General features: G+C 40.8%; 1 protein-coding gene across 6 annotated transcripts; it reads left to right on the top strand.

The window, feature by feature from the left end:
- The first annotated feature begins 1,383 nt into the window (after positions 1 to 1,383).
- MAPK9 (mitogen-activated protein kinase 9) lies at positions 1,384 to 59,733 on the top strand. Of its 6 annotated transcripts, none has more exons than XM_053566589.1 (12): positions 1,384 to 1,627; positions 13,060 to 13,229; positions 24,701 to 24,830; positions 27,352 to 27,410; positions 30,448 to 30,586; positions 48,322 to 48,487; positions 49,903 to 49,974; positions 53,349 to 53,531; positions 54,935 to 55,059; positions 56,073 to 56,136; positions 57,495 to 57,566; positions 58,981 to 59,733. In XM_053566589.1, exons 2-12 carry the CDS (start codon positions 13,108 to 13,110, stop codon positions 59,121 to 59,123), a joined length of 1,275 nt encoding a protein of 424 aa, XP_053422564.1. In that variant the 5' UTR covers positions 1,384 to 1,627; positions 13,060 to 13,107; the 3' UTR covers positions 59,124 to 59,733. The 6 variants fall into 6 exon arrangements, with proteins under 6 accessions (XP_053422564.1, XP_053422567.1, XP_053422563.1 ...); XM_053566592.1 differs by lacking the exon at positions 49,903 to 49,974 and adding an exon at positions 49,492 to 49,563 and having other exon boundaries at positions 1,411 to 1,627; positions 58,976 to 59,733; XM_053566588.1 differs by lacking the exon at positions 49,903 to 49,974 and adding an exon at positions 49,492 to 49,563 and having other exon boundaries at positions 1,411 to 1,627.
- The last annotated feature ends 2,868 nt before the right edge of the window (positions 59,734 to 62,601 follow it).

A 62,601-nucleotide genomic window follows, 5' to 3' on the forward strand; every position in this document is an offset into this window, starting at 1 on the left:
ACACTACAGCAGAAGGCAGATTTTTTGAGGTCCTGCATGTCTGGAAATCACTTACTACTATGGCTTATCCCTGCTTCAAATTATAGCTCCTGATTATGGCCTGTCTTGGGACCCTCACAACTCCTTCTGGTGTCATGGTGGGAGTGAGCTGAGGGGTATACCTTGGCTGGATTCCTTTCTCTGTCCTACCCCTCTTCTGCTGCACTACCAGCCTGACCCAAGTCCTCAGTGCCCTTGGAACCTGGGTCACAGGCTTGCTGCCCTCCTTCCCCCCTAGCCCATCAACCTCCCAGTCTGCAAGGTCCTGCTCTTCCCCTCACTCTGGCCCTGGCCCTGGCCCTTCCATAGACCCTGGTGAAGTGTAACTGCTGCTCTACCTCCACAGTTACCATTTGTCAACCACTGTCCCCCCACTCTTCCAGTCCCCAATGTCCTGGAGTCCTGAGCCCATCTGTTTCAGGGAGAGCAGGGCCACAAGGTTACCTCATCCCATCCACAGATCTCTGAGCTTTTCCTCCAAGTGGCCAGCCTCTTGGCCTCACATCCAGCTTCATTAGCCAAACGCAGATCTGGCAACACCCCAAACACTGGCTTGCCCACCATCTTTTATGCCTCCAAGACCTGCTGGAACCTGATCAAAGGCCACAGGAGTTGTCTCAAAAGAAGCTCAGCCCTAGGGTTCCTAGGGGACCTTCAGCACTGCACTCTTCCCCTCCCCTCCCCCACCCCCCGCCGGGCCGCTCTATTCCTCAGATACAGAGGTTTGATTCCTGCCACCAAGCAGACTCCTCCCCTGTCCCTGATCACTTATCTACACACGGCCATCTCTTCGCACCTCCCCTCCCCCACTACAACCTGACTTTTGCCTGCACCCTACAAACCCTTGTCTGTGGCGCCGCAATCAACAACAGACTCCAAGGTCCATGCCTCTGCACCCTCTTTCCTTGTCGCCTCCCGGGGTTACTGCACTTGGGGCTCTGGTCTCCCTCCAGGCCGCCTCGCCCTGCGAGCCTGCACCTGCACCTGCAGCCAGGAGGCCTGGCTCCCGCTTGGCGCCCCGCCCCCGCCGTTTCTGCCCCCAGTTCGGTTCCCCAGCCGGTAGGCCCACTCTCGCCGCCGCCTCCCAGCTCTGCGTTCGGCCGCTGGCGTCGGCCTCTTGCCGGGAAAGCTGACACAGCGAACGCGCCGCGCCGTGCACGCCGCAGCCCCAAGCTCAATGCAGGTCGGCCAGCGCAGCTCACCGGCCCGGGGTTAAGCCGCCAGCGGAATCTCGACCCAGCCCTTTCAGAACTGGATCGGCCTCTGCCCCGCCCGCACGCGGCAGGGCCCTCCCCCCTGGCGCGATTGGCCGCGCCTGCCCGGCTCTCTGTGCACGGATTGGTCGGCCCGCGGGTCGGTCAGGCCCGGCGCCGCGGCGGCGGCGGCGGCAGAGAAGGGAGCCCGACCGGAAGGGTCGAAGCGCTCCGGTGCCCCTCACACCCACTGCGGCGGCGGCGGCGGTGGGGCGGAGCGGAGCGAGGTGGGGCGGCCGGCCGAACCCGGGCAGTGGAGCCGGGAGCCATCAGCTTGCAGTGCCGCCAGTCAGCCCGCCCGCCCTCTCCCGCTGGCGCGGCGACGGGGAGGCGAGGTGAGCCCGGCGAGCGGGCTAGGCCCGGCCGGGGCTGCTGGGGCCGGGGCCCACCGGAGAGGGGCGGCGGGGCGGCTGCGCTGCGGTAGTCTGCAGGGTGGGCCTGGGGTCTGCGGGGCACTGGCGGCCGTAGCCTCCGCCCTTGTCCCCCGGGATGCGTCAGTCGCCTCCTTCCACCCGGCTGTCAACGTCCCCGGGCTGGGGGCCGGCTCCTCGGCCTGGCCCCGCAGACCTGTCTGGGAATCTGTGGGCGCCATCCCTCCTGATTGTAGGGCGCTCATCTGCTCTCCTGCTCTACATACCCAGGGACCCGGATTTGGTTCCTGCGACCTTGGCCAAGGCCCTGATCTTCGCTTTCCTTGGTTTTCCCCTCAGGAAAATGGGGGAAACAACCCCTCAGGTTGTATTACTGTGTGAAAGCTCCTGGGCGGGAACCTAGAGCAGATTTTTGGAAAATTGGGCGAGATACTGCCCCTTGCTGGTGTAAATATGATAGGAACCTATGATAGGAGCCCCCTTCTCATCTGCCCTCGGGTCCCCTTCCCCCCACACTCTTCTAGTGCCTTGTCATTGCACAAATGCCCAGCACCGCCAGAGAAGGTTCACCCTACCTTTCTTACCACCCCTCCCGATCCCAGAATGCTACTTCCCCACCCCCATTGTCTCACCTGCCTTAAATATGGCTACCCCCTGTTTGCCCCAGGACCTTTGCCCTTGCTGTTTCCCATGTTTAGTGTTGTCTCCTGGGTGTTTACACAATTGTTTCTTTCTGCTCCTTCTTCTGACCAGATGTCTCATTATTGGTGAGGCCTCCCTTTACCACCCTCTTTCTTCCCCAGTCATTCTATTTCTTTTTTTTTGTTTCATTTTCTTCCTAGCACTTACTCTCGTTTGAACCTATTCTGTTTATTTACCTGTTTGTTTTCTGTCTCCGCCACTACAGTGCAACTTTATGAAAACAGGTAGCTGTCTGATTTGTCCACTGCTTTAACCCCAGTGCTTAGAAAGCACACGATAAGTGTGTAGTAATACCAGTTCAATGAATGAGTGATCTAAGGAATGATTCTGCCTGCCCTTGGTCTCTGCCTTATGTGTTCATGTACTGACTTCTGACTAACTTGTGAAACTTGTAAACAGAGGGAAGCGTCTCCTATTTTGTGAAACAGTTTAATGTCCTTGACCCCTTTATTTGGTAACTGTCAGAACAAGCTGTGATATGAAAATACTGCGTTTTTATAATGGTTCAGCTCTAGCTTCCTTCTACACATTCAGGCTACATTTCCTGAATTCTGAATTTTCTAGGTCACACTTAATGCTAGGCCCTAGGGACAGAAAGGAATAGCAACAGGGTCCCTTTCCCCAGAGAGCCCAGGAGCCCTGTAGAGAAGGCAGGCATATAGTCAGCTATGCGGTACCCCTGCTGTAGTGGAGGACAGTGCGGTACCCCTGCTGTAGTGGAGGAACTATGCCATGTAAGTGTGAAGGAGGTGACAGGTGGTGCTGTTGGGCCTGGAGGATGATGAGAAATTTGCAAAGCAGTGAGAGGCACAAAAGTGTGAAAGGTCAGGGCCAAGGAAAGACCTTAGCTCAGTGTAGACCTGGGAACCAGCCTGCAGGGCCAGGAGTAAGGGCATAGAGTCATGGGGCCCCTGGAGAACCAGAAACTCACCCAGCAATTTTATAAAAGAAGATAGAACTCCAAATTTCTATCTATACTCTTCTGAATTTTAAATGTTGGCAGTAGCTAATTAAAATTCATTTAAAAGTGATTCAAGCCAAATATAGACCTCATTCAGCTTGGTTGCAGGATTGTCAGCCTCCAGGACAGGGTGTGTGGGAAATAGCTATAAGGAGCTAGAAAGGTAGCCTAAGGCCAGGGGAACCAGGTTCTCTTTGCCCAGGTACCAGCCCAGGTACTAATTTGATTGTCATTGGAGACCTGTTATTAGCACCTATAAAACCCACTTTTACCAAGGGAGAGACAGAGGCTCATGGAGTTTCAGCATGCTGCTACTGGTAAGCATAATTTGAACCCAGGTGCCCTCCCCAAGCATTCTTTCCCTGGGTTATTCTCTGTTGGCTTTTAATTTGTTCTGGAAGAACAACATCTAGTCTCTTTAATGTTTTCCTTCATTTAACCTTTTTTTTTTTTTTTTCTTTCAAAAGGATCCTACAGGGGCGGCACCTGTGGCTCAAAGGAGTAGGGTGCTGGCCCCTATTGTGGCATAATATTCTTTGGAGAGTTTTCTTTCATTTTCCTGATAATTTAATTTTGCATGATGCCGGGACTTTAAAATAATTTGACAGATGAAAATCTGTTTATTTAGTTTCCTAAATAAATTTTAGAAAGTATACTTGAATTTGCCTATTTATAATAAAAATCTCAATTTTTATGGATGAAGAAAATTACCAGACAATGCAGTTAATAGTGAGTAAACCAGTTGTTTTCATCATATAAAAGATAAAAAAGAAACCAGGGTTGTTGGTTTTTTGGGGTTTTTTTTGCAGTTTTTGGCCTGGGCCTGAGCCTGGGTTTGAACCCACCACTTCTGGCGTATGGGGCCGGCGCCCTACTCCTTGAGCCACAGGCGCTGCCCCAAGAATAGTTCATTTTTAATAATTTTTGTTTTGCCTTAATAATTTGTAATTGATTGTATGAACAATATTGGTCTTTTTATTTTAGCTGTTTATTTTGAGGACTTTTTTTTTTTGAGACAGTCTCACTTTGTCACCTGAGGTAGAGTGCTGTAGCATCACAGCAATCTCCAGCTCTTGGGCTTAGGCAATTCTCTTGCTTCAGCCTCCAGAGTAGCTGGGACCACAGGCACCCACCACAGCGCCCGGCTATTTTTTTGTTGCAGTTTGGCCAAGCAGGGTTCGAACCTGCCACCCTTGGTATATGGGACTGGCGCCCTATTCACTGAGCCACAGGCCCTGCCCTATTTTGAGGACTTTCAAACTTAAACACGAACAGAATTGTGTCCAGCTTCAACAATTATTAACTCCTTGCCAATCTTATTTCATCTCTAACATCCTCCACTTAACACACTTACCCCTATATTATTTTCAAGAAAATCCTGAATGTCATATTTTATCCATCTGGGTCTAAATGATAAGGACTCTTTTAAACTTAAAAAATCAATAATTCTTTAATATCATCACATAATTAGTAGTCAAATTTCTATCCCATGAATTTTACAGTTTCTTTAATAGTTTGAAGGTGAATCCATATAGGGTCCATGCTTTATAATTGGTTGATAATGTCTTAAGTTTCTTTTAATCTGTAGATTCTCCCTCTATTTCTTTTTTGATTTCCTTGTAGTTTTTTTGTCGAAGCAATTGGGTTGTTTGGAAACATTTCCATAGTTGGTAATTGGTTGCATCTCTGCAATGTAATTAACATATTTCTAGTTGCTGACAATTAGTAGTTGGATGTAGACAAGGTGTGGTCATATTTAGGGTGCAATCTCAGGTCAAGATGCCTTCTGGTGGGCTGTATGCTTCGATCTAGAGGTACCCTGAGGTTCTGTGCCTATCCCTGTTTTACAGATGAGAAAAATCACTTGCCCCAGGCTGCCTAGATAAGTGGCACAGAAACTCTGGATCTTAACCACTGTTCCACACTGCCCTGCTACATTTATTCTCCTGATTAGTTGTGCCTTTAACAAACATTTACTGGGCACGAACTGTGTAATTAGCATAAGACTGAGGAATAAGTCAGACACATCTTCAGCTCTTAAGGAACTTACAGAGTAGAAGTGGAGGTAGGCCTGCAATGTAATATAAATTAAATACAGCTTGAGTGGCAAAATAGAGGGCACACCCAGCATGGTTAGAAGGGAAAGAATGTAGAAGAAAACTTATAAGAGAAGCAGGTGCTGAACTAGATTTTGAAGGAGAATGAAGTTTGACCAGGAGAACAGAAGGGAGAAGGAAGTTGTTTTAGGCAGATGGAACAGCTTGGCAGAAGCCTGAAGGTGCACAGTAGCTGGTGTTTCTGCTGATCCAAGGTTGTTTGATAATTGCCAGAGACTGGGCCAGAGGGCCTGCCATCTTCTATGTTGTGTGAAGGCAGCAAATCTTAATCTCAATGCAGTCACATCCCTGTTCAAAGAATTCAAACATTCTTTGATCACTGCTATTTTCAACAAATCTCTCACTTTTTAAAATTCCTTATTTTGAAATAAGTATAAATTAACAAGGAGTTACAAAAAATAGTAAGAGAGATCCCATGTACCCTTTACCCAGTTTTCTCCAATAGTTGCATGTTTACATAACTCTGGTATAGTATCAAAACCAGGGCATTGTCTGTCTCGGTGCCTGTAGCTCAGCGCCTAGGGCGCCAGCCACATACACTGGAGCTGGGGGGTTCAAACCCAACCCAGGCCTGCCAAACAACAATAACAACTACAACCAAAAAATAGCTGGGCATTGTGGTGGGTGCTTGTAGTCCCAGCTACTTGGGAGGCTGCGGCAAGAGCATCACTTAATCCCAAGAGTTTGAGGTTACTGTGAGCTGTGATGCCACTGCACTGTACTGAGGGCAACATAGTGACACTCTGTCTCAAAAAAAAAAAAAGCCAGGAAATTGGCATTGATACAATGTATGTACTGTTCATTTTTATTTTTTATCACCTGGAGATTTGTATAACCACTACCACTGCGATCAAGATTCAGACTGTTTTATCATCCCAAAGATCTGCTTGTGCTACCCCATTGAAGACAAGCCATCCACCTGTCCCTTACCATTCATAACCCTGGCAACCACTAATCTGTTGTACATTGCCATAGTTTTGTCATTTCAAGAATATTGTATAAATGGAGTTATACAATATGTGACCTTTGATACTGGCTTTTGTTTTTTTTTTTTCACTGAATATGATGCCCTTGAGATCACCCAAGGTGTTATGAGTATCTGTATCAGTAGTTTGGTTCTTTTATTTGCTGAGTCGTAGTTCATGGTATGGATATGCAGCAGTTTGTTTAACCATTCACCCACTAAAGGACATTGGGATTGTTTCTGGTTTTTCACTGTGACAAATAAAGCTACTATGAACAGTTGAGTACAGGTTCTGGTGTGGACAGATCTCTCTTCCTAAAGTGGCATCTGTGCAGTGGTTTGCAAGTATCAGGAATGGAAACTTGGAGAGTGCTTCTGCTGCTGCCATCTTGGGAGTGATAAGAAGGCCTTACCCAGGGCACTGAAGATGTGGGCTGAAAAGAAGGGAGAACGGACAGGCCCAGGAGCCTGAGAAGGGGCTGGTGGAGAGGGTCCTTGCTGGGTCCTTAGGAACAAAGGTGGGTGAAGTGATAGCCAAATACTAGTTGTTACTTTGTATTGTAGCGTATACTGTAGCTTACGGCCCTGGGAGACTTTGTGTTCTTGACTTTCAAAGAAAAGTTAAGTGATATGAAGGTATTTTTCATAAGAATTAAAGAAGAAAAATAGAACAATTTCATGAAAAAATTTCAGCAGCAAGGATTGAGAGTGATGGTGAGAATCTGCCTTTAATCACAGTCAGTTGGGTATTTTGAAATTATTGTAATTAAAGGTTTAATTGAGTCTGTTGATCACTGAATCACCTTCATCTTCAGAAGGAAAAGTGTTTTGGTAGGGGGAAGCCAATAGAATGAAATGTGAAGACCTCTGTTCTTCTGACCTGGTCCTGACCAACCTTGTTTGCATTCTAAATAAAATTGGAGATTTTGCAGTAGTGTGTTGAGAGGAACATGAACTTTGTGGTCACACCACGTAGATTCAAATCTGGGTCATGCTGGGAATTTGGGCAACTCCCTTACTGTCTCCAAACCTCAGTTTTCTCATTTGCAGTGTGGGGATAGTATTATGCCCCTCGCAGTTTGTTAAGAGAATGTTTATGAACGTGCGCCTGGAGCCTGGCCCTCTCTGCTGCCTTCAGTTGCACCTGCCTCAGCCCGTGCTCCATGCATGTGTCAGAGTGATCATTCCACAGCTCTTCATTTAAATATTTTTGTTTAATCGACTTTTTAATGTGAAATGTGTGCATTTTTAAAAAAGAAATCAGGACAGAAAGTTAAAATGAGAAGAGTGAAACTTTCTTATTTTCCACTATTTTTCTGTACTTTCTGAGCATAGTGTGTGTATTTTTATGTACATTGACATTTATCATGTGCACTCTTCTTCAGGTTGCTCCTTAGACATCTTTCCATATCACGACATGAAGTCCCCACGTTCTGTTCAGTGGCCTTACTGTACTTTTATGCCATAATTTTTTTTTTTTTTTGTAGAGACAGAGTCTCACTTTATGGCCCTCGGTAGAGTGCCATGGCATCACACAGCTCACAGCAACCTCCAACTCCTGGGCTTAAGCGATTCTCTTGCCTCAGCCTCCCGGGTAGCTGGGACTACAGGCGCCCGCCACAACGCCCGGCTATTTTTTGGTTGCAGTTTGGCCGGGGCCGGGTTTGAACCCGCCACCCTCAGTATATGGGGCCGGCGCCCCACCGACTGAGCCACAGGCGCCGCCCTTTTTATGCCATAATTAATTCAGTCAGTCCACAGTATACATTTTAGGCTATTTTTAGTTTTTGCCTGTTATAAGAAAAGTGCTACAAATGTCCTTGCACAAATACCTTTGAATACTTGTACGCATATATTTGTTAAGATACATTTATAGAATTGTAGTTATCAGGTTAAGATACATTTGCATTTAAAACTTTCATTAGCTATCACCTATGTTCCTTCCAAAAAGTGTTTTACCAATTTACAGCTCTTACCAACATGTACGAAAGTACCCATTGGGTTGAGACTGTGAACAAACTTGAGTTTAGCTCTTGCCTTTTCCAGGAAGCCTTCTTATATCTATCCCTCTCTCCCTACACTTGTTCACTCCTTTCCCTCCAACTTTGGAAGAGCTCCTGGCCTGGGGGAAGGAGGCAGATCCGCAAAACTGTTGCAGCCCAGCGGTGGGCTCTGCACAGTGCAGAGGCAGCAGGAGGGAGCCGGAGCTGCAGTGACGGTGGCGCCTGAGCAGTAGAGCAGGCTGCTAACATGGTCGCATAAAGAATTCTTGTACTTCCCAATTTGTAAAACTGTTTTCTGAGCCCCGGTTGATGGTCTATTTTGTCGAAATATAATCTCAACAATTGCCTCATTATTAGCTAAATTACATGCTTTCTCGGGTTACCTTGAAGTTCTTTCTCTTGTTCTCATGGAGCCCAAGCTTGACAGAATATTCGACAGGTTCGTTCTTAGGTGATTTTTTTTCCTGCCTAATAAGGGCAATTATTTTAATTTTAGAATTATTTTAAATCTTGAGATGAAATTACCTTAGTAATTCTAGAACCCACTCTGGGAGGCTGAGGCGGGTGTGTTGTTGAGCTCACAGGTTCAAAACCAGCCTGAGCAAGAGCGACACCCGGTCTCTACTAAAAATAGAAAAAATTAACTGGGTGGCTTGGCAGGCACCTGTAGTCCCAGCTCCTCAGGAGGCTGAGGCAAGAGAATCGTTTGAGCCCGAGAGACTGAGGTTGCTTCGAGCTGTGATATCACAGCACTCTACCCAGGGTGAGAGAATGAGAGTCTGTCTTAAATAAATAAATAAATAAATAATTCTAGAACCTAATGTGATTGAATGTACTCCCAAAATTCAAAGATGCTAATCTAACCTTATACTTACTAATCTGTGTACAGGTTGCAAGCAACTGTAGCATAGACTTTCAGAGCTGCTCCACAGAGTTGAGGTTGATTTGTGTGGGCAGGTGGCCCAGAATGGGGGGCAGCTCTGTGTTGCAGGGTCACTCAGGAGCCCGACTGTAGGCAGCCCTACCATCAACAGTTAATCTCTCAGCCAGTAACCAGGGAGAAAGAGAGATAATAGAGCAAACAGCTTTATATAAAAACAAATGTGATCTGGAAGTGGCATACATTACTTCTGCTCACGTCTCACTGGGCCAAAAGTCAGACAATTGGCCATACCTGGGAAGGCTGCCAGGTATCATCTCTAGTTGGGCAGCCATTTGTCCTACCACAATGGGGAAGCTTCTGCTACTAAAGCAAGGAAGGGGGCAGTGGATCTTGCAATCTCTCAGGACCTGTGTGTCCCTCTTGTGGGTTGGTGGCTCCCACGGACCTTAGGACCAAGCCTAGATGGCTGTGAGGGGCTTCCAGGGCTCATGGTAATCTGACCTCATTTTTTTCTCTCCAGCTTCATTCTCCCTCTACCCAACAAAACTAAATCTCAAGAGACTTATTACATTCAGAGTGTGCCTCCGCCTCTCTATGTGCTACTTCTCCACCCCATAACCCCAAATCTTTTTCATCCTTCTGGGTTTAGGACCCTCCATGTATGGGGTCTCTTCCTGAGTGTGGGCTCACTGAGGGCAGGTGCTGTGTTTTGGCACAGGACCATGTCTACAGTGGTGCTCAGTAAATGTTTTGAAATAACCAGTGTCACTGGTGTATTTATAATCTGGCAGAGGAACAGTTGCCCCCAGTAGAACAGGATGTAGTGGGTTCCCGTGTTTTATCTAGTGTGTCTCTAATCCTTTGCACTTACATCTTCCTAGGCTAGCTGAGCAGTTCACTGTGTCTGGACGCAGTCAGTTGGAGCTCTGTGCCTCGGCTGTCCTTCTCTGACAAAGTAAACTATGGCCGATGCTCCCTCCTTCACGAAGCCTTCCTTGCCTTCCACACCCCTGCCAGTGTGTAGAATCTCTTTTGCCTTTTGATTTTGTTTACATTTTGTTTATGGCCCTTATCTTGTATTATATGGGTCACTATGAAAATTTTGAGATAGACTGTGCTATGGTCCATTATTTTACTTCCAAGAAACAGTCAACAGCATCTTTTCTGATTCACTCGTGTAAGTTTCAACTTGCTTGGCTTTTCAGTGTTGCTGGGAGAGCCTTAAGTTTTTTTTTCCTGCAGGGATTTGATATTTCCTGGGTTTTGTGTATCTCACAACTTTTGTAATGACTCATGTATCACGTAGATGATGGACTTGTTCCTCACACTTCTCCCTGCATTAGTTCCTGGCTGACCATGGTGTGTTGCCTATGATACCTACCACTATTTTTTTTTTTTTTTTTTTTTTTTTGAGACAGTCTCAGTCTGTCACCCTGGGGTTAGTGCCATGTGTCACAGCTCACAGCAACCTCAAACTCTTGGGCTCAAGCAATTCTCTTGTCTCAGCCTTTTGAGTAGCAGGGACTACAGCGCCCCCCACCCCCCGCCCCCAACAAGGATTGGCTGGTTTTTCTATTTTTAGTAGAGATAGGGCCTTTCTTTGTTCAGGCTGGTCTCAAACTCCTGAGCTCAGGCAGTCCACCCACCTCAGCCTCCCAGAGGTTAGGATTACAGGCGTGAGCTACCGCACCTGGCCCTTAACCAGGGGTGTACAAAGACAACCCCTAAATGTTGGGTTGAATTATTTCAGCCTCTTGTGAACAATAAATAACTTCATCTCTAGAAAATAACTTCATCTCTGTATTCCTTTAGATTTCAGGAAAATGGAGCAGCATTGTGGGGAATCACTAAATGCTGTCGTATGGGTCAAATCAGCAAAGGTTTATTGAATGGTCACACTACCCCAGGGAGCAGTTCTTCCTTGTCCTCTCTGTCCTTGGAATATGAAGTGCCATGGTGAAGGAGACGTAAACTTGCCCTGCCCTCCTGCAGCTCAGGGAGGCCCCTAAGTCCCCTCACAGCAGTGTGACTGGGGCGAATGTCTCAGCTCGCTCAACCTGGAGTTGCTCCAGTGTAACGTGAGTCTGATAGTCCTGCTTGTGTGGGTTTTTGTGAGCGTTTTGTTTGTCCAGCATCAAATGCAGTGTCGTGTCCCTGGCCAGTGCTAATGTCTCTCAGCAGGAGCGTCTGGTCAGACTAGAGACTGCAGCTGCAGCCACCGCCCTGAAAATGGTGAGAAAAACATGAGCATTTGTCCGCTAGAGCAATTATTAATTTGACTTCAGTTCTTTTTTATAGGCATTATTATTTTCCTATTTAAGGGAAATCCTTAGCATTATGTTTAAATACAAATCATCACTACAAAAAATTCATTGAGTAGACATTAAATATTAGATGGTAGAACAAAAAGGCAAGGGAGTTGATGGAGCTGTAGGATAAAATTTAAATTCTGTGTATTTAGATAATATGGAATGTTTTCATATATGATTTTATTGTTGGCTTTATAATTTTTACTTTGTTTTTCTTTTTTCATTTGGCTTTATCATTTTAAAAAAAGACCAAAATAAATAGCTTTCTGACTTTTATTTTATTTACTTTTTTGAGACAGAGTCTCATTCTGTATCCCTGGGTTGAGTGCTATGGTGTCCTAGCTCACAGCAACCTTAAGCGATACCCTTGCCTCAGCCTCCTGAGTATAGGCGCCTGCCACAATGTCTGGCTAGTTTTTCTATTTTTAGTAGAGACAGGTTTTGCTTTTGCTTAGGCTGGTCTTGAAGTCCTGAACTCAAGCCATCCACCTGCCTCAGCCTCCCAGAGTGCAAGGATTACAGGCGTGAACTACCATGCTCAGCCACTTATTGATTTAGATAAGTGTCATCCAACAGGAGCCAGGAAACCAAAACCACCTGCTGGTTTCTACATGCTTATTTTCTGTATAAAATTTTCCTGGCTCCTGTAGAATGGGAACCTTAGCTTGCCGCCTAAACCATGTGTCTTGGTGCTGCTTTCTGGGGGCTGCCAGTTTACACTCAGACACATGTGAATAAACTTCATAATGTTGATAGTGTTTACTGTGGGTCACAGGAGAGTTTTCTGTAATATAGGACGTGGGGGCTGCAGGCCAGCATTGGGCCCCCTCCTGCGGCAGGAGCACACCCCTGGATACCAGTGTCACCAGTCCTCGAACTGCTTGTTACTCGACGTACAAATCCTTAACCTGACTTAGCAGAAGACGGGTCCGTTTGCTTTTCTTTAGGAACTCTGTAAGTGATCATTTGGAACATTGCCCCCATCTCTTGTTGAGACTGCTAGGCATAAACTGGCCAGTGATGTAACAGCAGCTGTCTTCCTATGCAAGAGACTAAGGTTCAGGGTCAGACTAATAATTCTGACATCCTGGGCTGGACATATAGTTGAAGTGAGACACACTTCAGCTGTGCCTTCTTGGGAGGTATACAGTGATGTGATCTTTTCTTGGCGAATACTAATATGTAAGTTCTTTTTCCCAAAGATGGTTCTCTTCTAATCCAAGCCCTTTAAATGTGATCTTTCTAGGCTCAAAATTTCTTCCTTTCATAATAGCCTGGTACCACTGAAATGTCTTTGCATGTTTTTGTTTCTTGCTTAATTAAGTTCAGAACCTGGACAAACTGTTTATCAACTTAACAGCCACATTGTCTTATATACTGATAAGTTTGAAATACTATTAAGTAAGCTACATGACATACAACTTCAGTAAGAATGCACATTTTGTTTTTCTTTGAAGGAATTTGACAACTTACTGGCCCTTGGGAAGATTACATGACACTGCATCATGAGTGACAGTGAATGTGACAGTCAGTTTTATAGCGTACAAGTGGCAGACTCAACCTTCACCGTCCTGAAACGCTACCAGCAGCTGAAACCAATTGGCTCTGGGGCCCAAGGGATTGTTTGGTAAGTATGGTCTGTTTTAATAGTATAGATTAAGTTTTTGCAGTGCTAAAAAGTAAAACTAAATCATCAGAATTTAGAAATATTGATCATAAGAAATATTCTTTGTTACAGGTTTATGAGTTAAATTGAACCGACCTATTGCTCTAGTTACATGTAGTTAGGCTGTAGGATATAAACCCAAATTCTTAGAATGCTGCATAAATTTAAATAGGTAGCAATTTTTCTTTTTCTTTTCTTTCTTTCTTTTTTTTTTTTTTGGTCTGTTTCTCTATTTCTTTTTATTTTCATTTCACCAGTCATTACTATATCCAAGTAATAGGTATGACAGTGAGTTATAACGGAAAATTGGCGTTTTATTCATTTCTTCATCATGGCCACCTTTTCCCCCTTCCCCTTTTATTCCCAATCACTCCTGTTCATTTCTAGGCACCATCATTGCAGTGCCTGCCATTCATTGGCAGGATGAGGCAGTCAGTGTCATTATTACTCCATGGATTAACCAGGAAGGGATGCTGTATGAGGGGTTGGGCTGGCCGTCTCTCCCTTGGTGTCTCACTTCAACTGTGTGTCCAGCCCAGGACATCAGAACCGTTAGTCTGACACTGAACCTTAGTCTCTTGCATGGTAAGACAGTCAGCTGCCGCGACGTCACTGGCCGGCTAAAGGTAAAGTTTTTCACATGTTTTCTAGACTACAGTTATCACCACTTCCTAAACGTTTTTTCCAGGCAAAACTTACCTTTTTCCTTTTTGTGGTCAATAAAAACAAGATTATGTTTGTACCTAAAAGAAACTGATGAAGCTAAACATCTGATATTTATAGCTAGTGGGAAAAGGAGATTCAAGATAAAAGAGAGCTCTTTTGGGTATCTTGGTAGGAGAGTTTAAGTTCACATGTAGAAATGTTGAGCTTAGAGAATCTTTGTCAGTGTTTTTTAACTGATCCTCTGTTGCAGAGACATGTGATCAAGAAAACCATCTGTTTTTTATTTCTTTTTATTTCTAGGTAGTTGAGGGCCCTGGGAGCTAAGAGGAGATTGTAGTCCAGAGCTTTAGAGAAAAAGTAAGGTGTGAGAAGGAGCTGTTTGGAAGGAATGCCCAACCTGTATCTAAAATAGTGATGATCTTGCTGGATGTGGTGGCTCACATCTGTAATCCTAGCACTTTGGGAGGGTGAGCTGAGTGGATTGCTTGAGCTTAGGAGTTTGAGACCAGCCTGAGAAAAAGTGAGATATCCACCACCCCCCTCCCCCCAATCTCTACTAAAATTTTTAAAATTAGCTGGGCATTGTGGCAGGTACCTGTAGTCTAACCTACTCAGGAGACTGAGGCAAGAGAATCTCTTAAGCCCAAGAGTTTGCAGTTGCTGTGAGCTATGATGTCACGTCACTCTTCCCAGTGTGACAGAGTGAGGCTCTGTCTCAAAAAAAAGAAAAAAAAAATAGTGATGATGTTAACTTCCAGATGATAATGTACTATATTGGTACTTAAATCCCATGTGTCAGAAGAAGTTTTAAAGTTAATAGATAGTTCACATTAGGAACAACAAAGCCACAAAACATTCTTTTGGTTTATATTCCATCTCTTATTTGGAATTAGATGGTAATTTGACACATGAGCATGAGAGAGAGAAGAGAAAAGAGTAGCAAGAAGCAGGCAATATCAAAGGTCTCATTCAGGGCAGTCATGGAGACAGATAGCCATTTTAAATATGGGCTTTATCCCAACTGGCTTGTCATTCACTTGTTTCTAAAAGTTAGTGGTAATGCAAATCTTACCTAGTCACTATGCACTTCTCCCGTAAACCTCATTGTTTAAATGGTGAATAGGAGCAGGAAGGCTTGTTGACTTCTCTCCACCTCGCAGAGTGTTGTGATAGGCCTGAATTTAACACCTAACTGATGACCTTCTGGGACCAAAACCCCAAATGCTTGTACTGAGGAAAGGTTGGTGATGACTTTGAACCACTAATCCTTTTTGATATGACCAGAACTCTCACCTAACCTTTCTTTAGAATCTTAGTAATAATGAGTAAATATTCATTAAATGCTATTAGAAAATTCTCTGTTACTTACATTTATCTCTCTGTAAGACAACTGTTATATTCAAGAGCAGTTTTAATTTTTATAGCTATGCCTGACACTCAGTTTTATGGTGCCCTCCCAGCTTATGTTCTCATGGCGGAAGTGAACCCTGTGCTAGTGACTTTAGCTTCCTTTTCCCCCTTTGTCTTTTGTGTCCATTCTTCACCAGGCTCTAAGGCACCAGGGAGGATTGGGAAGTAGTTTAGCTGTGCAACATTCCTATTTCAAAAAAAAAAGAGAAAAACTTACTTTTCTTAAACTAAACTCAACAATAGGTTAGCTACTACTTTGGCAAGAGGAACTGGATTTTCTGTGGCTTTAATAAGGATTTTAATTCCTTATTAAAATATTGCCATTGTATAGTTAATTGATTTGATGTTCTGAAGCTTCCTTTTGTCTCTGTTGTACTTTAAATATCTGTCAATGATCTTTTAGGGGTGTGGTAGAATAATCACCCTGCCAGAGATGTTCACATCCCAATCCCTAGAATCTGTGAGTATGTTACTTTACATGGCAAAAAGAACCTCAGATGTGATTAAATTAACAGTCTTAAACTGGGAGGATCATCCTTGATTAAACAGTGGGTTCTTCATATAAAAGGGAGTTAGGACAGTCATCATCAGAGAAGATGTGATGACAGAGCAGAGTTTGGAGTGACACAGGGCACAGCCAAGGGACACAGGTGGCCTCTATAAGCTGGAGAAGGCAGGGAACAGATTCTCCCCTGGAACCTCCAGAGGGAACATAGTCCTGCTGACATCTTGATTTTAGCCCCATAAGACCCATTTTGGACCTCTGATCTCCAAACTGTAAGATAATAAATTTGTGTTGTTTTAAATCAGTAAATTTGTGGTAATTTGTTACAAAGAGAGAAGGAAATTAGTACAGGGGCATATGTGTTTTTACATTTTTGAGAAATATAATAGCAACAGTATATGGTTTATACAACTAGTTAGTCTTCTATGTAAATTAGAGGCTGATGAAGACATGGGGAAGGCGTGCAGATGGACCAAAGTACAGGGAGGGCGGGGACTTTAATAGGAGTAAATGGAAGAGCTAGAACCAGAATAAAGTATTCTAACTCCCAGTTTTGAATTGTTTTTATAGTTGTCCTTGATTTGCTTGTTTCTGGTTTTTGTTCCTTACAAACATTAGTAAAACTAATTAGGAAATAAGTTTTAAAATGTTTATGATTTTGAAATATTAATAAAGGCTCGACACCCACATCTCAGTGGTTAGGGCACTGGCCATATTCACCAGGGTTGGTGGGTTCGAACCCAGCCCAGGCCTGCTAACCAGCAATGACAACCACAACAAAACAGTAGCTGGGCGTTGTGGTGGGCGCCTGTAGTCCCAGCTACTTGGGAGGCTGAGGCAAGAGAATCGCTTAAGCCCAAGATTTGGAGGTTTGCTGTGAGCTGTGATGCCATAGCACTCTACCGAGGGTGACATAATGAGACTCTGTCTCCAAAAAAGAAAAAGAAAAAAGAAATATTAACTAAGTTATATAGCAAAATTAAGTAATTGCAAGATTGGGGAAAATGTATGTACATTTCTTTGATGTATACTCAGTTTTTGTTTCTCCTTCTAAAGTCTCAAGTTATGGGCTGGGTGGGGTGGCTCACGCCTGTAATCCTAGCACTCTGGGAAGCCAAGGTGAGTGGATTGCCTGAGCTCACGAGTTCGAGACTGACCTGAGCTAGAGTGAGACCCCCGTCTCTAAAAATAACCAGGTTTGTGGTGGGCACCTGTAGTCCCAGCTACTTGGGAGGCTGAGGCAAAAGAATCGCTTGAGCCTAAGAATCTGAGGTGCTGTGAGCTATGACGCCGTAGCACTCTACCAGGGGCGACAAAGTTAGACTGTGTCTCAAAAAATAAAAAAGTCTCAAGTTATTCAAGCCTACCTAGATGTGGGCACCCGTCGTCCCAGTTACTCAAGAGACTAAGGCAGGAGGATTGCTTGAGCCCAGGAGTCCCAAGCTGCAGTAAGCTATGATCATGCTACTGCACTGCAGCTGGGTGACAGAGCAAGAGCCTGTCTCTAAAAATTAAAAAATCATAATAAGTAATATTTTAAAAAAATTCAAGTTCAGCAAAAAGGTAAAAGGTTATTCAGTTATGAAACAGTTCTATGAAATGTTCAACCTTTAAAGAAAAAATTGAATAAGAAGTCTGGAAGTACTTAGAAATAATACGACCTTAACATGAAATAATTGTTTAGCTCTTATTCCTTTCTGTTTTCCTCTGGTTCCGTACAAGCATGAGCACTGGCCTGGTCCTAGTACTGCTTTATTTTCTCTCTATTAATATAAATAAATAAAAAATAATAATGTTTACAATAAAATTTATATGATAAAGGAGATACATGGCATAAGGCATAGGATGGCTGAGATCGAGGAGACTTGAGTTCTGAATCCAGCTCCGATCCTCATAGTAGTAGTTCACTGTGACTTGGGCAGATCTCTGTTTCTTTATGGGCCTAAATACCTGTAAAACGAGTGGTTTGGAACTTCTGATTGAAGATAGTGGATCAAGCACCTAAATAAAGAGAACAAGAATGATAATGAGTAGATGAGAGTTTTAACAAATTTGTGAAATATAGGAAGTAGTTGAAATCTTGATATAGATAAAACAGCAGAAGGAGCCAGGTGCAGTGGCTCATGCCTATAACCCTAGCACCCTGGGAGGCCAAAGCAGGTGGATTGCTTGAGCTCAGGAGTTGAAGACCAACTGAGCAAGAATGGGACCCCATCTCTACTAAAAATAGAAAAACTTCAGTTCTTTATACCCTCAATGAATCCCTAACAATAAAAAGAAAAAAAATAGCTGGGTGAGTGGTGGGCACCTGTAGTCCCAGCTACTCAAGAAACTGAGGCAAGAGGATCACTTGAGCCCAGCAGTTTGAGGTTGCTGTGAGCTGTCAGGCTAGTGCACTCTAGCTTGGGGCAACCGAGTGAGATTCTGTCTCAGAACCAGAAAACAAAACAAACAAACAAACAAAAAACAGAGGAAGTGAGGATAAGTAGAACAAGCATTTGCAACAAGAGAACCTATCTTTAGTAGAACCTAAAGAGGCCATGAGTATGGAGATGACAATATAGGAAATGAGTATGAAGTGAGGTGCTAAAACTAAGGCTATCAATTGAAAGTGCATTTAATAAAACAACTACACCAGTTTGCTCCCAACATTCCCACTCCCTCCGCCATACTCAGCATTTGCCCTTAGAGAGCTAGTAAGTTAGTGAAGAATTGTTAAGTTGGGATCCAAGGAAGGACAGAGGCCTAGTGAGGGGAGCTCAGCATTTGAGGCTAAACCAACCTAAACAAAATCCTGCAGAAACGACAGACAAAAGAAATAGATCCATAGGAGATAATGGCATTATTAGATCCAAACTTTTAAATAGCCGTGATGTTATGTTTAAGGTGATAAAAGGCAAGACAAAAAGTTTTGATGAAGAAATGAAAACTTGCAAAAAACTAAATGGAAATTCTAGAACCTGAAACTGTGGTAGTTGAATTATGAACTTAATGTGTTTAACAGCATTTTAGATATAACTGAAGAGAGAATAAATAACCTGGGAGATGGGTTGGCAAAACAAAAAAAATCCAGAATGAAGCCTGGAGAGACAAAGAACAGAAGAATACAGAAGAGAGAATAGGTTACTTTTTCTGTTGCTGCATAACAAATTGCCACAGACTTAGTTATCTGATATAATACCTATTTATTATTCCTGTAAGTCAGAAATTTAGGTGGGCTTGCCTAGGTTCTCTACTCAGTATCAACACAAAGCCAAAGTCAAGATGTTGGCTAGGCTGGCTGGGTGCAGTGGCTCACATCTATAATTCCAGCACTTTGGGAGGGCGAGACGGGAGAATCACTTGAGGCCAAGAGTTCAAGACCAGCCTAAACAACATAGCAAGACCCTGTCTCAACAAAAAAATATAAAAATGAGCCAGGTGTGGTGGCCAATGCCTGTAGTCCCGAGTATTGGGGAGACTGAGGCAGGAGGATTACTTGAGTCCAGGAGTTTGAGGTTGTAGGGAGCTATAATGACACCACTGCACTCTAGCCTCCGTGACAGCAACACCCTGTTTCAAGATAAAAAAGAAAGGAAAAAAGATGTCGGCTGAGCTGGGCTGGGCTCCTATAAGGAAGCTTTGGGAAGAAGCATCTGCTTCCAGAATCTAATTCCTTACCACTGGAGGTCTGAGGTACCTAACTCCTTGCTGTCTCTTTGCTTCTAGAGGCTGTTCACTTCCTTCTCAAGTGACCCCCTCCCTCCTTCTCCTCCTTAAAGGCAGCAGTAGCATACTCAGTTCTTGTGAGTCAGATCTCTCTGACTTCCCTTCCTTCCCATCAGCTAGAGAAAACGCTAAAGGGCTCTTGTGATTAGATTAGGCCCACCTAGATAATCTGCCTTTTGTTAAATTAGTGAGTGTGTATAAACCTTTTCGGGATACAGGGTCAATATACCCTACCCCACAAAAATCAATTGCATTTATATATACTAGCAACATAGAGAAAAGGAAAATTTGAAAAGTATACCATTTAAAATAGGATGAAAAAATTAATTATTGTATCTAGGGGAGGAAAATTAATAAAATGTGAAGGACCTGTGTGCAAAAAGCTGAAAGAATTAGGAAAAATAAAGAAAACTTAAATAATGTTAGGATATATCATGTTCATGAATTAGACAGAATACTTAAAACTTTTGAAAAGTGTCATTTTCAAATGTGTCTATAGATTGATTACAGTCTAAATCTCAGCACCCTTTTTTAAAAAAAATTAACAAGCTGATTCTGAGATTCACATGAAAGGAAGCAGAGTAGTGCAGCAGAAGCGTGGTTGGCCGTAAAATTCACATGTAAAAATAGCCAACAAGACCTTTAAGAAAACGGGAGGAGGCCTCCCTCTGCGGGATGTGAAGACATGATGGAAGACTGTAGTGGTGAGATGGTGTGGAGTGCAGGCAAGGAGATAAAGAGCCTGGGAGCTGGTCGCAGTGGGGGCCTTACAGAGCGGGGGAGAAGCCACAGTCTTTTCAGTAGATGGATATATGAATATTCATATGGGGAAAAAGTGAAATTTGACCCCAGCCTCACATTATACACAAAAATCAATCTTAGTTGAGTTGCTCTAAATGTTTAAGGCAAAATAATAAAGCTTTTTGAAGATACTATCGGAGAGTTTCTTCATGATCTTTGGGATAGAGGAGGACTCTTAAACAAAACATAAAAAGCATTTATCATAAAATATTGATAAATTTATTTAAAAGGCACAATAAAGAAACTGAAAAGATAAACACAGTGTGAGAAAATATATGACTGACAAGAGTCTCCTCTTCGCAATATATAAAGGACTCCAATAAGATAAAGACAGACAAACAGAAAATACATTTTCACAAAACAGGATATGCAAATAACCAGTAAACATACAAAAAAAAGTCATTGTTCCTCAGGGAAATGCATATAAAAACCACAATCAGAAAACTGCTTTATGCTCAGCAGAATGATTAAAAATTAAACTGTTGATAATATCAAGTGGTGGTAAAGATGTGTGACAGCTCACAGACAGCTCTCAGGGGCTGCTAGCGGGCCTAGAAGCACTTTGGCAAAGAGTTTGGGATTATCTACAAAAATATAATAGATGTGTTCTCACTCTTAGCTATCTGCTCATCAGAAATGCATGTATAAGGGGCCCAGGGCCATGTACAAGAATGTTTATTACTGCTTTTTGTAATCGCTTGCAGACTAAAAGCAACTGAAATAACCATCAACCTTATGTGATATAGTCCTTCAAAGTAGTTTTACAGCAATGACACAGAATCAATTATGGCTACATACAACGACAGATGAATCTCATAAATGCAATATTGAGTAAAAGATGCCAGACACAGAAGATTTTAAAAAACTGGCAAAAATAAACTGAGGATAGATGTTTAAGCTGGTAAAAGAACAGAAGTAGTTTTTATCTTTGGTGGGCAGGAAGGATAGTGATTAGTTGGGAGATGTGAAAGGGACTTTTAGGGATACTGACAGACATGACTCTTTTTAATGAATCATTGAGACAAGGAACAAAAATGAACAAAGGAATGAATGCAGGATAAGGCTAAACCTTTCACCAACAACACTCAGTGTTGGAAATCAGTAGAACATGCCTTTAAAGTTCTGAGAGAAAATTGATTTTGAACATGGAAGACAAATTATTGATCAAGGACGAGGGCTGAGTAGGATCATTTATCTTTCATGGACTTTTTCTGAGGAAATTCCTTGAGGATGTACTCCAACAGGAACATGTAAAACAAGGAACAGCCAAGGCCAGTAAAAAGAAATCCCAGGATAATAGCCATGTAGAGGCTTGGAAAGAAGCTCCAAGAAAAATGTTTTTTAAAAAAAGCAGAGTAGATTCCAAACAATCATAGATAATGTTAGATGCTAGAAAGAACTGGTGATAAGCTTAAAAAATGTATAGTTTTCTCTCTCTCTTTTTTTTTGAGACAGAGTCTCACTATATCACCCTTGGTAGAGTGCTATGGCGTCATAGCTCACAGCAACCTCAAACTCTTGGGTATAAGCGATTCTCTTGCCTCAGCCTCCCAAGTAGCTGGGACTACAGGTGCCTGCCACAACGTCCAGCTTTTTTTCTTTTTCTTTTCTTTTACTTTTTTATCTTTTCTTTCTTTCTTTCTTTTTTTTTTTTTTGCTGTTGTCATTGTTGTTTAACAGGCCCCAGCTGGGTGCAAACCCACCATCCCTGGTGGGTGTGGCTAACGCCCTAACCATTGAGCTACAGTGCCAAGCCTGTTTTTCTTCTCTTAATAAGAAAAATTTATTGTAAATGTGTGGAGGAAAAGCTAGAAAAAGTCAAAGTACATGATGCTTGAGCAAGTGATGGGATGTTAGAAAAGAGAATCTACTTGTTCTTAATGCTGGAAAAAATCTTATCCTCTTATAAGTGAGTGGCAGCAAGAGCCATCTGATCTTTGGAAATTGAAGTATAATCCCAGCTCTGCAGTTAGTTGTGTTTACTGTGCACATACACATGCACTCTGATTTTCAATTTTTAGGTACATCCTAAAGAAGAAACACAAAAGGTTTAATTATAAATATAAATGTGTTATCAGGCTTGGCCATTTAAGACAGAAGTTTGAGGGGAATAGGAGAAGGGTAGAGAGATGGAGAAGAAAGGAAAAGAATGGCGTAGTTTCTTGTCTTGCATACCTGGGAGGTAGGAGTCTCCCTGGAAAGCTGAGGAGACAGAAGTTTAGGCATGTTATTTAAAGTTAGAGGTAACCAAGGGAAAACCTAAGCATAACAGGAGAACAGAAAAATGGGAGGTATTGGGGATTTCAAGGAAGTGGCTAACTGCTCAGTTTTTGCAATGAGGATTAACATTTTTAAAGTTGATAAATGAAGAAGTAGTGATAAAAATGTATTCTTCTGAGTTAAGAAGTGGCCATAAGAACCAAACCAGAAATAATTAAAGGTAGTTGCTCCTAGAGCTAGAATTAGGAGCAGGGAAGCATGTGTCCACTCAAATGCTTAGAGTTGGTCTATTTGGTTCATTTTGGACAAAAACTTTTTTTTTTTATTATTGCAGTTTGGCCGGGGCTGGGTTTGAACCCACTACCCTTAGTATATGGGGTTGGCGCCCTACTGACTGAGCCACAGGCGCTGCCCCAAAAACATTTTTAAAATTGACGAATAATACATACTATCATGTATGTACAGCATGTTTTGAAATATGCATACATTATGAAATGGCTAAATTGAGCTAATTAACATACATGACCTCACATACTTATCATTTCTTTTGGTGGTGAGAATACTTAACAATCTACTTTCCCAGAAGTTTTCAGGAATACAATACATTGTTATTAATATAGTCACCATGTTGGATAATAGATCTCTTGAACTGTTCCTCCTAAGACTGAAATTTTGGGCAAAAACTTTTGAGGCCAAAAAGATGTATCCAGTTTCAAGTTCTTGAGTCTGAGAAATAGGTAGATACAAATACATATATGTGTACATGTATATTAATTGATGATTTGTTTCACAAATAGATTTACATTAATTCATATGAATAGTATATTTGCATATGAGTATGTGGATTTACATATGTACATATATACATACATATAGTATGAATTCAATTAAAAGTCATTAGAGAAAAGTAAAATATGAAATTTCTAATAATTCTTAAAATACTACAGCAGATAGCCTTCAACTGAAAAACAGATTAAATTAAGTTGAGTTGTTTGGCAACTGTGTTATAAGCTTACTGCAATAAACAAATAGAAACAGTATTTAAAATGGTACTTAGGTCCTCAGATGACCTTTAGAAACTTTTAACCCCTGATGAATAGCCAAAAGGTAATAACCTTTAATTATGGTACTATTTAGAACTAGTTTAAAACCTAACACTGTGCAATCAGGCTGCTTGATTTTTCACGTCTTTTTTCGGAGGATAAATGAACACTAAATGGAGGGAGAGTATTTAATGGAACCTCACCTAATGTACATGATGCAATGGTACATTTCAAAACTATTAAGAAAAGAGTATAATTGTGATGGATGTGTTAATCAGTGTAATGTGAGCGTTCTCATTGTATATAAAATCAGTACACTGAATCCCATAAATGCATCAATGTACACAGTTATGGTTTAATACAAACAAATAAATAAAATAAATAAACAAATTTCAATAGGGAACTTGAGATGCTAGAAACCTCTAAATTTTATTTTTACTATAATAGAAGGAGGTAATTCAGGAAGAATTTTAAGTATACTAATTGCTTACATTAGAGATTATATATCTTAGGGATTTTTATTATTACTAAGATAATCTGGCTTAGAAGCCAAATTTTGGTTTCTGTTTTCTTTTTTGATCCTTTTATCTGGGATAAAACACAATCACTAAAAACTTAGATGTATTATATTCTTATGAGCTCAACCATTTCCTCTGCTGTGATACTCCAAAATATACTTACATTTTAAGCTGTAATAAAGCGACATTTTTCTCAACTTGAAAAAAAATCTTTTAAACTGAAGATTTCAGTTCTTGGCCAGTCATATACGCTCTGTTTTATAAATTACCTGGTTCTGAACATAATAATCTCAACTAATAAAAAGGGAATTCATTGTGCAGAGGATTGCTGAATCCCATCTTAACAACAGCTGAAATGTTTGTGCCTCTACAGAGGAGTTAGTCCATCCTGACAGTCTTAGCCAACTTACATTGTTCTTCATATGTACAAGTACCTTGAATGGAAGCAGGTAGATTTTCCTTGTTATTCATTAAAAAGATAATATGTTGAAAATACTTTCTGCATTACTATATTTTCCAAAACCATTCTAATGGATTGTTTATTATATTTCCTAATTATAGTGCTGCATTTGATACAGTTCTTGGGATAAATGTTGCAGTCAAGAAACTAAGCCGTCCTTTTCAGAACCAAACTCATGCAAAGAGAGCTTATCGTGAACTTGTCCTCTTAAAATGTGTCAATCACAAAAATGTAAGTCACATATATGTTTTTTCTGTATGCCTGAATGTTGTCAATTATATGGAAATCCTTAAGTCCTTTGACAATACACTGAGTTCAGACCTAAGATAAATTAATGAAAAAAATCGCTGTTTTTATCAGCACAGGACGTTAGGTTGCTCAATGTAGGTAGGAATGTCAGTTAATCCTATAACCATTTGGTTTTCACTATTACTAGCTCCATCTCTACAAAATGGGAACAGCATTGACCTAACAAACTGAGAAATAACTAAATATTTTTTTGAAAAACTTTATTCTGTAAGTAGCTTTTTACCTTGTATAGGACATCTCAGTTTTAAATATGTTATTAGATGGTGTTACATTTAGGATAGCGGTACTCACCATCACCACAGAAATCAAAGCACTTAATTTTAAGGCAATATAATGCCTCTAGAAAATGAGATTGTACTCAATCAAGCACACTGAATGTCTTAGTGGTTGCTGAGCGTTTTTTAAATGTCTTTACCACATTAAAACATAAAATGTTAAATCTCGAAGGGGCTTTGGAGATCAACTTGTGTGACTCTTTTTTTTTGGAGGGGGGATGAATATTTAAGATTATATTAAATGCTATATACCCTGTTTCCCTGAAAATAAGACAGTGTCTTATTTTAAGGTGTGCTCCCAAAGATGCGCTAGGTCTTATTTTCAGGGGACGTCTTCTCTTTCCTGTAAGTAGGTCTTATTTTTGGAAGATGTCTTATTTTCGGGGAAACAGGGTAGTTCCCTTTGTTTTAAGATTTATGCTGGATCTTTCTGGTGTAAAGACATTAGATATGAAACTACGATAACTTCATTGTTTTCAGTCTGTGGTTTGACTTGGTTGTAATTCTTCAATGCATGCTTTATTTTATCTAAAGAACTTTTATTCAGGTTGCAAAAAATATATGCTTATTGTTAAAAATTCAAACAACATAAAAAATAATTCTTGAATCCCATCACTCACAGATCACTAGCATTAACACTTTGGTAAGCATTCCTGTGCTTCACATGTCCACAAACACACAAGCGGAATCATTCATGTTACTCTTTATCCTGTTTTTTCCCCTGATGGAATGTTGTTAGATCCCATATACTTTAATGAACATAGATATAAGCCATTTTTTTTAATGACTGCAGAGTACAAACTTACTTAGCTGGGTTATTTAACAGACCACCTATTGTTAGATAATTTCTTTCTAGTTTTTCACTATTACAGGCAGTATTGCAATAAATATCCATATATGTGCATCTTTGCACACTTGTCCAAGTGAATTTCTTGGCCAGTATTGTTAGGTTAAGGGGTATTTGTATTCACTTTTAATTTAAAATATGCTGACAAATTGACTTCAAGGAAGCCTGTCAGTTTTATACTTTCGTTAAGCAAATCTGAGAATGTCTTTTACTTCAAAATCCCTTAACAATACACATTGTTGGGGGGTTTTTTGTTTGTTTTACTTTTGCCCATCTAATAGATGATAAATGATAATTATATTTTTATTTGTGAGGTTATTGGTCATTTATTTTTATTTTATTTTATTGAGAATTTGTTTTATATAGCATTTGTTTGTTTTTCTCTTAGATTGCTAGTCTCTTTTTTATGCATTTGTAGGAGGCTTTTGTATATTAAAGCTGTCATCCTTTACTTTTATTTTGTTCCACTTGACATTATTTATGTTGTTGCCATACTGGTTTTTTTTTTTTTTTTTTTTTAATTTATTTCTGGTTGTACTTAAATCTCCTAGGTTTTCTGTCATACTTAGAAAAGACTTTCTACACCAGGATTATTAAAATGTTTAACCATAGTCTACTGTTTTATAGTTTCATGTTTTAGATTTAAATCTTTATTCTATTTTGAGTTTATCTTGATATAAAGACTGAAGTATGCGATGCAGTTTTATTTTTTCCCTTGGCTGGCCATTTACCCCAGTCCTGCAGACCGACTAGTTCATCTCTTCCTTTGTCATTTGAAATGTTTGATGCTCAGAGGAGGGCGACTTATTTATACCATGAGGTTGCAACATGGAGACCTGCATGTGGGGTAGTTTGACTTTATAACCTTCCTTAAGTAAAAATATGGTGATACAATGTGTTTGGCTTTATCACATCAAAAATATGAGCTTTCATATTTCAAAACTTAAGAAATTTGTACATAGTATTTAAGTTTTCAGAGAAAATATACTGCTTTCTTTAGTGTTTTTCCACCTGTAATTTCAACTCTTTATGTTCAGAGCCAAAAGACATTATGTATTTAAATTCTATATAATAATTTAAGTTACTGGAGACACAAAAGCATGATTTGATTTAATGAACATCTTGTTTTTAATCAATGCTTAACTTCTGTCAAATGCCATCTAATAGAATGTTTTGGTAAAAGCAGTAGTAATAATGTAATAAATTCTGAGTTCTGCTGTGTTTTTTTTCCAGTTTTAATACATTTCAATGTTAAACTTAATTTTTATAATCAAGTAGAGTCATCTGACATACTGAGGTATAATTCATTTTCTGTTTTCAGATAATAAGTTTGTTAAATGTGTTTACGCCACAAAAAACTCTAGAAGAATTTCAAGATGTGTAAGTACCATTTTATTTATCATAGTAAGGCACTATACATCAAAGACTGAAAATTTAGTAAAGAGACTATTTTTTATACATCAGAAATGCAAGTGGCAGTACATTTTCAACATAGCATAGACACTCTCGTTAGGTCCTTCTGGACAAGGATGTTCCCTGCTTCTTGCTGCCCAGCGCCGAAAATGAGCACAGGTGCCCAGCTGATGACTGGGATCGCAGACAAAACAATCACCATCAGCATTCATTTATTACAGAACAAAGCACACAAACTATTCCCTAACTAAGGTGTTAGTTTGTCCTGCCTTCCCCCTGGCAGGATTGGCTGTTGCTTCCCACCTGTGGGGTAACTGACAGGTTGGGTTTACATAACAAAGCTCTCAACTTGCCTGCCTCTTCCCCACCTTGGAGGTTGAAATTTTCAATTTTAATTATACAATAATGGCTCAATGGGCCCAAGTCAGTGTAAGGTCAGTAGGGCTCCTCACTTTCTCTTCTGACTGGGAAACTGTCCTTAGGCTAGCCGAAACTTAGTTCTTATTCTCTGGCCTCTAGTCACACCCCTTAGTCTTCTGTCCTTTCAGGAGAGAAGCAGACAGGGAAGTATGTCTCCTCCGAGGCCCATTTGCTCCAACCCTGCCTGTCATGGAGAGAAGCTCTAGTGGAGACTGCATGTTCCCCCCGTCAGGCAGAAAGGGAAGTTGGGGGCCTTATGTCCCTCCTCTCAGGAACAGCAGCCCCAGAGGGCAAAACAGGCAGTATCTGGCTGTGGTGGCTGCAGTGACGCTGCTGGAGCTGTTGCCTGTTGCTGCTGCAGCTACTGGAACTCCTCCTTTCTTGCACAACAGCTGGCACTTCCAAGTGTCAATGCTGACTGGGGGTCGCTGCCGACAGTCTGCCTCCTCCTGGAGGCTGGGCCTCTGGGGTGTGGAACCTGGCGGTGTTCCAATGCGGGATACAAGGTGGTGGTGCCTTAGCCAGGTCAGCACCACTAACACTCTTCTCTGTGCAAGAGAAATATTACGAAAAATGGATAGTAATATTCAATTATTTTGCCTTGAGGGTTACCATCTTCATAACAGATAAAAAATGGCTGAAAAGAGTTCTGAGCAGACAGTGACCATTAATGTCACTACTCTGTTTTACCCAACTACGAAATATTTTTCTCTAGTCTCTAATAGGCAACATTGTAGGAATCAGATGTTTACGAGTATCATTTGAAATGATTAAGTGAACAAATATTTGGTTTGCAGTATCTTAAACAGAATTATCTCACTAACAATGAAAGGAAATATTAGTTTATAATATTGAGGCACAGGGCCCAACTTCATCCTAAATTTACTGGTGTATTCAGTCATTCAACAAATACTTGACTGTGCTAGGCAGTCTCTTGGACTCTGGTGACCAAAGCATGCAGAAATACCTTTTATTACTTAAGAACTGTATGTAGTTAGTAAACTCCCTCCTGGAGTCTGCCAGGGAAGATAGCCAATTAGCCTAATCAATAAGGAGAGAACAGAGTTGATATAGGGAGCAGATGGCACACAGGAACAGCAGCGGCTACCTGCCTCATGTGTTCTAAGACTAGTGAGAGGCCAGTGTGGCTGGAATTGAGGGGCACAGGGGAAGGAATAGTGGGACACTGCAGGGGCTACAAGGCCATTTTAAGGATGTTCTTTTGCACCAAGGGAAGTTGGAGTAAGAGTTCAGCAGAGATATGAGCTCACTTGCCTCTTGTTTTTAAAGAATAAATCTGGTATCTGGGTTGATAACCCATTGTAAGGAGAAGGGGCACAGATGACCAGTTACTGCTATTGCAGCAATTCATGTGAAGGATTATGGAGGGCCCATTTAGACCAGCAGCGTGATAGTGAAGGTGAAGAGAAGAGCTTGGATGCTGAAACAGTATAAAGAGCCACAGTATTTGCAGGTAATGTGAGAGAGAGGTTGCGAGAATGCCACCTGGACTTTTGGCCTAAGCCTAAAGGATGAAGAAGCTCTCAGCAGAGATGAGGGAGGCTGTGAGAAGAGCAGATGGGGGCAGTGGAGGTGCGTGGAATCAGTTGTTCAGTTTTGGACATGGACTTGGAGATACTGTTGATCAAGTGGAACTGTGAAATAGGCAGTCAAGGCAATGATCCTGGATTCAGGAGCATTCTGAGTTGAAGATAGGGGTTTGGGAGTCAATGGTCTGTACTGGAGACCACCAAAGAGGTGAGTGTAGTTAGAGAAGAGTGGAAGGCTGAGGACTGATCACCAGGCACACCAACAGCAAGAAGTTGGGGACAGGAGAGGGCATGACCAGTGTGGGTTGTAGGACTGACCATTGTGTTGAACAACATGGAAGCCAGCGGCCGTAGGGAGGACAGCTTCAGCAGAGTAGTGGGGCACCAGCCTGATGCAAGTGCAATTATGAAGAAAAGGGAGAAGTGCAGATGGCAAGTGTAGACACCCCTTTGGGAGTTTTTCTTTCAAAGGGAGCAATGGGCAGTAGCTGGTGGAGGAAGTGGGGTCAAGTTTTCTTGTTGTTATTGTAGTTAATACAGTCACCTTAAAAATATACTTTATTTTTTAGAGCAGTTTAGATTCACAGCAAAACCGAGCACAAGATACAGGATTCCCACATACCTCTAACCACACCCAAACAGCCTCCCCATTGGCAGCATCCCTCACCATAGTGGACGTGCATTCCTGCTGATGAGCCCATAACAGCATGGTTTGTGCACTGGTAGGAATGAGCCAATAGCAGAACATTTAAAAAGTAGAAAATTCTGTTGATTATGATGTAAAAATTGTTTTGTTTTTAATTTGTAAGACATTGAGTAAGTTGGTTGTTTTTATATTCTTTGGAAATTTTTTTACAAAGCTCCAGTATACCTTTGTTTCTTTTCAAGATACCTTATAAATGTTTAAAGTAAACAAGTTATCTTTTTACTTTAGTCAATACAGTATTGCTACTGTTTCATAAGAATTCTGGTTTAATAGTCATACGGGAACGTTGGATAATTTTAATGTACATGGTTGGTCTTTTCTTTCTCAGGTATTTGGTTATGGAATTAATGGATGCCAACTTATGTCAGGTTATTCATATGGAGCTGGACCATGAAAGAATGTCCTACCTTCTGTACCAGATGCTTTGTGGTATTAAACATCTGCATTCAGCTGGTATAATTCATAGAGTAAGTAGTGATATGTTAATTTTATTTGTAAAATCAGAGTCATTTGGTTGTCATAATCCTTTACCTATAAAAGAAAACAATTTTTAAATTGTCAGTGTTGAAAACCCAAGTAAATTATGGAATCCTATTGTGTTTGAGAAGATTCAAACTAGAAAGCATTTGTGGAGAACCTGGTGTACCAGGCCCAGGCGAGCTGCTGCAGTGCCTGCTCTGAGTCCCAAGAGAGTTGGATACCACAGGAGAAAAAATTTCTTTTTAGACTTTTCATTTGGAAGCAATTTTAAACTTAGAGAAAAGTTGCAAGAATAGGACAAAAAACTCCTAAACACCATTTATCCACATTCACCTATTGTTAATGTTTTGCCATATGTGAGATGCGCAAAGAATTTAGGTTTGTGGTGAGAGAAAGTTAGAGGCCAATTAGTGAATGAAACAATTGCTTGAGAATTTTACTGAAATTATCACCCTGATACTAATTTCTTTACATCTTCACATTCTGCCATATTAGCTTCCCTGCCTACTATTAGGGGTCCCCTGGCCCTGCACCTGGAGCAAGTGGAACAGCCAGTCAGTCCCTTGGCTGAGGCTGGGTTGGGAATGACAGTGCTGCCTGTACTATGGGGAAGTAACACTTAAAAACCAGGGGGATATCATGTAATTCTCTAAGTTGGTTTTGTAACTTGGTGTTATTTATTTATTTATTATTATTATTTTTTTTTTGGCCGGGGCTAGGTTTGAACCCGCCACCTCCGGCGTATGGGACCGGCGCCCTACTCCTTGAGCCACAGGTGCCGCCCTTGTTGTTATTTTTTGACTTGTAGTGCTGTATAAGCAGAACATCATGATATAACTTTTTTTTTTAAGAGTCTCTCAGAGTCTCACTATGTCACCCTCAGTAGAATACTGTGGCGTCACAGCTTCTCAGGATAGGCTGAAAATCCTGATTTTCAGCAAGATGTGCTATTATTTAAAATATAGTCTCTGCTGCCACCAAGTGGTCAGTTAAATAATATATTGTGTATTATGTTGGCAAATTCACTTTAAAAACACTAAAACTAGACTTCTGAATTAAAAATAAAGATTTCTTAATGTACTATTCTGTTTCTCCTCCCCAAATTTACATAGCCTTCACATAATTTGAGGCACACTTAATACCTCTTAAATACATCCTTTCTTAAATTCAAACTTTAGAATAATTTCACAGATTATTAGGCCTGATTACATTAGCCCTTAAAAATTTTGTGAGGGGAATGGCTTGGGTGACTTATTCCTGCCCTCTTGGGCCCAGAGGTAAGTAGAAAAACAATAGCTTCCTGTTATTGGAGACCTCAAGAGCTGCAGCATGCCTGTGCCTTTTTTTTTTTTTTTTTTAAATTAAATCATAGCTGTGATTAAATTAAATCATAATGCAATCATGGGGCACCATACACTGGCTTTATATACAATTTGACATATTTTCTTTTTTTTTTTTTTTTTTTTCCAGAAGAGAAAGGTTTTTTTTTTTTATTAAATCATAGCTGTGTACATTAATGCGATCATGGGGCACCATACACTGGTTTTATAGACCATTTGACATATTTTCATCACACTGGTTAACATAGCCTTCCTGGCATTTTCTTAGTTATTGTGTTAAGACATTTATATTCTACATTTAGTAAGTTTCACACATACCCTTGTAAGATGCACCGTAGGTGTGATCCCACCAATCACCCTCCCTCCGCCCATCTTCCCCTTCCCCCATAACCTGCAAATATCTTCTCCAGTTCCATCCATGTAAACAAGAGGTAAAGTCTCCATCTTTCTTTAAGGCTGCATAATATTCCATGGTGTACATATACCACAATTTATTAATCCATTCGTGGATCAATGGGCACTTGGGCTTTTTCCATGACTTAGCAATTATGAATTGGGCTGCAATAAACATTCTGATACAAATATCTTTGTTATAATTTGGTCTTCTGGGTATATACCTAGTAGAGGAATTATAGGATTGAATGGCAGGTCTATTTTTAGATCTTTAAGTGTTCCCCAAACATCTTTCCCAAAGGAATGTATTAATTTGCATTCCCACCAGCAGTGTAGAAGTGTTCCTTTTCTCCACATCTACACCAACTGATCTTGGGATTTTGTGATATGGGCTAATCCCAACATCTGATCTTGGGATTTTGTGATATGGTTTAATCTTATTGGATTAGATGATATCTCAAAGTAGTTTTGATTTGCATTTCTCTGATGATTAAGGATGATGAGCATTTTTTGATGTGTCTGTGCACCTGTCTTCAGAGAAGTTTCTCTTCAAGTCCCTTGCCCAGCCTGAGATGGGATCACTTCTTCTTTTCTTGCTAATACATTTGAGTTCTCTGTGGATTCTAGTTATTAAACCTTTGTTGGAGACATAACCTGCAAATATCTTCTCCCATTCTGAGTGCTGTCTACTTGCTTTACTTAAACTGTATTCTTGGCTGTGCAGAAGCTTTTTAGTTTGATCAGGTCCCAGTAGTGTATTTTCGAAGCTGCTTCAATTGCCCGGGGGGTCCTCCTCATAAAATATTCGACCAGACCGATTTCTTCAAGAGTTTTCCCTGCACTTTCTTCTAGTATTTTTATAGTTTCATGTCTTAAGTTTAAATCTTTAATCCAGTGAGAGTCTATCTTAGTTAATGGTGAAAGATGTGGGTCCAGTTTCAGTCTTCTACAGGTGGCCAGCCAGCTCACCCAGCACCATTTGTTAAATAGGGAATCTTTTCCCCACTGAATATTTTTAATTGGCATATCAAAGATAAATAATTATAAGTAGCTGGGTTCATCTCTTGGTTCTCTGTTCTGTTCCATACATCTCCCTCTCTGTTTTTGTGCCAGTACCATGCTGTTTTGATCACTATCCATTTATAGTATAGTCTGAGGTCTGGTAGCGTGATTCCTCCTGCTTTGTTTTTATTTCTGAGTAATGTCTTGGCTATTCAAGGTTTTGTCTGATTCCATATAAAACAAAGCACTATTTTTTCAATATCTTTAAAGTATGATAGTGGAGCTTTAATAGGGATTGCATTAAAATTGTATATTGCTTTGTGTAGTATGGACATTTTAACAATGTTGATTCTTCCCAGCCATGAGCATGGTATGTTTTTGCATTTGTTAACATTTTCAGCTATTTCTTTTCTTAGAGTTTCATGGTTCTCTTTATAGAGATCTTTCACATCTTTTGTTAGGTAAATTCCCAAATATTTCATCTTCTTTGGCACTACTGTGAATGGGATAGAGTCCTTCACTGTTTTCTCAGCTTGACTATTGTTGGTATATATAAAGGCTACTGATTTGTGAATGTTGATTTTGTAACCTCAGATACTGCTATATTCCTTGATCACTTCTAAGAGTTTTGTAGTAGAATCCCTGGTGTTTTCCAGATATACAATCATATCATCTGCAAAGAGCAAAAGTTTGATCTCTTCTGACCCTATATGGATACCCTTGATCACCTTTTCTTCCCTAATTGCGATGGCTAAAACTTCCATCACAATGTTAAAGAGCAATGGAGACAATGGGCAACCTTGCCTGGTTCCTGATCTGAGTGGAAATGATTTCAATTTAACTCCATTCAATAGGATATTGGCTGTGGGTTTGCTGTAGATGGCCTCTATCAGTTTAAGAAATGTCCCTTCTATACCAATTTTCTTAAGTGTTCTGATCATGAAGGGATGCTGGATATTATCAAAAGCTTTCTCTGCATCAATTGAGAGAATCATATGGTCTTTTTTTTTTAATTTATGTGCTGAATTATATTTATAGATTTACATATATTGAACCAGCCTTGAGACCCTGGGATAAAACCCACTTGGTCACAATGTGTAATTTGTTTGATGTGTTGCTGGATTCTGTTTGTTAGGATCTTGTTGAATATTTTTGCATCTATATTCATTAGTGATATTGGTCTATAATTTTCTTTTCTTTTCTTGTTGGGTCTTTTCCTAGTTTGGGGATCAGGGTGATGTTTGCTTCATAGAACGTGTTGGGCAGTCTTCCTTCTTTTTCTACATTTTGGAACAGGTTGAGTAATATAGGTACTAGTTCTTCTTTAAAGGTTTGGTAGAATTCTGACGTGAAGCCATCTGGTCCCGGGCTTTTCTTTTTAGGGAGATTTTGTATGGTTGATGCTATTTCAGAACGTGATATAGGCCTGTTCAACATTTCCACTTGATTCTGGCTAAGTCTTGGAAGTGCTTCCAGGTATTGGTGAATTTCCTTCAGATTTTCATATTTCTGAGAATAAAGTTTCTTGTAATATTCATTAAGGATTTTTTGAATTTCTAAGGAGTCTGTTATTATTTCATCTTTGTCGTTTCTGATTGATGAGATTAGAGATTTTTCTCTTTTTTTCCTGCTTAGGTTAGCCAAAGGTTTATCTGTTTTATTGAACTTTTCAAAAAACCAACTTTTTGATTTATTGATCTGTTATATAATCCTTTTGTTTTCAATTTCATTTTATTCTGCTCTAATTTTGGTTCTTTTCTTCTACTGGGTTCGGGGTTGGAATGTTCTTCCTTTTCCAGTTGCTTGAGATATCCCATTAAGTTGTTAACTTCCTCTCTTTCTGTTCTCTTGAGCAAGGCTTGCAGTGGTATAAATTTCCCTCTTAGGACTGCCTTTGTGATATCCCAGAGGTTCTGATAATTCGTGTCTTCATTGTTGTTTTGTTCCAAAAAATTGGCAGTTTCCTCCTTAATCTCATCTCTGACCCAGCTATCATTCAGCATAAGGTTATTTAAGTTCCATGTTTTTGTATGAGTATGCAGATTCCTGTTGTTACCGAGTTCAACTTTTATTCCATGTTGGTCCAAGAAGATGCAAGGAATAATTTCTATTCCTTTAAATTTACTGAGGTTAGACTTGTGACCTAAGATGTAATCGATTTTGCAGTATGTTCTGTGTGCTGATGAGAAGTATGTGTATTCAGTTTTGTTGGGATGAAATGTTCTGTAGATGTCTGCTAAATCCAACTGTTGGATGGTTAGATTTAAATCTAAAATTTCTTTGCTCAGCTTCTTATTGGAGGATCTATCCAACACTGCCAAAGGAGTGTTAAAATTTCCAACTATTATGGAGCTGGAGGAAATCAAGTTGCTCATGTCTGTTAGAGTTTCTCTTATAAATTGAGGCGCATTCTGGTTTGGTGCATAAATATTAATAATTGAAATCTCATCATATTGAGTATTATCCTTAACAAATATGAAGTGACCATTCTTACCCTTCCTTACTTTTGTTGGTTTAAAGCCTATTGTATTTGTAAATGAAATTGCAACACCTGCTTTTATCTGATTTCCATTTGCCTGAAATATGGTCGACCATCCTTTCACCCTGAGTCTATTTTTATCTTTTAAGGTAAGATGAGATTCTTGTATGCAGCAAATATCTGGCCTGAGTTTTTGTATCCAGTCAGCCAACCTGTGCCTCTTTAGAGGACAGTTTAAGCCATTCACATTAATGGAGGATATTGATAAGCCTGGTAAAATGTTGGGTATTGAGTTTTTCAAAAGTCCAGTGGACATTTTTAATCCTTTCACCACTACTCCAACTCCAGAGGTTTGCACCTGCCTGAATCACAAGGAGATCTATGTCTCCTCAGCCAGGCCGCTGCTCTCTGCCACTATCCAGCAGGGGGAGGTGAGGCCTGACATCCTCAGGTGCTTAATAGAGGCTGGGGCTATTCACTCACTTCCAGCCCCACCCCTGATTGATGTTACTGACAGAACAGAACAACTTGGAGGAATTTGTTTCTGTCCCAGCTAAATTCCCGTGCAGAAGAGAGGCTGTTTTGAGTTCACAGAACCTGTGCCTCCCGCCCTGTCTGTGCTCCTGTCCGATCTCAGCGGTAGTTTGTGTTCGCAGCATAGTTACCTGTCAGTTCCAGCCTCTGCCTGCCCTCCTTTGTCTAAGCTGATGATCCCCTGAGGGCCAGGTATGTCTTAGGCTCAGTAAAGCCATCCACTGGTTCATCCCCACCCTGGGAATTTGCCCGCTCTCGGTGTGCGTTTTCTAGTGCCCCCCCCCCCCCCCCCCCCCCCCCGCTCCACCCAGGCCAATACCTGCCTCAGGCAAACCCTTTACTCACAGGGCCTGCGTTTCTGTCCCAGACCTGCTCCGCCAGTGGTTGCTACCTGAGAAGATGCCCAGCCTCCTCTGGTTGCCCAAAGAGACAGGGAGTGTGACTTCTGAATATCCAGGGGTTAGTCCTATTGTTGCCAAAAATGGCTGCTGCTCTGCGCCTCGGGATGCTGCCACTCCTATGTGGTTCCCTCTCAGCCGACCATCCTCTCCTCATTCCTGTGCCGCAGAATCAGCACTGACCAGCAGCAGTCCATGCCCTGTCCACACCTCTCAAGAAAATACCCAAGAATCTGAATTCCTGGGGGACAGGCTTCCAGACCTCAGAGTGAGAGTGGAGGGGAGTGCTGGGAGCTCAGAATTGCAGGTAGACAATATATACAGTTTTATGCCTGGCAGAAGAGCGCCATGGCACCATAGTAGGGGGAATAGGTTCAGTTTTTAGAGGGTCTCTCCCATGGGATATAATGGGAGGACTTTTGAACTCTGCTCATTTGTTTATGGGGTATTCCGAGCCATTCTCATGGGAGAGGGGACATCGTGCTTGGCCATGGATTTTATACCTTTTGTTTGTATCCTTGGGGTCGCAGCTAACCTCAGCAGGGTTGATGTGCATTGTTCAACCTTCTCTCTTGGCACAGCTCTAATCCACCAGGTTACTTGCTAAATTTCTGTCCTTTAACTCTCCTTCTGGACGGGAGTCTCTGTGGAAAGCTGGCTTCAGTCAGCCACCTTGTCTCCACCCTCCATGCCTGTGCCTTTGAATGGACTACTTAATCCCAGCAGCCGAGGTTTGGATTTACCCAGAACCCAGTTTAGAAACCTGGAAGACCTGAGAAAATGACTCCATTGCCACACCTGCCTCTTGATCACACTCCAGTAGCCCTTCCCCCTCATCTTGCTGTGACTTCCCTGTCACCTTGTACTTTCCTGCTTCCCACGTCTAGGGGCCTGTGGGGCTTTTGGCCACATCTGTGTCTACACACTCCTGGTGGGAAAGTTTCAAACAGAGCACAGGTATAGAAAACAAGGAGTGAAAGGCCCCCTTGGTCTCCCTTGCCTCAGCCCTGTCCAGGTCCCTTGAGTGTGTTAAGCATTTCATGTGGCCTATGCCATCCTTTGTCCTGTCTCTGATATCATACCATACACAGAAGGCACACTTTGAGTTTTGCTTATAAAGTTTTATGGGTTCATACTAAACATGAAGTCTAATTATTTGAAAAATAAGGTTTTACCCATGACCCTACCACTTTTTACTTTATATAATTCAAACAATTAAAAGAAATGAAAGTTTTCTAGCCTTCTATTACTGCCTGGAGATGGCCAGTGATAACAGTTTGATGTATTTCCATCCTAGCTTTACATGGACACCTTCCTATTTACTGGTATAAATGTCAAGATACCTGTTTATAATTATGTCCTTTTTATCTTACATTCTTCAAAGATAGTATCATCTTGTACATAATTGTTCTGCAACTTGCTGAATAAATGGGTTGTTTTTTAAAAATTTTTGTCAAGGATCAAATAGTTCTCCAAATGTTTATGAAAAATGGATTCTTCTCTCTCTCTCGTTTCTTTCTCCTTAGAAGTAAACTCTTTCAGTTCTTTCAGAAAATTATTTTGGTGTTTATCTCTATATCTTAAAACAGTATACTTAGATCTCTCTTCATTAGTTTTTCTTTCAGTCTAGGGCAAAAGATGCTGATTTAGCTCTCTCACCAACCCGATTTTTGTCCCACCACCTCTGCTCTTCCCTCTCCTCAAGGAATAAGAGGAGGAAGGGAGGCTGTGATGTGATGTGATTATGTCTGGCTCAACGCTGTGCTTTACATTCCGTGTGACGTTGTAGACTCTTCACACAGCTGAGCCTTGTTTATACACTGATTATATTTTTTCCCTTACAACTTATGGCCCCCAGAGTTAATAACACGTGTCTATTTCTTTAAAGGTTTTGTTTGTTTGTTTTTGTTTTAAGGGGGGAGTAGTTTTCTAGGTTCTTATTACAAATTATACCCTAAGACTTCTTCCAGGTATCTAAATCTTCTTTCAGTGCATCTAGCTAGCTTAGGTATTTCATCAATTTCATCTTCTCAGGCATTCTGTCTTGGAGCCTTAGTCATGTTCCCCTCTGGGCTGCTTACCCCGTGCCTGATGTGGAGGGTTACCCTGGGGATTTCTTTTGGCTCCATCTATGTTGGAGTCCCTGCTTCTGGACCTTTCTTGTCTCTTTCACAGATTACTCCCTTGTCGGTTTTTTTTTTTCTTTTCAGACAGTTTCAAGCTGTCGCCCTGGGTACAATGCTGTAGCGTCATAGCTCACAGCAACTTCCACCTCAGGTTTAAGCAATCCTCTTTTCTCAGTTTTTCTATTTTTTTTTTTTTTTTTTTTTTTTTGTAGAGACAGAGTCTCACTTTATGGCCCTCGGTAGAGTGCCGTGGCCTCACACAGCTCACAGCAACCTCCAACTCCTGGGCTTAAGCGATTCTCTTGCCTCAGCCTCCCAAGTAGCTGGGACTACAGGTGTCTGGGGGTCTCAATTTTGTTCAGGCTGGTTGTGAACCTGTGAGCTCAAGCTATCCATCCACCTCAGCCTCCCAGAGTGCTGGGAATATAGGCAAGAGCCACTAGGCCTGATTTATTCCCTTGTTTTGATGATATTAGATTATTTCACAACCTCTGATAGCTTCCTAAAAAATGGTTCATGGGAAGGAAAGTTTTTTTTCATGTCATTGTACATTGATGCATTTATGGGGTTGGGTGTACTGATTTGATATACGATGTAAAATGCTTACCCTGAGCTAAGTAACACATGGATCACAATTGTACTCTTTTTCTTAATAGTTTTGAAATGTACCATTGCATCATGCACATTAGGTGAGGTCTCCCCAGATACCCTCTCTTCTCCCACCTCCCACTTCCACTCCCCTCTCTCTTCTCTTCCCTTCTACTTTCTGGACTATTGTTACGTTTTGCCATTCATGTGAATGTGTAGGTGATTTTGTATTGATTTCATAGTAGTATTGAGTACATTAGAGATTTTTTTCCCCATTCTTAGTGAAGAGGTACTTTACTAAGAAGAATATGTTCCAGCTCCATTCAGGTAAACATAAAAGATGCGACGTCTTCTTCTTTTTTATGGCCACATAGTATTCCACGGTGTACATATATCATGATTTTTGTTAATCCATTCATGGATCAGTGGGCACATGGGCTGTTTCAGTGTCTTGGCAATTATGAATTGGGCTGCAGTAAACATTTTGGTGCAAATGTCTTTGTTGTAAAATAATTTTTGATCATCTGGGTATATACTTAGTAGAGGAATTGCAGGATTGAATGGTAGGTCTATTTTTAGTTCTTTGAGTATTATCCAAACTTATTTTCAAAAAGGTCATATTAGCTTGCCTTCCCACCTGCAGTGTAGAAGTATTCCCTACTCCCTACATCCACACTAACATCTATAGTTTTGGGATTTTGTGATGTAAGGCTAACCTTACTGGAGTTAGATGATATCTCAAAGTGATTTCAATGTGCATTTCTCTGATGATTAAGGATGATGAGTATTTTTTCGTGTGTTTGTAGGCCATGTGCCCATCCTCATCAGAGAAGTTGCTGTTCAAGTCTCTTGCCCACATAGAAATGGGGTTATTTGTTCTTTTCTTATGGATTGGCTGGATTAGTTCTCTATGGATTCTGGTTATCAGACCTTTGACAGAAGCATAACCTGCAAAAATCTTCTCCTATTCTGAAGGTTGTCTGTTTGCTTTACTTACTGTGCTCTTAGCTGTGCAAAAGCTTTTGAGTTTGATCAGATCCCAGTAATGTATTTTTGGTGTTGCTTCAGTTGCCCAGGGTGTCCTCCTTATAAAATATTCTCCCAAACCTATTTCTTCGAGTGTTTTCCCTGCACTCTCTTCTAGTATTTTTATAGTTTCATGTCTTAAGTTTAAATCTTTTATCCAGTGAGAATCAATTTTTTTAAATTTATTTATTTTTATTGTTAAATCATAGCTGTGTACATTAAGATGCACCGTAGATGTGGCCCCACCCATTACCCTCCCTGGTGAAAAGTGGGGGTCCAGTTTTAGTCTTTTGTGGGTCACCAGCCAATTAACCCAGCACCATTTGTTAAAGAGAGAATGTTTTCCCTACTGAATATTTTTGATAGCCTTGTCAAAGATCAAATGATGATAAGTAGCTGGGTTCATGTCTTGGTTCTCTATTCTGTTTTTGTGCCAGTACCATGCTGTTTTGATCATTATAGATTTATAGTATAGCCTGAAGTCTGGTAATATGATACCTCCTGATTTGTTTCTATTTCTGAGTAATGTATTTGCTATTTGAGGTTTTTTCTGATTCCATATAAAACAAAGCACTATTTTTTCAAGCCTTTAAAGTATGACAATGATGCTTTAATAGGGATTGCATTAAATGTATAGATTGCTTTGGGTAGTATGGACATTTTAACAATGTTGATTCTTCCCAGCCATGAGCATGATATGTTTTTCCATTTGTTGACATCTTCAGCTATTTCTTTTCTCAGAGTTTCATAGTTCTCTTTATAGAGATCTTTCACGTCCTTTGTTAGGTAAATTCCCAGATATTTCATCTTCCTTGGCACTACTGTAAAAGGAATAGAGTCCTTGACTATATTTTCAACTTGACTGTTGTAGCATATATAAAAGCTACTGATTTCTAAGTATTGATTTTATATCCTGAGATGCTGCTGTATTCCTTGATCACTTCTAAGAGTTTTGAACTTGAGTCCCTGGGATTCAATCAGTGAAGAGTGAGAATTTGATGTCCTCTGACCCTATTTGGATACCCTTGAGTGCCTTCTCTTGCCTAATTGCAATGACTAAGACTTCTATTACCATGTTGAATAGCAGTGGAAACAGTGGGCATCCTTGCCTTGTTCCTGATCTGAGTGGAAATGTTTTCAGTTTTACACCATTCAATGTGATACTTGCTGTGGATTTGCTGTAGATAGCCTCTATCAGTTTAAGAAATGTCCTTTCTATTCCTGTTTTCTTAAGTGTTCTGATCATGAAAGGATGCTGGATATTATCAAAAGCTTTTTCTGCATCAATTGAAAGAATCATATGGTCTTTGTTTTTTATTTTATTTATGTGATGTATTATATTTATAGATTTGCGTATGTTGAACCAACCCTGTAATCCTGGAATAAAACCAACTTCATCATGATATATAATTTTTTTGATGTGTTGTTGAATTCTGTTTGCTAGGATCTTATTGAATATTTTTGCATAAAAAATATTAAACATACTGGTCTATAATTTTCTTTCTTTGTTGGATCCATTCCTGGTTTGGGGATCAGGGTGATATTTGCTTCATAGAACGTGTTGGGAGTATTCCTTCTTTTTCTATGCTTTGGAAAAGGTTGAACTAGTACTAGTTCCTCTTGAAAGATTTGATAGAATTCGAATGTGAAGCCATCTGGTCACAGACTTTTCTTTTTTGGGAGATTTTGTATTGCTGATGCTATTTCAGTGATTGATATAGGTTTAATCTTTTCATAAAACGAACTTTTTGTTTTGTTGATCTTCTGAATGATTCTTTTGTTTACAATTTCATTTAGTTCTGTCCTATTTGGGTTATTTCTTTTCTTCTGCTGGGTTTGGGGTTGTAATGTTCTTCCTTTTCTAGTTGCTTGAGATGATCCATTAAGTTGTTGGCTTCCTCTCTTTCTGTTTTCTTGATGAAGGCTTCCAATGCTATAAATTTCCTGCTTAGGACTGCCTTTGTGGTATCCCACAAGTTTTGACAATTTGTGTCTTCATCATCATTTTATTCCAAAAATTTAGTGATTTCCTTCTTTTTTTTTTTTTTTTTTTGAGACAGAGTCTCACTTTATCACCCTTGGTAGAGTGCCATGACATCACAGCTCACAGCAACTTCCAACTCCTGGGTTTAGGCAATTCTCTTGCCTCAGCCTCCCCAGTAGCTGGGACTACAGGTGCCTGCCACAAAGTCCGGCTATTTTTTTTTTTGCAGTTTGGCTGGGGCTGGGTTTGAACCCACCACATTGAGTATATGGGGTCTGCGCCCTGCTCACTGAGCCACAGGTGCCACCTGGTGATTTCCTTCTTAATCACATCTTTGACCCAGCTGTCATTCAGCCTAAGATTATTTAGTTTTCATGACTTTGAGTATGAAGATTCCTATTGCTGTTGAGTTCAACTTTTATTCCATGGTGGTCCTGAATCTAGAACCTCAACTCTAGTTTCTCTAGATGTTAGGCTGGTAGAATTGGGGAAGGAGCTGAGGCCTCCCATCTGGGATACAGGTGAGGGTCTGAGATAGCTAACTGTTCCTTACCTGGGCTTGCCAAAAAAAAAAAAAAAAAAAATCCCTTCACAGTACCTGTGGCTCACTGACTGACCCTTTCCTGGGTTTGTGGTCCAGTTGTCTTGCCATGGGCCAGTCACTGAAGTTGGCGTTTCTTTCACTTGGCCAAATCATTTGCCATTTGCTGCTTCTCTGCCACTTCTTATCCCTGTAGAGAGAAAGTTTGATTGAAGGCTTTAGAATGCCACAACAGGATTAGACAGGTGAGAAAGAAGGCCTGCAAAAAGGCGACACCTGTGGCTCGAAGGAGTAGGGCACTGGCCCCATATGCTGGAGATGGCCGGTTCAAACCGAGCCCCGGCCAAAAACTGCAAAAAAAAAAAAGAAGAAGGCGGCCTGCAAGAGAAGAAAGGGGGGCAGTTCGGAAGAGGTGGAGAGCTGTCAGCAAGCAGTGCCGACTCAGGGAAGGGTAGTGAGGCAGAGCCCAGGCTGCCAGGCAGCCCTATGGGAACCCACATCACCTACTGGGGTACATGTAGCCTGCCTCAGTTGTCCTGCCTACTGTCCCTGGCTGAGAGCTCTGTGGGAAGTGTGTGTGATGGGGGCAGACAGTGGGTTTAGAACCAACAGCTGGGCCATATGTCACTTACTTGCACTGCCACAGTGGGAGGCCAAAAAGCTCCTTTCCATGGCCCCCACAGACCACCTGGGCCACCTCAGCCCTATTCTTGTAGTCTGGAAGCGGCTCCTCTGTGGCTCCCATGGCTCCCTCTTCCTTAGGGAAAATAGAGGAGACAGAGGTTGGTGGGATATGCTGTTGCCCCTCCAGCACAGTCGGCCCTCACCATTGCAAGCCTCTATAACTCACCTGACATGTGACCCAGACCTTCATTCCTGAGGGGTCTGAGCCTGGTGGCTCACTGTGGGCCTCTGGTCCTTGGGCTGCCCAGTGGGCATCCCCTGACCCTATTTATGTGGCTGGAACTGCTGCACTTTGGAACTGGAACAATCCTCACATGAGTTTTTTGGCAGTTTTCTTTTTTTTTTTTTTTTTTTTTTTGGCAGTTTTCATGGTGGAGAGGTCAAAAGGAAAGCTGAAACTGTCTCCAGTGTAATAAGTCAAAAATATTGTATGCTGCAGGGATGGATGGACGATTTAAACCTCCAGGCTATGGGGGCAGCGGTCCCTCTCACATCTCACTTTAACTCATTAGTGACTCTAGACCAGGGGTCCTCAAACTACAGCCCGCGGGCCACATGAGGTGGTGTGATTGTATTTGTTCCCGCTTTGTTTTTTTACTTCAAAATAAGATGTGTGCAGTGTGCATAGGAATTTGTTCATAGTTTTTGTTTGTTTTTTAAACTATAGTCCGGCCCTCCAACGGTGAACTGGCCCCCTGTTTAAAAAGTTTGAGGACCCCTTCTCTAGACTACCTCAAGCTTAACTAGGTAGCAGTCTGGTTGTTACTGCTGTGCTGCTCATGTTACCCAAAAAAAGGGCTCATTGCCCCCTGCACAGAAGCCAATACTGTGACACTGGCTTTTGAGAAAGGCTTTATTGTGAGATCAGCCAGTAAAGAGACAGGAGGTGAAGCTCAAATCTGTCTCCCCAAGCCAGGGCATGGGGCCAGCTTTACATACTGGGGAGAACAGGCTGGTAGGCAGAGCCTAGCAGGGCAAGTTTTTGATTGGAGAGACTTCAAACAGAACCACTCATGGTAAGGCAGGGATGTCCTGGAATGTCCAGTCCATATCACTGGACATTCCTAGACAGCAGACCCTTTCTTTTAGAAGTGTTGCAGCACTTAAGTTCCAATATTTGCCTTCTGAGGAGTGGAGCAGGTAGGTGAAGGTGAGTCTCTAGTTCCAAGTATTATTTAAAGCTGAAGTTTTTTTTCTGTGCATGCTGTGGCTTCATAACTTGCAGCTTCTTAGCTCTGTTTCTGCAGAAAAGCTAGACATTCTGTTATCAACAGAGTGTGGCCAGATGGGACTGCTCTGTGGGTACAGACACAGTATAGTGTAGTTACTAAAGCCAATTAATAAGGCCTCAGGTACAGCACATTGGTTGGGTGACCACATTCATCCATACTGATGGAAAAGAGGGTCAGAAATACTTCATTCTCATGGGCTGAACCAAGATACTCTTTTACAGCACTGTGTTAACTCTCCTGTCCTTTGGCACAGCATGGCCAGAAGAGATGTGGCCAAACTCCATTTATGACCTGGCCCCACAAGCTCCTTGAATGAAGGAGGCAGGCGATGCTCGGGGTCTTTGGATTTCAGTATCCACTTAGAATTTGTGTATAGTCATCCTGAAAATGCCTGGCTCTTCTCCTTTCCCAGTGTACACCCACTTGAGTAAATGGCCATACATACTTGTGGGGAAGGAACAGGGAAAGCGAATAGTAGACACTTGTCACAATGCACAGGGTCCTCCCTCCTGGGTCAGCTCCTCAGGCAGAGCATCTGGACCTGGGAACCAAGCAGGCAGTGTCTCATGCCTCTTGCCAGCTGCAGTTGCCCCTATTCTTGCCCACAGGGGTACCAGGCCTGGTGGTACTCCCATTTCCATGACCTCTGGGAGCTGAGCCTCCAAATCCAGAGGTCATTTGGATCTCTACTCTCATTTCTTGTTTTCTGTGTTGTGGATGGTTTTCAAGATTCAAAGGGACATGGCTGTCTTTATTCTGCTGTCTTCACCAAAGTTTTGGAAGCTGAGTCTGGATATACCAATGGGCTGACTAGAAAGAGTTCAATGTGAGCAAGGGTCTTCAGAGCCCCAGACTCCATTAACCGCTTCCCAGCTGGGGACCCAGGGTGAGTGGCCTTGAACGTCCAGATTGGCATTTTATTATTGTGGCTTTCCAGCAGATGGCAGTAAAGTGTGTTGTTCCCACAGACTGGACAGATGGAAGGTCTTGAGATGCGTATTTTCTTACTCTGGGGTTCAAAGGAGGGTGGCCTGTTTAGGTGGCTCCTCCCACGGCTGCATTTGCCCCTGATGGGCCCCAGGCTGCTCTGTCCTCCTGGGTCATGCGACCGTGCTGTCAGCTACAGTCCAGCTCGGACTTCAGGGACTGCTGGGTGGTAAAGCATATACATTTCAAAGCTTTTAAAAATCAGCCTCCTAAAAAGAAAGTGTCTGTCAGGTCCCCGCTGACAGCATGAGGAGGGTCTCTCCGTCTCCCCTGCCAGTGTTGAGTGTTGCCTTCTTCTCATCACGGCCACATCAGACATTCAAAATAGTTCCTTGTCATTTTGGGGTTTTTTTGTGAGATTGAGCATTATTTTGTCCGTTAGTGATTTTGTATTCAAAAATGCCAATTTTTAACATTCTTTGGTTTTAAAAAAGAAAACTAAGAAATGAATTTGTTTGTTTGGTCTTCACTCCATTACGGACTCTTGACAGAGGAGAGGCCCTGGGTAGAGTCGCTGCTTTCCTGGCCGTCCTCCATGTGGAGTGACAGGAATGGATATGGGGGCCTGGTAGAGGTTTTTATTGCATTTTTAAACATTATTTATGATTTAATTTTTACTGAATATAAGAAATTTAGAAAAAGAGGATTTAGTAGTATTGAAACATAATTATAGCTGCTGTCAACTTATTATGGGCTTTGTGTCTATTAATTTCCCGCTGTCACTGTCTCAGGTGTACCTGCAACCTTCTTGTGACCCATCAGCTGGGCATTTGGGGGGCAGTCGGGCACCGGACAGTTTATAGAACCTGCAGGGTCACCCTAAAGCACCTCCTAGTGCAGCAGCAGCCTGGCAGTGTGATGGTGCAGCTGCACATTTGCATAATCTTGTGAGAAAAAAAGATGTGGATATTTAGAAGTCACAGTTTCTGGGGGGAGTCTGCAGGCTAGAGTCCATAGGCAAAAGTCAAATTCCTGTGGCCTGAGGAAGAAGTTGGAGTTTGAAGGGTCAGGTGGTGGGAAGGCCCTTAATTAGGCAGGAAAAGCTGCACAAGTTGTTTTGTGGCGTTAAAAGAGCAGTGAGGTATGATGTATGTGTTCGGCCAGCCTGGTTCCTAAGATTACCTTGTGCCAGGCATGCTGCCACCCTGCTGTCACAGAGTCACCTCTGGGGACTAGAAGAGATATGGGAACCAAAGGAAGAGCAGGTTGTTTCACTGTGGCACATACAGGCTATGGAGATGCAACACAGGTGGTGTGGTAGGGACGGGTAAGTCCCTGTGGGGGAGGAAAGAGTTGAGATCAGTGATCAGGAGCCTGCTCCTTCTAGGAGAAAATAATCCATGGGAGGATTCTAAGGTCAGAGGATGCTAGACCTATGCTTTCTAGTATGGTAGCCACTAGCCACATGAGGCTCTTGAGCACGCAGATGTAGCTCTCCCATAATCCTAAAATATATACTGATCTTCAAAGACTCTACTGAAAACAGGATGTAAACCTGTCAGTAATTTTTTATGTTGATTGCATTTTGAAATGATAATACTACCCTGTTTTCCCGAAAATAAGACCGAAGATAAGACGTCCCCTGAAAATAAGACCTAGTGCATCTTTGGGAGCACACCTTAAAATAAGACACTGTCTTATTTTCGGGGAAACGGGGTATGTATATATTGCAGTGGTTCTCAACCTTCCTAATGCCTCCTAATGCCATGACTCTTTAATTACAATTCCTCACGTTGTGGTGACCCGCAACCATAAAATTATTTTCATTGCTACTTCATAACTGTAATTTTTGCTACTGTTATGAATCATAATGTAAATATCTGATATGCAGGATGTATTTTCGTTGTTACAAAGGGGTCATGACCCACAGGTTGACAACCACTGATGTATTGGGTTAAGTAAAATATACTATATTAATATAATTTATTTCACCTTTTTTTGTTCACTAACTTGGCTACTAAAAAATGTAGGTCACACACATGGTTCATACGACATTATTTATTAAACAACACCCTCTGGAGTGACAATGAGTGTGGGGACCTCAGTGGAACAGAACAGGAGGGTAGAGGAAGAGCCAGTTGAGTGAGGGCAGATGTGAGGGGCGGCAGGCTGACAGCAGGGCCTGGGAGGCCATGAGAAGGGGCCTGAGAAGCTCTCAGAACGTTTTAAGCAAAGGAGAGTCATGAAGGTTTCCACACTGGGGTGAGGAGAACCTCTTTAGGCTGATTTGTATTAGTTTTGATTTGAATTTCCCCAAATTGCCTCAGAATCCCAGAATTCCTAATGGTCCTCCTCTCTACACTCTCATGTACTTCAGTAGTCACTGGCATCACACACCCTTCCCAGTGGGAAATAGTTTGTTTAGCATGCTTTGCTCATTTTGTTCATTTAAATCCTTTATTTCTTAGGATTTGAAGCCTAGCAACATTGTAGTGAAATCAGACTGCACCCTTAAGATCCTTGACTTTGGCCTGGCCCGGACAGCATGCACCAACTTCATGATGACCCCCTATGTGGTAACACGGTACTATCGGGCACCAGAAGTCATCCTGGGGATGGGCTACAAAGAGAACGGTGAGTACATACACACCTGGAAGAGGCTGTGGTGTCCGAAAGATCTCTAGTGGCCATCACTAGTTTTTTTCTCTTCCCTTTGAACTGTATGAAATATAATAGAGTATAAGAGTCCATAGACAAAGAAATAATTTTGTATTTCCATTGGTTAAAATCATTCACTTTTAAAAGTCCACTTTTGAGATCAACTTTTTGAACTTCTTATCCATTTCTTTCCATGTACATACAGAAAAGCACACAGGTCCGGAGCACATAGCTCAGTGTGTGCACACCCACAGCACCAGTAGCACCAGGGCCTACCTAGATCCCCTCCTGGCCTTATCCCTGAGGGTGGCCATTATTCTGATTTCCAGCCCCAGAAATAGGCTTTGCTTGTTAGTCTACTTGTGTTTTTGAACTCGATATAAATGGATTAATGCAACATATTCTCTATTGTGTAAAATTGAGTATTTTTTTAGCATCACAACTTAGCTTATTCTAGCAATATTAGAGCTGTTTGAAATTTAGCTTTTAATAAATGTGTTGAAAAGAACTAAATTATATTTACTTATTTTAAAAAAGACTAAAAGTTTTCCCGGGTCATCCGAAATGAGTTTTGCTTCAGGGTTTGCTTCATAACCCATACTCTTAGAGGCAGGGAGAGACAATTAGATCCCCTGTTAACTTCTCCCCACCTCCTGCCCAATGGGGTACTTAGATAGCTCTGCCTGCACTGTCCGAGGTCTAGGGTCCAGATAGGGACCCCACAGATGAGAGTAGTTGCCATGGAAGCCAGGCCCCCTCTGACAGGCCTCCCCTGCAGCCCAGCCAAACAAGACGTTCCCTTACTGAGTGCTGCTGCCTCTCTGAAAATGATCCTTCTGAAAGTGTTGTGTCAGTATTTTACCAAAGCTCCCATTGACAAGCTGGTGATGTTTACTGGGTTTTCTCTGTTGGGGGTGGGTGGGTGTGGAGAAAGGAGATGTGGGACTCTAGCTGGTTTTTAATCACCTGGTGTTTGGTAGTGGACATCTGGTCTGTCGGGTGCATCATGGCAGAAATGGTCCTCCATAAAGTCCTGTTCCCAGGAAGAGACTGTATCCTTCACAAGGAGAGACCCAGCACTTGGCCATGGAGGCTGTGGGTGGGGTGGGCATGTGGCCGACAAAAGCTTTATGTTCACAGGCACTTTTTGTTTCTGGTTTTTGTTTGTTTAAGCTGTAAAGTATTGGAATCTTTGGCACTAAAACCCCAGATTGCTGCAAACTGAAGGCTAAAATAGAGGTCAGCAATCATTCATATTGTGTAAAAAGTTCACCCTTAGCTAGCAATTTATTTTTCCATGTTTGTGTGTTTAGTGCACTGTTAGAATTCCTTTTCCTCACTTTTGTTTTGTTCATGCACTTCATAATTTTATCATTTCATTTTATTTTCAGTTGATATCTGGTCAGTGGGTTGCATCATGGGAGAGCTGGTGAAAGGTTGTGTGATATTCCAAGGCACTGACCGTATCCTTCCCCGGGCCCTTGGCCCCGCCATGCTTTCCGTAGCACCAAAGGCAGCATGATCTCACCTGCTTACTTACATGAACGCTCACAAGGAAAATGTCGTAATTCATTCCAGACTGTGTTCTTAGGGGCTCTTTATTATGTTTGTTAAATTAGTGTCATGAACCAAGTGGTTCAGTTTTACATTTTCTTTTTTACTTGACTATCTAAGACAATTTTGTTGAGACCTGGAGTTAAGCTAAACTAATTATATTAGCTCTTAATTTTATCAAAAAAAGCTGGACACATGAAAGAAACCATTTACTCTTTAGTAAGTGTATTCTGATATTTAAATGAACATACTGTTTTATTTAGCTTATTTCTTTAACTAGGAAAGATGCTACCTAAATTTGATAGGCAAATGTGTTTGTGTGATTTAATTAATAAACTATTTTGTTAGCTATCAATATGCATTTAAATGTTAAGTGAATAAGATTAAAATAAAAATTGTGAGGGACAATGTGTTAAATTATTACTCTACTGACATGTTGTAGAAATTTTTTTAAAAATTCATCTTAGGGGGGTTATTTTCTGACACACTCGAAAGTCTAAATAAATATAAAATGAGAAAAGATTAACTCATACTGAGGTCAGTAAGTGATATGAACGATACAGCATAAAGGTGAGTAGTCACTGTAATAGTTACAATAGCTCTCTTGCCCCATGTGGTCATTCTCCCATCTTTAATATTTTTTACCCTAACATGGTTCTTCACATATACCCTTTTCCATTTGTGTTCTAACCACTTAATTTTTCATTGGTCTTTGACTTTGTTTTTTGTTATGAAAGCTTAACGTGGTCTCTATCCTTTGATAGACTGATGATTGCTTTTAAAGGAAATCAAGCTCTGGAGTCATGTTTTGTGTGTAATTTATGAAAGTAATTCAGGCCTTTGTAACAACTTTATGAGGCTTTTTTTTCTAAGTTCTTCACAACACAAACTTGGAATGAAAAGAGTTTATTCCTCTCATTCACCTTCCTTTATGTTTTCTACATCATAGATTATGTAATGAGAAAGTTAAAGATAGCATTTGATTTTGTTCTAGTAAATTTTCTAGCAGTTTTCCATAGCCTTGCCTCAGATATACTTGTCTCAACCTATAAATAAGGAAGTCTTTATTTTGCAAGTGAATACAGTTAAAAAGGAAAACTCAAGACATTCTAAAGATTAATTTTGCAGCATCTATTTAATGTGTAGTTTGTCTCAATTCCTACTCACCTGTGACTTTCCTTGTTTTATGAATTAAGAAATGTTTTCTTCAAAAAATACCAAAATTAAAATGTGAGTACTTTTTGATCTATTTTAGCAACTGTGGCTCAAGGGGTAGGGCGCCGGCCCCATATGCCGGAGGTGGCGGGTTCAAACCCAGCCCTGGCCAAAAACTGCAAAAATATATTTTTAAAAATTCCTCTTTACATATTAATATTTCCATGTCAGTAATTCATGGTTTTATATATAAGGTCACCTAATGTTATTCTCAAAACTCACATAGGGTTTAATATCATTTTCTTTTTTTTCCCAAGAGACAGGCGCCCGCCATAATGCCTGGCTGTTTTTAGAGATGAGGTTTCGCTCTGGCTCAGGCTGGTCTCGAACCTGTGAGCTCAGGCAGTCCACCCACCTCAGCCTCCTAAGTGCTAGGATTACAGGAATGAGCCACCACACCTAGCCCCCCCACTGGCAATCTTGGTGTTAGCAGTGTTCATTGGGTGGGAACAGGAGGGGGGGGAGAAAGCTTGATGAGAGTATGCTTGAGAGAGAGTGAGAGGCTGGGAATTAGAAACACAAGTATAGATTGTTCTTCAAGAAGTGTTGCTGCAACAGGAGTGAAGAAATGGAGTGATAGTGGGGAGAGGGATCCAAGAGAAAGTGGCTGCTGTGTTAGCATAGGAGAAAAGCCATTATACATGGGTGGTGATGGGATGTGTCAGGAGAAAGCAAAGTGTTGATGACGTGGGCGTGAGGAGAATCGTGGCAGCTTGTCTGTGGGTAGGCTCAAAGGTAGGGGCCTAGAGCCAGGCAGGCCGTGCTTTAGCAGGGAGCCCAGATGGTTTCTCTGGTGAATGGTGAACGGATGCTGCACTGGAGCAGTGAGGGAGTTCTGGGGGGCTTCTCTGGAGATTGGCTGTTTTCTCAGTAAAGAGTAAGTATGGGAAAGAAGTATCCAAAGTATAAGGAGAGAGGGAAAACTGTGAAATACGTAAATAGGCATGATTCTGATTGGCAGCATGTATGAAACAGGAATGAAGAAGAATTTGCTAGTGATATGAGTGCCAGAAACCCATTTCCCGAGTTGGTGTCTGGAAGCATCATATTTTAGGAGAACTGAAGTCATGTGTCTGTTCTTTAGGTTATTTCATGGTGATGTAAGTTCATTTTTCTAGGACATCCTGCAGTTTATCACTTTTTTAAGCTGCTGTTTACATGATTTTTTCTGGCTTGCATTCTCCTGGTTAGTTGATTACAGTTTTGGTGTCACTTTCCCCACGTACGGATCCCAGTTATCCTAAGCCTAACAAGCCACCCTGTGGAATAGGCAAGGCCCGAATTACCTGCAGTGTATGAATAGGGATGTTGGCCCAAGGGAGATTGACTTCCCTGCACATTGCGAGTGCTTAGTGCACACTGAGTCTGAGACCCAGGGCATATACTTCGAAAGGAAATAAAATGTAATGACCAGGTATGGCAGTGCAGTTGGCTTGATCAGCACCAAGTAAAGCAGAATATCATCTGAAAAATGTCATTGCTTAGTCTAAGTACGGTTACAGAAAGGGATGTGGTCCCTGGGCAAAAGACTAAGCTGAGCCTCAGAAAGCCCTCTGCTTCCCCTCATCACACCTGGCCAGCCACCCACAGGGCCTCCTTCCCCAGCTGTAGGCTTAGGAGGTTAGACAGGTCCCGAAGGGGCTCCCATGTTCCTCTCATTTAGAGAGCTGTGACTCTAAGGTAGTACTAATACAAAAACAAATTTCAATTTGCTTATGTAATGTTTTTCTAATTTCATGTTTAATCGTTTCTGTCATAGGTATTCTTAATTACAAGATTTAACTTTATTTTGAACTGTAATGAGAAGGCATATGTAGGCCCAACAGCATTGATTTAATAAACTGTGATCATAGTTTATAAGGATTCAGAGTGTAGGAGTTTTTAAAAATAGTCTAACTTGGGAAAATAAACCTAATTTGAATATTATTTCAGCTTCTGCTAATCTATTGGGGTGGCCTACCTAATCGCTTCTTGATAGGTAGAAATACAACTTTTCTTCAAATGATGCTACTGCATGTAATATGAACATAAGGCATTTCAGTTGTATTTTCCTCAAGAGATCGCTTAGACATTGATCAGTGGAATAAAGTTATTGAACAGCTAGGAACACCATCAGCAGAGTTTATGAAGAAACTTCAGCCAACTGTAAGAAATTATGTAGAAAACAGACCAAAGTATCCTGGAATCAAATTTGAAGAACTCTTTCCAGATTGGATATTCCCATCAGAATCTGAACGAGACAAAATTAAAAGTAAGACATCCTTTTTTCTTTATACTTGTTTTTGTATTATAATTCAGGTGAAGCTTTTACTTTTTTAGGTGAACACGGTTGGACTCCTGAAATAAAGTCATTTACAGGCTAGAAATGTGATATACATGCTTATATGAAGGCTCCAAGAAGAGAAAGCCTAAAGGCCTTGAGTCCTCCTCTGTAAGATGGCTTACCTAAGGCCTTTGGCCAAAATAAAAATAATCAGATTAGTCTGAAAGACTCTTAATGTTATATTACAGTAAATGGAACTCAAAAAGTTTTCAGGTATAAAGAACACTTTAATACAGATTCTAGAGTCAAAAACATGATAATTTGATGAAATTGTTGTGCCTTTCTGCACCCTTTAGAAGTGTGATTGCTTATGGAAAAAAAAGAGATTTGTTTCCAGGTAAACTGTACCTTAGTTAGAAAAGCTCCAGTCTTCCCTTTGTCCATACATGTTGTGACTTTAATCAGCAAAACCTAGGTGAGCCTTATATTTAACTACGTTATTGAACTTGTTTTTTTCTAACTATGTATCTCTAGATAAAAAAAAAAAATAGAAGTGAAAAAAAACAAAAATATATAAAAATAAAAAACAGAAGTGTATGTTGACAACATTGTATGAGGTAGGCTAAGCAGAGGCATCTATGAAATGTTTTCTACTGTAGGAATGTAAGATTATTGTGTGATTTTAAAAGTCTATTCTAGGCGGCATCCATAGCTCAGTGGGTAGCATGCCAGCCACATACACCCAGGCTAAAGGGTTCGAACTCAGCCCAGGCCAGCTAAACAACAATGACAACAGCAACAAAAAAATAGCCGGGTGTTGTGGCGGGCGCCTGTAGTCCCAGCTACTTGGGAGGCTAAGGCAAGAGAATCATTTAAGCCCAAGAGTTGGAGGTTGCTGTGAGCTGTGTGACACCATGGCACTCTACCCAGGGCAACAGCTTGAGACTCTGTCTCAAAAAAAAAGTCTATTCTAATTTCACTTTGGTGTGACATAGAGAAAAATGCTGCCCTATGCTTCATGCACACACTTGGCGACACCATCCTCAGCTCAGCTCTTGCTGCCTTCCTGGCTGTGGTTTCTCACCTCTGGATCTGTCCAGACACTGGTCTGAGGCTGCCTAGTGCCCTCCCGTGTTTTTCCTCCCCTCGCAAGTCCACAGGTCTAGAGGTGTAAACCACATCTGAAAGCCTGGTTTGTCATGAAACCACCTGATTTTCTCTTGAAAGTTCTTGTGTTCTATTGATCAGGAACCTATCAAACATTTCTCAAAGTTAACATGTCTTCATTCTATCTGTGCGATGTACTATCACATTTAGTTCCTTATTGTGTGATTTTCTTCGTTTCAATTAACAACATTAGTTTATTAATCTAATACCTATTTCTATCCTAGCGAGTCAAGCCAGAGATCTGTTATCAAAAATGTTAGTGATTGATCCTGACAAGCGGATCTCTGTAGACGAGGCCTTGCGTCACCCCTATATTACTGTTTGGTACGACCCCACTGAAGCAGAAGCAGTAAGTATTGATTCTTAGATATACTACACATATGTGGAGGCAGGGCCAATATTTCCTTGGATCTTCTTCTGTCTGTTAGTCCAGAATGGCTACATCAGGATTGCAAGTTCTAGATTTTAGAGCTCCCGATTAAAAAAAGGCTATGTTTTCTAGGACCTGGGTCACTGCCGCCCTGGGAGTGAACATGCTCACGCTGTGGTGATATGGTTGTGTCCATTTACATAAATGCTGATGTGTGATAATTTATTAGGCATCTTTTCTGTTCCTGGCACTGTGCCGTGGGCTTTGATTAAATCTTCTTGTTTAGACCACCTAATCAGAGAGACTCAGCAACTTGCTGAAAATCATAAGTCTGTTTATCCCTCCCTAAAGGCATCTGTACTTCCTCTGTTATCCCCCAAGGGGCTTCCACACTGAGATTGGTGCCCGTGTGCATTTTTCCATATCAGCCCTGGTGTGAATGATCATTTACTATAAGTGAAGTGACTACAGAGTGGCGTGCTTATTTTATGTGACTGGCAAAACACATTTTTATGTGATGGCTTACAGTTTAACTATCATTCTAACATTGTTTTATATAAAAAGAGTCCAATATATAACCAGACTTTTGAAATAAGTCCACTTACAAGTTGGGGATTGAGAGTTCTAATGTGAAGAAATGTAAGGTAGAGGTATGTTTTAGGAAGCCCTGCACCTTCCGTAGTTCCTCATGGTATGGAGCTCTAGGAAGCAGCTTGTGATTAGTAATATGTGTTACATTTGGGAAGGTGTCTTCAGAGTGTTTTTAAGTCATTAAGAAAACTATAACAGCTCTCTTTTTTTGGTTAATTTTTCCACAATTATTTTGATTCTGAAATTGATGTCATATCACACTCATGACAAAAATCTTTAATAAACTATGTATTGAATGAACTAAATCCATATCATAGACTAAAAATCTTCTAAGTGATTTTACCTGTTTTTATGCCTCATTATTTTTTGAACTGTTGACTTTGCATCTGATTTAATTTTAGCCACCACCTCAAATTTATGATGCTCAGTTGGAAGAAAGAGAACATGCGATTGAAGAATGGAAAGGTAAAGGGAGAGCTTTTTCTGATCCGTACTTGTGACATTTCATACCATCCTGTAGAGCATGGGCTTTTCACTTTTTGACAACAGCCCTTTGGGAAGGGCAAGAGATCCTGCAGTCCATTTATCCTCTCCCTCCCTTTCCAATAGAAAAAGAACTTGAAGGCAACAGAATTAGAGAGGAACATGTATGAATTTCTTACTATTTCCTTCAAGAAAGCAAATAGGGTTTTCTTCATGACTTTACATTTTCAAACATTGGTTTGTAAACTGATCTTAGTAATTGTTTCACATTTATCTTGATCACGTGTTGCAAATTGTCAGGTAACCCTAGTTCACAGGCAGAACGTTACCTAGAAAGTTCCCTGCATGAGCAGAAATTAGGAGCCAGGGTTGGGGGCCCTGTGAACTTGTACCTGTTTTTTAACCCATATGTATGTTTTAAAATCTTGTTTTGGGGGGGGGGGAATTTTAGATCAAAAAGAGCAAATGGGTATTATTACCACTATAAGATCAACCAACCACAACAAACTAAGCCCATGAAGAAGAGGTTGAGAAAAACTGAAGTTGAAGGCAGAAAAAGACTTAGATGTGTAAAGTTACTTCTGGGTAGTCTGGAGGGGTTCATAGCCCAAACATGAGTGCTGGTTACATTTGGAGAACAACAAGTAATGATTGGAAAGAAACATGTTCAAATGGGTGTGAGACCATCCAGTCTTTTTATTTTTTATTTATTTATTTTATTTATTTTTTATTTTTTGAGGCAGAATCTTGCTCTGTTGCCCAGGTAGAGTACCAAGGCATCATCATAGCTCACAGTAACCTCAACCTTGAGCCTCAAGCTCAAACTCTTGGGCTCAAGAGTTCCTTTTGCTTCAGCCTCCCACGTAGCTGGGACTATAGGCGCCTGCCACAATGCCCAGCTAGTTTTTCTGTTTTTAGTAGAGATGAGATCTCGCTCTTACTCAGGCTGGTGTCAAATTCCTGAGTTCAGGCAATCCAGAGTTTGGCATCCCAGAGTGCTGGGATTACATATGTGAACCACCACACTCGGCCCAGAATATCCAGTCTTTTAAAATGTCCTCTGAAAGCCCCTCCACTCATTCTTTCCTCTCTCTTTGTAAAGCCCCCTTGTGGAATCAGAACCACCCTGCATTTTTTGCTAGTTTTATAATTGAAAAGATAAAATGGATCAAAACATGAATATTTTGGTCCAGGTAGAGAGTATTACTGAATTGACTATACATCAGAATTAAAAATAACACTGTCACAGTGCCCTTGCAGTGATTCCAAGTAATTTGGAAGCAGAGTTTAGAAGTGCAGAAAAACTAATAAAGCATTTTAACTTGCATTTTTGTTTGAAGAACTAATTTACAAAGAAGTAATGGATTGGGAAGAAAGAAGCAAGAATGGCGTTGTAAAAGATCAGACTTCAGGTTAGTGATTGCTTTAACAGTTTGACTATATGATATTTTTCTTTGCCTGTTAAACTTTTACAAATGGCAACAATGTGTTAAACTCAAGTCTGGCAAGTGTTGGTTTTGAAAACCACTGTGCAAAACAGTCTTCCTTGTTTGGTAGTAGTGATAGCTAACATTTTACTGATGTGCCAGGCACCGAACTGTGTTTTTTGAACATTCTTGTTTCATCCTTGCAAAAACTGCTGTCAGCTTTATTTGTAGATGAGGAAATTGAATTGAAACGCTTTTCAATGGGCGTGGCTCTTTTTGTTTTGGTACCAATCCAGTTAAAAAAAAAAAGTTAATACAAATCTAGGTAAAATGGAATTAGGTTTTCTTTTGAGAAAATTTTTCATATCATTCATCCTCCCACTTTCTATTTGATCTACGTACTGGTAGAAGCCTCAGGACTAGGTAACTAAGAAACTGAGAGATTCTGGTTTTAGTGCTAGTAACCTGTATCTGCAGGATTCTCTCTACTTACTAAATGAAAGTCCTAAGTTTTATTTATTTTCTCACTCTCCCACTGGAAAGCCTGTGTGTGCGTACACACAGCCGGGGAAGTGCCAATCATACAACTTACTTTTTATTCTTGAATTTTATATTCAGCATATGATGCATGTGCCAGCATCTAGAGATTATATAACTCTCGGCAGGAATTTAGGTGCTTGTTAACTAAGCACAAATTTAACACTGCAAACATTAATCTCTGAGTGCCTGCATGTTTTATTTTTGTTCAAACCAGACTAAAATATGGACAGTAGGAAATAGGATAGTTTCATTTGTCTTAAAAGATTAAAATGTCCATTTTATGTATTCATAAAACAGAATGTACAAAGAGCCACTAAATTTTTTCCTTTTTGTAGTATGCAGTCTTTATTTTATTTTATTTACTGCAAAAGATTTCTTTGAACATTAATACTTTTTTAGATAGATTTTGTGTTTATGTTGCAATTGTTATAATTCAAGTATCTGATGACACTTGAATCCTATGCATGCTTTAGCCTTTTGTGATACTGAGTTTTAGGATAAATTTGGCAATATCCTTTTGGTGTCTATTTGAAAACCAGCAGGTATTTCTCTAAGTAGTTAACACAATTATACATGCATAGGAAGAGAATTATAATTATAATAATTATTATATTATATAATTAATTTCATTATATTCTATTATAATTATTATAATTATACATGCATACTCACTTGGAAGAGAAGAATGTTTCAGGGGAAAATTCCAAATGTACAGTTGACTAACCTCTTGTTTTTTACTAACAGTTAGGATTGGGGAACTGGGAAAGGACAGAACTGAGAAATGGCCTAAAATCTCATTGCCTGGATTTGCAGCAATGCCGTGCCTCAGATTCTATTACATTTGGTTTTCTTAGCACAGATGCAGCAGTAAGTAGCAACGCGACTCCTTCTCAGTCGTCATCTGTCAATGACATTTCATCCATGTCCACTGAGCAGACACTGGCCTCAGACACAGACAGCAGTCTCGATGCCTCGACGGGACCCCTGGAAGGTTGTCGATGATGAGTTAGAAATAGTGAACTTGTCATCGTCGAAGGAACTCTCACTTCCATGGGCCTGAAATGCTTGGGAGTTGATGGAACCAAATAGAAAAACTCCATGTTCTGCATGTAAGAAACAGGATGCCTTGCACCTACTCAGATCTGAGAGGACTGCCTGCTTAGCCTATAAAGTGAAGCAGATTATGTCTGAAGAAAAAAGGGACAAGCCACACTTCTAGAGATTTTGTTCAAAGTCATTTCAGGTGAGCAGTTAGAATAGGTGAATTTTTTTTAAGTTGTGTGGTAATAGCAGTGACAATTTCTCATCATCCGTAACTGTTGGGACTTACGTGCATGTGACCACAAATGCTTGCTTGCGCTTGCCCACCTAACACTTTGGAAATCAGTATTTAAATACCAAATAATATTCCAGGTAGTGCTGCTTCTAGAATTATCTCTTAATCCTCTTAAGTAATTTGATGTCTATCCATAAAAAAAATAGATTTATGTGTATTAATTGGCCATCATCATGTTACCATGTCTTAACCTCTTTCATGGTATGATTTATGCTCTCTTTTATTTTTCAGATGGAATTGAGTAAATATATTTAATAAATTAAAAGTATAGTTTTTCTTAAATTTATGATGTTTGGGGCTGAGAATTATCATTGCTACAACAGTGAGTAATTGTTTTCTCTGAATCGTCTAGACTGGGATGATCAGACATTCAGCTTTACTGCATGATAGACTTTTAAGTTTTGTTTTATGCTGCTTAAGACATATACACCTTTGAAATCCTATCTACCTTATGTCCTTTTTTTCTTAGTCTTCTGTACTTATTACTATTTTAAATGCTGCCTAGAACTTTACCTTCTTTGTTAGGCACATAACACTCCAACTCAATGATATGACAGCAGATGGATTCCTGCCTAATGTTAGAGTAGAATTTTACAAAGTGATCACTAAAGGTCATTGAAGTCATTTACTAACTGCTTCCTTCCTTTGCCAGAGCCTGGCCTGGGTTCTGGCCTTACTTTCCCTCGTTTAAGGTGATTTCACAAGGCAGCATTTCCCATTGCCAAGACCATATCCTTACTCAATTTTTTCTTCACTGAAAGAAACCAGATAAATTCCTCTTTCATCTGTTGCAAGAGGCCTGGCTGATTCAGATTGCCTGTTTGCTGTTGTTGTTTCCCATTGCGTAGAGGCATTTCCTTTTCCTAAGGGAAATCCATGAAAGCTCTGGGAGAACTCTTCAGAGGGATATGAAGGAAATACTCTAAAGAGTAGTGATTAAGTATGAAATGTTTTCTGATTTAAAACTGCTCACCTGAAATTGATACTTTCAGACTTTATGATATGTAAATTATTCAAAATTCATTAAGATACTGAGTATTTAAGTGTCACTGCAGAAATGGAGTTTTAATGATCACGTTTTGCCTACCTATGCTCATAATGTTTTTTCCCTTGAGCTTATTTTGTTACCAATTCATATCTTGTGTTCAATTATTTTTGGAAGCTATTTGATCACCATTCTATAGAATATGTTCAGAGGAGGAAATTTAATAAGAGAGTTTATTATAAATATCTAAAATATGTATGGTTGTCTCTGCACCAGTTATATCTTATGGTTGGTCATATCACTGGAAACTGGAACCCTCGATGAACAAAATTAATACTGAGATAAGGAATAGTTATATATTGTGTCATTTAGACGCGATCAAGTACAAAATGGTAATAGTAACATGGATTGAGGCAGAAGCACCTATTATATGGCTTGAGATTATTTAGCCTTGGAGGTCCAATAGTCTGGTTAAGAAAGTTAGCACTACATACATATAAACATCTTAAAATGGCCTTCTCTCTAATACACATTCTTTTAAAGACTCTACTAAATCTATCCTTAAAAGGAAAAACAAAAGGGAGAGTTTTAAAAATGCATTGTCTGCCCTACATGTTGTAAATGCTGATGCCCAGGTCTTGTCGAGCCCCCACCTACACGGAGATGTGTAAGTGGAGCAGGGTGCCCCATAGATTGGCTGTCTGCTCACTCATTTCTCTGTGTGTCCAGTGAGCCTGCTGTCAGGGATGGAGACTGTGATGGTGTGACAGGGTCTCCTGCCAAGGCTACCTTCTACCAGGTGGAGGTGAGTGCACCTAGGACAGGCCACAGGCTTCCATGGAAATACCTCACCCTAGTTTCAGGGTTCTCCCTCCTGAGCCTCACTTTTGCCACGGTCCTGGTGCAATGCAAGTGGTTTCAAACTGATCTCTATGGAGAAATGCTGATGATGGATAAAGAACTGAAAAACCTGTTCAACTTTTTCATCTTTTCTATTTTATTTTTGTAATTTATATTGTATACAACCCGGGAAGTAAGTATTTTGGACATGTATTTTTATAAACCAGGTAATTTATTATTATCCTGGAATTTGGACTAGGTTTGTTTTATTTGTTGGCTTAGTTTTCAGTCAAAAGGAAATGACTGACTCCCCTATGTCTGGGTCTTAATTTCAAGTGCAGGTTCCGAAGAGCAGACAATTCTATCAGAGTAGGAGAGCAGTCTAGAAACACCAGCTGCACACATTGAATCAGCTTTAGGCCTGGAGCTGGGAACAGGAATCTGCTCTGATCTTTGGGATGTGAAACTCAGAGCCCAGTGCTGAAAGGAGAAAGCCCTCCCAGGGTCTGTTGCTGATACCCATAGTCCATGTGGAAACTGAATAGGGTACTGGTGTGACCGGATTTAATGCCATATATGTCGTGAGTCCATCTGGTTGATTTCTAATATAACTCTTCTGGTATTTCATACTGGTAATAAATACAAAGTGTGACCTTTCAGATTGCATATCTCAAAAGTAACATTGCCTAATGTTTTATAATAAAATATATTATGTGTGTTTTGATTGGTGAAAATAATACAAACTACACTTTAAAAGAGAAATGTATAGCATGTCCAATTTTTGTGTGTTTTTAAGTGACAGTTGACTGTATGTTTCTACATTGCCATCTCGTATTACAAATTTAACGTGAACATGGGTAAGCCATTGAAGTGTCATGATTTCAATCAATATTACCAAGTATTTTCACACTGAAAGACAAAAATGTTACATTTCAGTTAGTGCTCTTACTAAAAATATTCTGCAAATTCCTGAATCTAAGTTTTCAAAAGCAATGGCAGTAATTTTGACTTGAAAAACATGCAAATACAAAATCAATATTGGGGGTATTAGTGTAACTGTTTTCTCTTGAGGTGTGACTGGGAGAACTCACCAATCAATCTTTACTTGAATTACTTAAAACCATTAATGGTGCTTGTGGTTTTGTGCATGGGGAAGCCGCTTTCATCTTGATTTTTTTTTTTTTTTGGAGGTATTTTAGGATGTTTGATACTTAAAACTATAGGAGCTGGGGGCGGCACCAGTGGCTCAAAGGGGTATAGGACACCGGCCCCATATGCTAGAGGTGGTGGTTCAAGCCCAGCCCCGGCCAAAAACTGCC

Source organism: Nycticebus coucang, chromosome 17 (assembly GCF_027406575.1).
Source record: "Nycticebus coucang isolate mNycCou1 chromosome 17, mNycCou1.pri, whole genome shotgun sequence".
Lineage (NCBI taxonomy): Eukaryota > Metazoa > Chordata > Mammalia > Primates > Lorisidae > Nycticebus > Nycticebus coucang.

Bases quoted from the DNA above. Each gene is read 5' to 3' on its own strand.
- MAPK9 (XM_053566589.1), top strand. From the start codon at position 13,108: ATGAGTGACAGTGAATGTGACAGTCAGTTTTATAGCGTACAAGTGGCA. The intron at 53,532-54,934 runs GTAAGACATCCT...TTTCTATCCTAG, and splicing joins TGAACGAGACAAAATTAAAA to CGAGTCAAGCCAGAGATCTG. The intron at 57,567-58,980 runs GTTAGTGATTGC...TTCTTAGCACAG, and splicing joins TGTAAAAGATCAGACTTCAG to ATGCAGCAGTAAGTAGCAAC.